This window comes from Benincasa hispida, chromosome 9 (genome assembly GCF_009727055.1).
Source record: "Benincasa hispida cultivar B227 chromosome 9, ASM972705v1, whole genome shotgun sequence".
In the NCBI taxonomy this organism is placed as follows: Eukaryota; Viridiplantae; Streptophyta; class Magnoliopsida; order Cucurbitales; family Cucurbitaceae; genus Benincasa; species Benincasa hispida.
In genome coordinates this window covers 47,807,057-47,879,145 of record NC_052357.1, presented here as the reverse complement: position 1 = coordinate 47,879,145, position 72,089 = coordinate 47,807,057, and the positions used below count along the sequence as shown (strand labels likewise).

The window sequence follows — 72,089 nt, the reverse complement described above, 5'->3', positions numbered from 1 at the left end:
CAATCAAATGTTACATAGGACATCGAAAACAAAGGTGAAAACATTCCGAACTAGCGTCTCCTCACTATTACAGAAATGGATATGTCATTACTATGGAAAGGAAGGTCATATAAGACATTGTTTTCGGTTGTATGGGAGGAATCATAAAAAGTCATGAGTGAAAAAGGAGAATGTTGGAAGGGTCAAAATTGATACAAATTTCAACAAGAGTGCGCGTAAAAGCCACTGAAGGTGAATTCAAATGTAAGATATCATGTTGCTTTCATCTCGCTTTGATTGTCTAGAAAAGAGGGTTGGTACTTTGACAGTTGGTGTTTTAGATATACGACTGGCGAAAAGTCATTTGTAACAAATCTTCAGTCATGTGGATCTGGTTATGTCGTATTTCTAAATGGTGCAAAAGGCAAGATTATTGGCAAAGGACAACTACAATATTCTTGACTTCCTTCTCTCAAGGACATCATGCTTATGGAAGGCTTAACAACAAATTTCATAAGCATAAGTCAGTTATATGATTAGGGCTAACATCTTACCGCTGATCATGGTCTGAAATTTCTACGTAAAGATCTGATAGATCCCATGTCGGTGGAAAGTCTTGGAGGTAAACAATATGCATGTGTGCTTTGATGATTTTTCTAGATATACTTGGATTTGCTTTTTTAGGAAAAAGTCATAAACATTTTCTATTTGTCAAAACTTATGCTCGCAACTTCAAAGAGAATGAGTTCAAAATTGTTCAAATCCAAAGTGATCATGGAAGAGAGTTTAAAAACTTTTTGTTTGCATGTGCATCTGAAGGGATTAAACATGACTTTTCAGCACCCATTACTCCCAACAGAATGACACCATTGAGTGCAAAAATCACATTCTTTAGGAGATGTCACATGGAATGTTGCACACTGAACAGTTAACTCTTAACTTCTCGACTGAGGCTCTTAACATCATGTGTCATATATATAATCACATTGCGCTTTGACCTGTTATGTGTGTACAAATTATGAATTATGGAGTAAGAAGAAACCTTAGGTCGAATATTTCTATATATTTAGTAGTACATGTTGTATTTTGACTGATTGTGGATCAAGACAAAAATGGGATCCAAGAAGTGATTACAATATTTTTCTGGGATATTCTATCAAAAGTCAATTACATCATGTGTACAAACTTAAGAGAAAGTTAATTATTGCTCAAATGAATGTTGATGACATAGTTTTTAGAGAAATGTCTTAGAAGATGGTGGATCTTTTTGTCCAACAAATGCCAGCTAAATTTGAAATGTGTATAATCAGAGAACAAATTTGCCTTTTGGGATTTCAAATGAAATAGACTAAATATTTATATCTCAAAGTAAGTATACCAAGAATTGTTAGCACCGAAAATGTGTTATCTTCTTCTACTTAATTGAGGGTCGTTGCTTCATTTAATATGCTTAATTGATGATTTTATAGATCTCAAGTGTTCAAGAGATAGAACGAAGCGTTTGAAGCAAAGTGGTGCTAAAACAGACCAAACTGGAGCTCAATTGCATTAAGGAAGAAAAAGGGTTACAACATTACGAAAATGTCCCTAAGGTTGGTGCAGTGGCACTCTGTGCTGTGCTTGAAGGTCAAGAGCTCATTATTTGCGAAGTTAGGAGAGCATTGTGCTGCTGCCTTAGGCGTCACGAGGCTCTGAACATCTGCATGAGCATCCGCATACGCGAAGCATTGTAGCGTTGCACATCTACGATAACGGGACTCCCAGTCCCCTGGCACCGTGGCGCTGCACCTTAGCGCCGTGGCGGCTGCGCGATGTTATAAAATATTTTTTTGTCTGACTTGACAAATTATCACGCCATTTTGCCACTCTTACTACTATATTCCTCTCCTCTTCACTGTAAACACTTAATCTCTTTCATTATGATCATCATTAAGCTTTATCTTCTTGATTTAAGGATGATTATAGACTAGAGGTAAGTATCTAGTTTGGGTTAAGAGTCTATTTCCATACTTTGTGTATTTTTGAGATTTTGATGTTGAATTCCTACTAAGATTTTCTAGTTTTAATGAGATTTCATCAATCTTTTTAGCATAAGATTATTTGACAAATTAGTTGTGTTTGATTGATTGATCGCTTTAGATTAGCACCTAATACGTAATTGTTAGGAAGTTAATCACCAAGAAGTAAAGGTTAAGTTAGATTGTTAAGTTGATTAGGGGTTCCAATCAATAAGCACAAAACTAATCTAAATGAATTTCAACTTCGAATTATTGGTTAGAGGATGGAAATTGGTTATTCAGCTTAGCGAGCTCTTGTTTTTAATGCTTGTTATTTGATTGTTTAGGAGAGGATTCTCACTTAAACTCTTGATTAATTTGATTCTTTGAACTTCAATTTAGGATCCTAAATGAGATGACTAAGTGCTAATAAGAGAATTTTATGTTTTACTTAAGATTTAATCAATGATAGAATCACAAGGAATAGGAAAGATTCAACCAATTCAAGTAAGGTGTTTCTTTGATTGATAATTCACACTTCGTGCACTCAGTTCATCATTGCATTCTATAAGTTCACTTCGTCTCATTTTATTTTATACATTTTACGTTTACTTTCCAATCAGCAATCACAAGCCCTTTCGGTTACCATCTATAAGATTTTTGATTTAGAAATATGTGTGGCTCCTTGTGGTTTGACTTTGTACTTCACTTTACTACTTATTATAGAGTAAGATATATAATTAAATTAGATTTGGATAGTAGGGATTTGATACCCTATTGTTCCGATCAAGAACGTCAATGCTAGTTTAAAATTAACTCATATCTCATACATGCAAGGCTTACAAAAGATGAAGATGGAATCAATGTTTATGAAGGTCTGTACAGAAGTTATTGGCAAACTCTTATACCTCACAACTAATAGACCAGACATTGCCTTTTTGCTAGTGTGTGAAAGATATCAGGCTAATCCAAAAACAATTCACCTTTTAAGTGTGAAGATAAATAATCACTAACTATGGCCTTTTGTAAACCTCTGATACCAACTCATCTCTTGTTGGGTATTGTGATACTAACTAGATTGAAAGCTTAGAAGATTGAAAGAGTACCTTTGATAGATGTCTCCTTCTATAAAATAGTTTGATTTCTTGGTTTATCAAGAAACAAAATAGTGTTTTCTTGCCCATATCAAAACTTGAATATATTGCAACTAAGTAGTTGCACTCAATTTTAATGGATGAAACAAATGTTGAAGAAGTATGATTTTTCACAAGATGTTATGACTGTTGGGATGTAGGCCCTAAAGCCTCATAGTTATATGTTATTTGATGCAATAGTTGATTAGTTCTATACACAATGTTCCATTAAACTAAGTTTCAAGATTATCAAATGTAACTTATACATGAATATGGAGACATACAGGTGAATCGTGTTTTAGTGATAACTTAAATGATTTGTAATATATAGATAAGGTTGGGTGCTTTATCCTGATAACACTACTGACACGATCCTCTTTGTAAATGTTACAATTATTGTCAAGTATTACAAATGATCTGATCCTGATCATTCATGTGAAGATATGTGAGCAGATGTATCCTATACAAAGAGTTTGTATAAAACCGGACCACAAAATATTGGGTCTTTCTTCATAGCATCGTTGCTAGAAGAGACTTACATTTCACCAGGATGACTATAGGTGACTTGACCTCAATCCTGACTGAGTTGTGAACTCCTGCTTATGAGGGCAGTCCTTTGATCTGCATGGATGAGAGTGGCCAGATTCGCCGACTCAATAAGCGTACCATTTTGGGAATTCATCTGATTGGGGAGCTGAGAACACTGCTACACAAGAAGAAATTCACTCCTTCCCGACTATTAGGGTAAATAGATAAATTCCTGCCTTAAGAGTTGATTCCTGGGCTTGGACAATGAGGTGCCTCACCCTCCCTTGGCCCGAGAGGGGTTTAATCATAGTTGGACTATGACTAATTGTTCATTAGGGGGATCAATGGTACTTAAGAAGTTAGATGTAACTACAAGAGTAAAACGGTAATCTGACCCAACTGTACTTACGAACAATTTGTGAATGGTCAACACACTGTTGATTGGTTATATCCAATGGATACAGAAATATATCTATAGTGTGAAGAGTGCAGTTGTCGATCTTTAGTGGAGTGATCGACGGTTAATGAAGGTTGATTAAGTTTATTAAAGAATTTAATTAATTAATCAAGGATCATTGGAGCTTCAATCTATAGGTTCAAAAGGTCCTCTCGTTAGCTCAATAAGGACTAATGAGAATCAAATTAATTTTGGTTTAATTTGAATTGTTCAAATTGATTAAAAGGAATTAATGGTATAAGATACGATTAAATAATGTATGTTGATACACTATAAAGTATAATATATGGCGATACATTATATAATTTAATGAGAGATATAAACATTTGAATATGATTCAAATATTTATTATATGAATGAGATTCATATAAAACTATATGTTAAAATAATATGAATGTGATTCATATTAAATCTATATAGTTTTATGAGAAAGAAAATGATTTGAAGGTGATTCAAATATTATTTATATGAATGTGATTCATATAAAAATTATAGGGCAAAATTAATATGAATATGATTCAATTAATACCATAGGTTATTTGAGAGAATAATAAACTATAGGTTATATTATATGTGATATAATATAAATTGTAGGTTATGTTATATATGATATAACACATAGTTTAAATATATATTAAATTCAAATTTTGAATTTGAACTTAAATTTAATAACTCAGGGAGTTATTCTCTCAAATTAATAAAAATAAAGGGGAGGGAGTTAACCTTTCAACCCCTCTCTCTCACGTAACAAAAACATAGAAGAGAGAGATGATAATGCTCTCTCCGGTTTTTAGTCTCTCTGTATTCTCTCAAGTTCTTCTCCTCTCCCTACCACCAAAATTAAGTGCAAGCCCACAAAATCTGCACGGTTCTCATCCCTGAAAATAATGGGGAAGACCTCGTGGTGGTGTCCTTTTTTCCTTGATGTTGTATTCGTGGTGCCAGGTTTGGGAGATCAAGAGAAGATTGGGCAAGTTCGTGTTGTGGAGAAGAAACGAGAAGATATAGACTCAAAGGTATGTATTTCTTAATCCCTTCCTCTCTAATTGCACAGTAGAAGTATACTTAGATTTTGTTTATCCTACATTTTCGTCGTCTCTGAATTATTATTGTTCTGTAAAACAAAAATTAGAGACCGATGCATTTGATCGCTTTCGTTGTGGGCATTGAAATTCCCTTCAATTGGTATAAGAGCCAGATTAGTCTCTAATTTTTCCGTTTTCGAACATCAATTTAGATTTTTTAGTGGGATTTATGTTTTGCATTGTTGAATGTTGAATATATGAGGATTTGCACTTTGGATGTTTTCAAAATTTGGCTTAGATTACTACTTTAAGGTTGTTTAAAGTTGTAATTGCCCAGTGGTTTGGCCATTTAAATTAAGCTATTGAGTCTGTAATTCATGTCCGGGTCGCTCGTGATCGAGTTCCAACTTCAATTTAGTGAAAAAAAAAGCAAGAACGGAGATTTTTGGTTGATTGAACGAAGCAGAACACCTCTTTGCCTTAGAGCATAAGACTGGAGTGTAATTACGCTCGCTGTGTGCTACAAGGTAAGAAGTGTAGTGTTGCTACGCTCTAATCGCAACGTCATGACACTATAGGCAACGTAGCATTATGTCAAGGCTAGGAAAAAACTAGCATAATGGTGCTACTTCTGAGCGTCGTTACGCTCCAGACGTGAGACGTGCATGCGAGGACCAGTCCAGACCAGCAGTTCGAGCCTCCCAAGCAATTTAGCAACGTTTTATTTATTTGTTTATTTTTAATTATTAATTTAATTTAATTTTTGTATTTTTATTAATTAAATTAAATAAGTGTTATAATTAATTTAATTAATTTTTAGGATATCAATTTTTGGTCCAAAGTTGCTTTTGTTATTTTACATGAGATGTATGATTAATTTAATTATATAGCATATTGTATGCCATATAGGGTTGACAATGGGCCGGGGAGGGGCGGGGGACCCCATGGGAGAAATTCTCCCCCATCCCTACCTCCGTCCTCGTCATTTGAAGGCGGGCACGGGGGCGGGGATTCCCTATCGGGGAAACGGGGTCCCCACGGGGCCCCATTCCCAGTTTCCCCGCGGAGATTTCCCTACTAGTTCCCGTGTGGAATCCGCTACTAGTTCCCGCGGGGGATTCCCCATTTTTTTAAATTAAAGTTTGATTTTATTTAAGTTTTTTAAGTTTGGGCTTGGCTCTTGGGCTTAGAGTTAGAATTTAGATATTTAATATTGGGCTCTAATCCAACATTATACATTATAAAACATATATATAAATAAATTATTTTATATATTATAAATAAATATTTATAAAAATATAAATATATCAAATTAAGGGACAGGGATTAATCGGGGTCGAGGTCGGGGTCGGGGCGGGGCTACCATCCCCGGACGGGGCCCTAAAAATTTTTTCCCTGTTTGACCCCATCCCCAGTCAAACCGGGGATTTCCCGCCCCGATCGGGGGGACCCAACTCCGCGGAAAATTTTGCTAACCCTAACGCCATATAGTATTAAAAATTCCACCATAAAGTAAACATTATTTCATACAACATTTTAATATAAGTGTTATATTGTATAGTTGCATGATATATTAAGCATGCCCATGCATCATATTTAATATAATTTTTCATAATTATATGATTGCATGCATAAATAACATGTCCATGCATCATTTTATATTATAATAGTTATAATATATAGTATGGTTGAATGGATGGATATTATTTTTTTTCATTTACTCATTATATAATTGTTATGTATAATGTAATGAAAATTGGAGATGCATGAAGCATAACACCACTGTTATTTTTTTAAAAATATGTCATTAGATGCATATATAGGTTTTAATTGTTTCATTAAGCTTTATAAGTGTTATAAGTTAATGAAATTAGAATTAAAATCTATAATCAAGAGTTGCATGCAAACATAGGTTAAAACTAATTTTAAATGTTTTAAAATTGATTTCACCTAGACTTATGTTAAAAATATTAATGAGATTAGAAATAAGATTCATTTTTTATTTCCTTCTAATAGAATTAATTTGAAAATAATAAAAGATTAAATTTATAAAATAATTATCTATAAGGGACTTTTGTCTAAGGAAAGTTTTGTCTAAGACTGGGGTATTTAAGCTGATGAAAATGGAACACCCTAACTGGGAACAAACTTGAAAGGTGAATTAGACAATAATGTTATAAGCATGCAATAATTGATTAGGTTTATTAAAGTGTATAGTAAACAAGAATCATATATTATTAAACTATCCAATATAAGAGTTATATTGGATAAATTTAATAATCCACTTAGATAATTTATTAGCCTAATTTTTCTAAGTAATGAACTCTTGTTTGTTAAACACTCAGTGGGAAGAAAATGATGTATATGATTCTTCAATTTTATTTTCATGCTTCTTCCTAAATAGTTCACACCGTGAAATCTATGTTCGACCTCAAGACATCTTTTCTTGTATCCCCTACAGATGGTGTTTGCATAGGTCAATACCAAGGTAAATGGAGAGAGTGGTTATAGTAAGTGGGAGAGGTAAGTGTGTCAACACATCTCACGGTCTTCTTCATTGGATTGCAGTAAACTTTCATGCTCGGCCTCAAGATACCTTTACTTGTGTCCCCTTATGGATGGTATTTGCTCTAGAAATGGATAGGATCGCTTTAGTTTTTGCTTCAATCGGTTTTTTTTCCTACGGTTGGCTCATTGGGGCGGAACTAAGTCTAAAATAAAGGGTTACACTTATAAGAAATTGTTAAGCAAGTCAATGGTTTCTTGACCAAAATATATAACTAAATATTATAGAAATAAAAGTTATTCTGGTGTAATATTTGGTTGAGAATGTTGCATCCAGTGAAGGAGTAACTGACTGTCATATGGTAGCTTTTAGTCTAACTCACTGAAGTATCATAACAATAAAAATTTTAAATTAATATGAATGAGATTCATATTAAATCTATTGGATTCATATGTTAATTTCTATGTTGAATTAGAATGGATAATAATTTGCATATAGTCAATTAACATGTTTTATATAATTCAAAGTTATGTATTTTTCTCATAAAAGTTTTAATTGTCGCTATAAGTCAAAATTTTGATAAATATGTTATTTTAAAAAATGCCAGCAATACATAATGGTAGTGTAATTTTGTCTTCTATTTGAGAAATGTTCTCAAAAGATCTGTTACCAATTCATGAAGTGTTCATGAATAATTTTTGCAGGATAACTTAATTTTGTTATCTATGTAACATATGATGTATCTGGATAATATGATAAAGTGATGACAAAACATATTGTATGTGAAACTCGAACCCTACTTTCCCTATTTAAATATGTTTATTGTTGAGATTAGTAAAATGAGGGGTTTAATATTTAAGTTAATATGGAATTGTAGGGAAATGAATAAAGAATAAGGAAATGAAGAAGGAAAATGCTTAAATATGGGAAACTTGGCTCTCGGGTGTTTAATAAGTTAGCCTTGCAAGAAGAAATTTTGGCTAAGTATGTTGGCCGTGAAAATGGTGGCTGAGCATTGAGTAAACACTAGGAAAGCATCGAGTAAGCACTAGGTAGGCATCGAGTAAATGCCACCGTGCATCGAGTATGTGTGATCGAGGAAGGATCGTACATCGAGTAAAGGCTATGCATGAGCCCGAAAAGGATCATGCATTGAGTATACATGAACGAGGAAGGGATCAGGCATCGAGTTTTCCATCGAGTATGTCATCGTGCATCGAGCAAGCCATCAAGTAATTACCAAAATACCATCGAGTATTTTATCGAGCATCAAGTTTTCCATCGAGTATTTCATCGAGCATCAAGTTTTCCATCGCCTAATTACCAAAATACCATCGAGTATTCCATCGAGCATCGAGTTTTGCATGAGCGATCAGCTTTAAGCACTAATTAATCCGGACAGTTGGCTTAATCTTGGGCCATAAGCCATAAGTGGACGAGGTGGCATGATAAGATTTCATGCAAGTGTGTGTGGCCGACGGTATAAAAGGGAAGGACAACTTCAAAAGCTCGTTTTGGGTAATTTCTCCATGCAAATTGAGTGATCTTGGTGTCGTTTGGAAAGCTGTGTGAGTCTAGTTTCAAAGATCGGGCTACTGGAAGAAAATCTCGCTGGAAGAGGGTCGAAGAAGGAAGAAAGTGACGAAGGGTTTAGTTCTCGAGCAAATCTGGGTCATCAATGAAGAATTGAAGCTCCAGGTCGAACCACATGGAGTTTTAAGCTGACATTTTAAGGTAATATTGTTAACACCATTATAAATAAGTTTGTAGAAAGGATTTTTGTAAGATAAGGTCTGGAATTTGAGTTATATATTTTGGAAATTGAAACTAGAAATTGTTGAACAAGCAGACAACTGCTTGAATTGGGGCCAATGATGAAGATTTGAAGCTTCATATCAAACCACGAGAATTTTTATGCTGAAATTTTGAGGTAATATTGTTAACATAATTCTAAGCAAGTTTGTAACAGGAACTTTCTTAAAGATGAGGTCTGGAATTCGAGTTATTTACGTTAGAAACTGAATTTGGAATTTGTTGAACAAGCAGTCAACTGCTTGGTATGAACAAGCAAGCAGCTCGATAGGAGGTGTGCCACGGATGTAAGTTTAACACCCCAAAAATCCTACTAAGTGTTGGATGTGGGCATTAGGAAGGAGGCGATCACTTGAAGTTTAAGCCCTAAGCCCTTTAAATTTGACTAAGTACATGACGCCCTAAGGTAAGTTATGAAAAGTTAAATGTGATGCGAATAAATGTGAACTTAGTTTAAAGAGTAGTCTAAAAAGGAGGACCAATGTAGTAGCTAAAGTGTTGTTCTTATGTGTAGGAGCAACGCCCATAGGAGAAGCTTACAAAGCTCGAGAAAACTAAGATCAAGACCCGTGAGTGACTATAAACCATTTATAAATGTTTTATAAATTTTTTACAAATGCTTTAGTAATCCATGATTTACTGAAAGTTTACCTTTATACTAGTTGTTTGACATAAAGTTTCCAAGCAGCACATTTTCCTAATGATATAAATGCATGCTAATTAAAAGTTTATGAAGTATGTTTTAGTACATTTGTTGAACCATGCTAGTTTCAAAGGAAGCTTCTATGGCATGCTTAAAGCTATAAGTATTTGTTATGATGTTCTAAAGCTCATGTGCTTTTAAGGTTTATGACATGCGTTAGTAAATAATGTTCTTATGAAAGCTATGTTTTAAGAGATCAAGTTTTCAGTAAGCTTGTTTTAAGAAAATGTTTTCCTATAAGGTATCTTCAGCTTAATACGAAAGTACGAGGAGAAGGTAGCTGAGCTATACTACCTAGTTTTTCAGTTATGCTATAGTTCTGATACTGAAGTACTCAGAGACGGTATCAAAATAGTTCTTCCAGTTTTAGTAATAAGTAGTGGTACCCTGCTTCAGTTATGATCATTGACATTAGGATCTAGTTTGCTCTGCATGCAAGTATGACAGTTAATCAGTTCAGTAAGGATTGAACCACGAGGGTTCTTTCCCAGCATTGGCTGGAAGGTGTTGAACAAAAGGGTTCTCACCTCAGCCCAGGATTACAGTTGGGAGTTGAACAAAAAGGATTCTCTCTCAACTGAGGATTAGTTCAGTTATGTTTTCAAAATGATATGTTTTTAAGAGTTTTAAGTAAATGTTGCTTGGCCAAATTTCCAGTTTACAATTTACAGTATCGAGTTCTTGTTTTTAGTTCTAAGCATGATATTGTAGGATTGTATCAGCAACAGCTGAAGCACAAGGATCATCTAAGCACTTTAATTCACTAATTTTGGCAAAATATAAAGCATGCTCTTGCAGAAAATAAGTGAGTTTCAAAACATACCTCTTGTAGAACTTCTTCAAAGCTCATTCTCCAACTGCTATCTTCTCTAAATTTTGTTGCAAACCACCTCAAGATCTTCCCCACTATTCTCTTGGTGCTCTAGATTGAGTTGTGGGACTCAAAACAAGCTTGAATCAAGGGATGAAGAAGAAAAGCTCACAACAGCAATCTTGGTAAAGAACCCTTTCTTCAACCCAAATTTTCTCTAAAATTCTCTATAGATTGCATGCCCAAAAATCACTCCAAGCTCTTCATTATATTGCATATCAACATGCAAAGGAGAGTGTTGCATGAGTTGTAACTCATGCTTGGAGAAGACAGGGCAAAGTTGAATGTTTTTTTGTGTGAGCAAGTAAGGAGATGGATAATGGAAAACATCATTTTCCATTTTAGTGTTTTGTTTTTCTCTTTTTCAATTTTATCTCAAAAATCAAAACTTGATTTTAAAATTCATTTTGATTTTAAAACTGAAAAATAAAATTAATTTCATAAATTAATTTTAAATAAAATTTAATTAATTTAATATCAAATATTAAATTAATTTTTACACATGTCTCTTTATATATTTAAATCATATCTAAATATATAAATTTTCCTATTCCGTTTAATTCTCAAAATAAAGACGTAATTATATCTTATATAATTACTAATTCTCTTAATTCTAATTTGAACATTTCAAATTAACTTATCACGCTATTCTAGAGCTAGTCCGTTCTGAACTAGTAGGGGGACCTCGCAGACTTGTAGATCATGGGCTCTAACGATCCGAGATTAATTGGCTAAACTCATTAGACAAGATTAATCCCCATTCGTTAATTAATGGGTCGCTCCACTAAAGCCCATAGTTGCACTCCCCTCATTGTAGATATATTATGTCCATATGATTTAACTATAATCAGTAAGTCGATCCTTCACAGGTTGTTCGTAATAACGGTTGGGTCAAATATCTATTTTACCCCCGAGATTTTGTCTTATTCCTCAAGTCGCTACTTATTCTCTAATGAACAACTGGTTTGTGATCCAATCACTAAACCAAACTTTCTCAGCCTAGTGAGAGGGTGAGATCCCTTGTTCAAGACCTGAATTCAGTACTTGAGAGAACAACCTTTCTTCTATCCTTAAATTGGGTAGGCGTGAACTCCGTCTCGCACCCTATGTCCTCAGCTATCTATCCGGTCTTACCCCTGAAATGGGAGTTTTATTGAGCCGGCGCTGTTGAGCCAACCCTCACCTATGCAAATCTAAGGGCAATTCCGAATAAACAGGAGTTCATAGTTAGCTCAGGATTAAGATCGAGTTACCTAGGTCATCTAGGTGAAATAGTCAGTCTTATATAGTAAACAACGTTATAAAGTAAGAATGACTTACTTCTTAGTCCGATCTTATGCAAACTCATTGCATAGGATGCCCCCACTCCTCATATCATAACATGTACGAATTAGGATCACCTCGTATGTAGCACTTTACAATTCTTTGTAACAACTACAAAGTAGGCCGCGTCCAATGGTGTTACCAGTATAAGGTACCGAACCTTATTCATATACCACAGATCATTTTGACTATTTACTCGAATTTGATCCACTCTTATGTCTTCACATAAAGTTCAAGTACTCATACAATAGTCATAGGTCTTAATTTATTGGATTTAGACTTTGATACAATTTATGAAATCAATAATAAGTTTATTGATTATAGAATATGTTTATCATTTTACAAACTGTGAGTTTTAGGACATAAGACCCAATAAATATTTATGTTTTAATTTAAGTCACTCACTGGGCTAGTGGCTCACTCTATTTTTAGATGTTTTTCCCTCTGCAGGTAGCAGTCAACTCCCCATAAGCTAATTCTGTTGTTGCTCTGCCACTCAAGAATTTCAGCTGAGAGAAAGTTTAGGTGTTTGTTCTGTAAATAATTGTACACATGTCTTGTTCATACAGGGACTTGTTTAGCATGTTGGGACCTGCTGGATTTAGTAATGCACACGTGTATGTTATGTTGACTGTTGTGTAAAATTGCTATTGTAATTTTTTTAGCGTTGGTTATTGTATATATGCTTGTTTGGGTGATTTAGGGTTTCTAAAGACAGGTTAGGCAAAGTAGAAGGCAGTAAGTGCCGACTAAAGGGTTGGTAACTGCTACAGTCACAGTTCCTTCTAGGTTAAGAGGGTAATCTGGGAGGGAGTGTGACATTGTATGTTGGAGTCATGGGAAGCTAAATGACCTACAAAGTTAAGGATTATCAACATCCAAGAAAATTATTATGACTAGAGCTAATAAGGAAAATGTTTCTTAATTAGTTTGGGAGATCAGGCGATGAGGAATTTTTAAAAATACCTCAAAAAGAAGAAAAATAAGAATAAATAAATTTAATTTACTGAATTCTTGGTAGAGAATACAGATTCGTTCCTTGATTATTGAATAATGATTCACTATCAGAATTTTTCTTCATTATAATTAGATTGTAAATCTTTGCAAATACTTAATTCAATGGAATAGTTCTATTAGTTGGCAACGTGGAGCTCATCTTAGTTAAAGTAGTGGGAGACATTAAAATTTTATTTATTTATGTTGTATATGGTGCTTTTATCACCATAAGAGAAATTCGATTTCTCCAATCTTTATTACTAAATATTTCATAGAGTATGAATAGTTCTAGTAATAAGACATGTTTTTAATTTTTTTTTTTGAAAATATGTTCAGCTTTAAATAAATACATTTTTGTGTGTTTAAGTTAAAATCTTGTTTATTTATGCTAAATATGGTGTTTTTATCACCATTAAAGAAATTCAATTTTTCCATACTTTATTACTAAAAATTCCGTAGCATATGAATGCTTTTAGTGATTAGGCATGTTTTCAAAAGTTGTTGTGAAGATATGTTCAGATTTAAATAAATACATTTATGTGTGTTATAGGTTAACACATTTGCATACTAAACTAAGAGAGTGTAAGGTTTTTTGAATCCAAGAAAGAGATTCTATTTTCCTAAATAGGATACATGTGTTTGGCTTTTAAATGATAGTTACAGGTAATTCTCTAACAGTTAATGTTAAATTATAATTACTTGTCAAACGCCATGCAAGTGTGTCATTAAAACCTTATTAGATAAGGTTACCTGACCATTGTTGGACTTTCTTTGATCTAGGTGGTCTTGTGATTGCAAGAATAAGTCTGACTTCAAAAATGAATCATTAATATGATTGACGGGTACTTATGATCAAATGTATCTTATTCTAATGCAACTTAAGTCTTACTTTCTTTGAAATATTAAAAAGAAATTAGACTAAAGTTTAAGTCATTTAGGCAATCGTATAGTGACATTATGATCTGATCATAATGATTAGTACAAGGTTTTTGTTGTACTAGTCTAAGTAATAAAGATGAGATGAGATCTTAATTTCGAGCATTGGGTACAGTTTGGATGAAATTGTGCTGAAATAAGAGAAATAAGACCTTGTTGAACTTGGTATATTTTAAGTACTTCATTAAACATAGTCCCGATCTTTTAGAATTACACTGATGGTTGACTCTATTAAGTATATGCAATGGAGATTGCAACTTTTGAACGTTATTTTGTCCAATCTATTTGTGAAACAATGTTGGATTATGGAAGTATTGTAAAACTAGTTTATGACATTTCAGTTTTTTAGTAAGTTGAGACACTTGTGTAAAAAAAATTCTCGATGAAATAAATTTTCAAAAGTATGCTTAGTTATAGGTAGTCCATGAGAATTTTATGGCCTTTTGGATATTCTAAAGTAAAATGGTGTATTTGTCTGACAAATATTGATTCATTTGGAAAGTTAAGGATTATGGACCTGTAATAGGGTCAAGCTATGTCGATGATTAAGTTCCAAGTAAAACCACGTAATAGTTAACAAATGTCCTTAAACATTTATTTTCATTTAAACGTCAATGTTTAATTTTCAAATAGATAACTCTTCATCATAGTGGTAGAGTTATGAGATAACTCAATCTTTGTAAAGGCTTACTTGAAGTCTTCATTGTCATATAAGATGACAAGATGAAAACTTATAAATCTTTCAGGAGTAGGAGAGCTATACAATGACTCTACCTTAGCTGTGACTTATTGGAAGTCAAAATTGTCATGTTTGATGACAAGACTTGAAGGAAGTTGACAAAGAGAAATTTTGTTAAAGTCATAAATTTGAGATAAAGTATTGTACTTAATCTCAGCCAGTCTTTTTTTTGTAGATTATCACTAATGAGGGCAACCTCAAAGGATATGAATGGATTTACAAAAGGAGACTTGAAAATGTACTACTTGGAGATAAAGATTTTCAAAATAAGACTCTTGGCGTTAGGTGAAAACTAGCACCAGAACTGTTGGATGAAAATGGACTATGAGTCAATTTTCTAATTAGTTTCTATAATCGAGTATTTACACATTTTTTGATTCATTATTGCATATGAGATGTGTAAGAATGAATAACATCTTTTATGAAAGGAAGTTCAATGCATCTACACAACTTCAAGAAAATTTTCAAAGATCGAATTGCAAAATGTTTGCAAAATTGTGATATTCATTTGAAAAATGATTTTTCACAATTGGGATCTTTGAGAATAAGGGTTTGATATAATATCATAACCAGTGACTTTGAACAATGACGATATTAGTGTACAGACAATAAAATGAAAGGTGGATATTTATCTCTTTTATATTGATATTTGCTCATTATGAATGAAGTCAAAATCAATATGAAAGTCTGAAGGTTAAACCAATTTCAAATAGTTGATTTGAAGCATTTTTATATATTAAAAGTCCACATACAAATGTTTAGGACATGATGTTTAATTTGTCTCATGCATCTTACATTTACAAAGTGATTGTTGACTATTCTATGCAATTACTTAAGATGGAATGGTAATATCCTACAATGAAGTTGATATATTTAAGGGAATGGTTTTCTAAGATATCTCAAATGTTGAGGGGATGTAAATCTTACATGAGACTTCATTAATATTTAATATACAATTAGTTAGTTAAATCGGTGTAGTCGATAGTATAACCATCGAGTTTTGAAAATTAAAACTTATGAATAATGAGAAGTTGGTGTATAAAGTTTAAGATTTAATCTTTTACAAGATACACTGTTTTATATTGGAATTTACAGAAATCTGTGTTTTATTCTAGTTGGTGTAGCTTGGACGAAAGGCAATATTTTGCTTGTCAAGCCTTAATTTGCATGAGTCAAGTATGTCCTTATATATTTGAGAGTTGTTCCACATATAATTTAGTCCATCCACTTTATGAGATAATGTGGTGTAAGCACTGAGTTCGAGGACATATGTAAGCACCAAGTTGTAGAAATAACACAAAATTAAAGTACATCTTGTCGATGAACAAATGGTTCTTATTGACATAATTATTTGTATCATATAAAAGGATTCTCTAGGGTGTAGTGTGAAAAGATCTCCTAGACTGTCTAGGGCCACGAGACACATCTTTAGTGCGCTAGGAAAAATGGGAGAACATGTAGGGTATAGAGTATGTCGTAGGATACATGTCTCAGCAGCTTACATTTCCCCGACTTTAGTGCAAGTGGGAGATTGTTGGGATGTATGCCTTAAAGCCGCGTAGTTATGTTATTTGAATCAATGATTGATTTGTTCTATATGCAATGTTCTATAAACTAAGATCCAAGGTTATCTAATGTAACTTAAACATGTATGTGAAAACATACATGTGGATCGTATTTTAGTGATGACCTAAATGGTCTGTAGTATATAGATAAGATTGGGTGTCTTATCCTAGTAACACTACTAATACGACCCGCTTTGTAAATGTTACAATTGTTGTAAAGTATCATAAATGATCTGATCCTAATCATTCACATGGAGAGTGAGTGGGGGTATCCTATACAAAGAGTTTGTTTAAGACTGGACCACAGAATATTGAGTCTCTCTTTATAACATCGTTGCTAGAAAAGACTTACATTTCACCATAATGGCCATAGGTGACTTGACCTTAATCATGAATGAGTTGTGAACTCCTACCTATGAGGGTGATCCTTTGATATGCATGGGTGAGAGTGACCAAATTTGCGACTTAATAAGCCTACCATTTTGGGAATTCGTTTGATTGAGGAATTGGGAACACAACTAGACAAAAAGGAACTCACTTCTTCTCGATTATTAGGGTATGTAGATAAATTTCTCCCTTAAGGTTTGATTCTAGGGCTTGAACAATGAAGCGCCTCACCCTCTCTTGGCCCGAGAGGGGTTCGGTCATAATTAGACCATGACTAATTATTCATTAGAAGGACCCGTGGTACTTAAAGAGTTAGATGTAACTACAAGGGTAAAATGGTAATTTGACCAAACTGTACTTACGAGCAATTTGTAAAGGGTCAATGCGTTGTTGATTGGTTATATCCAATGGACATAGAAATATATTTATAGTGCGAAGAATGTAACTGTTGGTCTTTAGTAGAGTGACCAACAGTTAAGGTTGATTAAGTTAATTAAAGAGTTTAATGAATTAATCAAGTATCATTAGAGCTTCAATCTATAAGTCTATAAGGTCCCCTCGTTGGCTCAATAATTACTAATAAGAATCAATTAATTTTTGTTTAATTTGAATGGTTCAAATTGATGAAAGGGAATTAATTGTATAAGATACAATTAAATAATGTATGTTGATACATTATAAAGTATAATATATGGTGATACATTATATAATTTAATGAGAGATATAAACATTTGAATTTGATTCAAATATTTATTATATGAATGATATTCATACAAAGTGTATGTTAAAAAGCGAATCCTCGAAGGGTGGCCGATTTTGGTGACATTTCTGATTGATTATATTGTGTTTCTCTTTAAGCCAAAATACTAAATGCAAATGAAAGTGGATCAGTTTTTTTCTCGATTAGTTTATAAGATTGAATGGCTAATTTTCCCGTTCCAAGGGTTAGGTTGTTCGCCCATTAATTAATGTGAATGTGATTCATATTAAATCTATATAGTTTTATGAGAGAGATGATTATTTGAATGTGAATCAAATATTATCTATATGAACGTAATTTATATAAAAACTATAGGTTAAAATTAATATGAATATGAAATAAACTATAGGTTATATGTTATGTATGATATAACATATAGTTTCAATATATACTAAAGTGGTTAATATATATTAAATTCAAATTTTGAATTTAAATTAAAATTTAATAACTCCCTTTGGGAGTTATTCTCTCAGATTAATAAAAATAAAGGAGAGGGAGTTAATATATATTCTCTCAGATTAATAAAGGAGAGGGAGTTATACCTCCTTCACCCTTCAACCTCTCTTTCTCACACAAGAAAATCATGGAAGAGAGAGATGATGATGCTTTCTCTAGTTTTTGGTTTCTCTGTATTCTCTCAAGTTCTTCTCCTCTCCCTACCACCAAAATTAAGTGCAAGCCTACAAACTTTGCACGAGTCTCGTCCCCGTTAATAACGGAGAAGATCTCATGGTGGTGTCCCTTTTTTCTTGATGTTGTGTTTGTTGTGCCGGGTTTGGGAGATCAAGAGGAGATTGGGCAAGTTCATGTTGTGGAGAGGAAACACGAAGATATAGATCCTCAAGGGTATGTATTGCTTAATCTCTTCCTCTCTAATTGCACAATAGAAGCATGCTTAGATTTTGTTTACCCTACGTTTCCGTTTCCTTTGAATTATTATTGTTCTGTAAAATGAAAATTAGAGACCGGTGCACTCGATTACTTCCGTTGTGGGTATTCAAATTCCCTCAATGACATTGTATTGTGACAATATAAGTATAATCAACATCTCAAAAAATCTTGTTCAACACAGTAGAACAAAACATATTAACATCCGTCATCACTTCATCAAGGAGCTAGTTTAAGAAGAAAAAATCTCTCTTGAACATGTGAGATCTGAGAAACAAGTGGTAAATATCTTGGTATGAACAAGGTTCTCTAAAGAATACTAAACTTTTTATTAACTTCAAATGAAAGTATTCAACCTTATTTATAGGCTGAAAAGTGAATACAACTAACTTTACCTTTAATAATCAAAGGTAAAGGGTAAAAACAGAGACTAACTAAAATTACAATTCTGAAAACTTTACCAAGAGGTAAAGAGGTTAATAAAAGAAAATAATAACTAATAAAAAAAATCTTTAAATAAGATTTCATTAACTCTCAAAGATCACAAGAAAAGTAAACTATACCAAAAGATACTACATCAGATCCACTTACCTAAAGATCAAAGTTGTCCCCAAGTTTTATGTAGCTAACTGGAAGGAATCAGGAGCATAGTAAGGAGATAAGTCTGAAACATTGAATGTGAGACTAATGAAAATAGAGTCAAGTAGATACACTTTGTATGCATTGGTGCCAAATTTCTCTAAAATTGTAAAGGTTTGAGTAAGATCTAGTTGGGAGTCTGGACTTGCAGAGGTGGACCATTACTAAATCACCAACTTAAAACTTCAGAGGTCGACGCTTGGAATCAACAGCTATCTTATATCGTTGGTTGGCTTCTTCCAAATGTTGTGTTACTTCATTATGGAGTTCTTGGACCCGATAAGCCAAAATAGAAGCTTCTCCACTGAGATCAATAGATGTAGGAATATTAGATAAATCCATTGTAAGTCTGGGAAGACGAGTATAGACAATTTCAAAGTGGGACTTCCCTTTGTATCTATTGCACATATGGTTAAAGGAAAATTTTTCTTGTGCAGAGAGAGAAGTCCCATTGTCTTTGTGACTTTGTCTGGCCATCCGTTTGTGGGTGACTAGTAGTGCTAAAAAGAAGGTTAGTCCCAAACCTTTTCCACGTATATCTCCAAAAGAAGCTCATAAATTTGACATCTCGATCAGAAACAATTGTTTTGTCTGACAATCTCACGAAAGAACAAGTTAGCAATATTGAGAGCGTCATTAGTTTTTTTGCAAGGTAAGAAGTGAGCCATCTTGCTAAAACGATCAACTAATACTACAACAAAACCGAAGCCCTCTTGAGTTCTAGGTAATCCAAAAATAAAATCCATTGATAGATATTTTGACTAGAGCCCTTGGAGGTTTGGCAAATATAACATCTTCTGATAAAATTGGTAACATCCTTTTCATAGTTGAGGCTAAAAGAATTTAGAAGATAGTGCTGTAAAAGTTTTGTCAAGGCCAAAGTGACCAGCAAGGCTACTAGTATGTGATTCTTTTAGCAGAGCCTCTCGTAAAAAAGTTTGAGGTATATAAAGCACATCATTTTTAAAAAAAGGAAACTAGCTAGAATATGCAAAACCTTGCAAGGTAAGTGATTAGAACATCTAAACCAAATATCTTTCAAATCAGGATCACACTCATAGAACTGTGGAAGACAATCAAAAGCAATTATTTCGCTTCGAAGAATAGTTAGAAGATTACCTTTTTTTGCTTAAAGCGTAAAGTATATGTATATTTGATACATTAGGTTAATTATGAATATGATTTATAATTAATACTATGTATAAGAGAGATAAATATTTGAATGAGATTCAAATTAATATAATGTATATTGATACATTAGAATATATAGTTAATTATAAATATGATTTATAATTAATATTATATAATATATGAAAGTGATATATTTGAATAAAATTCAAATATTAATTATATGAATGTGATTCATATAAATACTATAGGTTAAAATTAATATGAATAAGGTTCATATTAAAACTATAAGTTATCTAAGAGGATATCATTTGAATATGATCCAATGAAATTGAATAAATGATATTTAATTAATTATTAGTTAATTAATATTATTAATTTATTTTCATATGTTAAATGGGATTTAATATATATATTAAATTAATAATAATAATAACTCCCAAAAGGGAGTTATTAGGCATGGGAGAGAAGAGAGTTATAACTTCTCTCCTCCATCTTTCTCACGTAACACAAGTTTGTTTTTTTTTAGGATTTCTGTAAGAGTTACAGAAAAAGAAATCATAGAACTCTCACTCTTTCTCTCAAGTTTTTCTTTTTGAAATGCCCTACTCTTTCCCAAAAGCACCAAGGATCCCACAATCCTTGTTCCTTATTGGAGAATAGCAAGGAAGTTCTTTTGGTGGTGTCTACTGTTCATGATCGGTGGTGCTCCTGGAAAGATTGGCAGTATGTTGAGTTTGAGGGAGTTCTAGACTGTATTATTTGTGACTTGGAGAGGAAACATCGTGAAGAGAGTTTTCAAAGGTAAGTTTCATCCTCATCTCTTCTCCATCTTAAAAGCATGCTTAGAGTTATTTATCCTTTACTATGTGCTTTTCCTTTGGTTTATGCATTTTAAAAAATTGATAATCCGTTGGCACAACGTCCACACGCTTCCACGAGAAATTTCTTTCCTTTAGAAAGGGTGGGAGAAAGGGATCCTTTCTCAGCCAATCAAATGATATTTATATTTTCCTATCTTTACCACTATTACTATTAAAGCATAGCATTAATGGCAAGATCGGGTCGATCCGCATTGAAGCGCGAGCTATGTTTTGTTGAGTCAATTTTATAATTATAGAGGTAACAGAGTTTTGTATGAAACTGAGATCAAATGCAAAAAAAAATTAAAGATAAAGGGAAAATATAATTTCAAATTGGAAAATCTAGTTCTAGGAGCAAAAAGTAATTTGATTCAATTTCAATCATTTAACTCTTTTTATTAAACATACATTTGATTTACATGTTCAAAACAACTTACATGGCTCGATCGATTCATTCGTAACGGACTACCGACTCATTGGATAAACTAAACACGTGCCTTAACTATCAATTTAAGCTAATACTCTAATTAATCTAAATGCTTTTTCTTATTGGGTCCAAAAACGTTCATATAAGACTAATACATTTGCATTAAGATTTAGGGTCTCATTATGTGGTTAAGTTGATTAGGTAGCCTAATTAACTAACCAAATTATCCTCAAAACTAGATTGAGCATGCATTTAAGGTCTACGAGCAGCCTATATTCCTTAACATACTCAAATCAACCCTTGCTACTTGAGTGATTTAAGCTAGACGAACAAGAAGATAGCGTGCAAGCTAAATCTATAGATAAGACATGCATTGATAGGTAGAGAAATCAATCCACACATAAACATACATCTAGATACAACAAGATTCAAAGAACATGAAATAAAAAATGCATTCATTCAATAATAACAAATCTCACAAAATATACATCGGGTTCTTTACTCCCAAAACTAGAAAATTACTAACCTTGATAATTCATAGAGACATAAAAGAAGTTAGAAATCATCCAAATTAAGGGCGTGTTTTATTTAACTTTTCAAGTGTTTAATTTAAAAAATAAGTTATTTAAAAAAAAATTGTAGTGTTTGGCAACCGCTCAAAATAACTTTTGAAATACCTTTAGGGAGTGTTTGGTGCACAGGTTTGGAATCTTAAACCTAAGAATGTTAAGCTAGGGGATTAGACTGAGAGGTTTAGATAGCCTGGGTTTAAGAAAACTGTGTTTAGAGTGCAAGTTTTGGAAGTCTGGGTTTGAGGTCTGTGTTTGAAATGTATTCTTAAGTAGACTGGGAATGAAGTGCACATTTATAAATATTTAGTTTATGAAATATTTTATTGTATTTAATCACTTGTTAGATTTTAGATTAGTTTAAATTTGTTATCTTAATTATTTTAATATAGCTAAATTTAAAATAAACTAAGAAATTTAGAAGATTTTTTTTTTAAAAAAGAAATTGAAATAGAAATTTTAAATAAAATTATAATTTTATATAATCTATTGTTCTAATAATTTGATATTTTAATCTTACTAAATTTTGAAACAAAATTTCATAGACTTTTATCCCTTAAACTAATTTGAAAATAATTAATTCTTTTAACAATAATATACTAACTTAAAATTGGAATAAACTAGTATTTTAATATTAAATTCAATTATTAAAATTAGGCTCTTATACTAATTGCTGGATTGAAATTCCAAGCGCAGTAGAAAATTTCAGACAATTTTTAGATATTAATAACAAATTAACAAAAGAAATAAAATCTAGAAACCCTTACTATCGTTGATGACTCTAGAGGCCTTCTCCAACTTTTTGGATCTACGATCTTGATTTATCTGCTGCAAATCAAGTGAACACCACCAAAATAGTTTCACTATTCTCCTGGGGCTAGTGAGGTAGAAGGAAGTGGGATCCTTGGAGGGAATTATCTTGAAAAATCTCAAAAGACCATAGCCAGAGAGAAACCAATTATGTGATCTTGATAGAATTGTTTTTGGGAGAGAGGAGGTAGTTTAGAGAAGTTCTCTTCCACTCCATATAACTCCCCATGTTGGGAGTTTATTATAACATTTTTTTAAAATTTATTTAAATAATTAATTAATTAAATTAAAATTTAATTTTAATTTATAAATTATAATAAATTCATTTAATTTAGAAAATAAATTAATAAAAAATTTAATATATTAAAATAATTCAAATAATTATTAATTAATCAAATTAATTAATAATAATTAAATATCTCATATTTAATTAAATGTGCATTAGAATCATATTCTAATACATCATTCTCTCATAACCTATAGTTTTAATTCAATTAATTTAAATTAAATCAAATTTAATTTAATTTAATTTAATAATTAATTAATTAATCATTAAATTAAATATCACACATTTAATTAACCTTATAATTGAATCATATTCAATTATATTTTCTCTCATATTACCTATAATTTTAACGTGCATCTAATGCGTATTAATTTTAACCTATAGTTTTAATATGAATTCTATTCATATTAAATTTAGTATTTGAACTCCTTTAAATATTTAATTCTCCCAGAAATTAATTTTTGAATCAAATTCAAAATAAATTTATAATATAAAGTCTAATTAAAATATAAACATTATATTATAATGTATCACTATACATTATATTCTTTCCTTCAGTAAATTTGAAAATTTCAAATTACTTGAATTATCTCAATTCCCTTTATGATTTACCAGCAGGATCTAATGGACCTACAGACCAAAAACTCCAACGATATGAGATTAATCGGCTAAACTCACTAACCAAATTAATCAATATTCGTTAACTGTGGGTACACTCTACTATAGACCCACAATTATACCCTTCTCACTATAAATTTATTTCTGTGTCCATGGATATTGACCAAAACAGCAAGTTAGTCCTTCATGAGTGTTCGTAACACTAGATGGGTCAAATTACCATTTTACCCCTAGATTACCTCTACATTCTTAAGTACTAGTACTTCTCTAATGAACACCCTGTTTGTGGTCCAACCATCAAACAGAAACCCTTCTTAGGCTAGTGAAAAGGTAGGGCCCTTTGTTTAAGTCCCAGAGATACCACTTAACGGACCACTCATCTACTTACCTTTAAATTCAGGAAAAAGTAAATTCTATCTAGTGAAATTGTCGAGATTGGTGTCCTAATTCTCCTGGAGTCTCGTAGTTTGTAAACATTATACACATTGTTATGAATAAAATAAGAGTTATTTTATTTGCATTTTTCCATATCCAATAAATAAAGATTCGTGATTATTGTATGTAAACTTAAGCATATATATGAGATATACAAGTGGATCATGCCTTAAGTAATAACCTAAAAAGGTCTGTAGTATATGGATTAAGGAGGGATACTTTATCCTTGCGACACTACGGATACGACCCGTTTTGTAGAGGTTTACAAGTGTTGTGAACTACTACAGATGGTCTGATCCTGACCATTCATGTGGAGACATGTGAGCGGGAGTGTTCTATACAAAGAGTTTGTATAAGACCAGACAACGAGATGACTAGTCTCTTTGTATAACGTCGTTAATATTTGAGACTTACATCTCACTAAAAGACCATAGGTGACATGACCTTAATCCTAAGTGTTTTGAGAACTCCTGCTTTTGAGGGTGGTCCTTTGATTAGTATGGATGAGAGTGGTCAGATTGCAAACTCAATAAGCCTACCTTTTTTGGGATTTTTCAGATTGGGGAGCTAGAAACTCAGTTACATAAAATGGAATTCACTCCTTCCCCAAAACGAGGGTAAGTAGATAGATTACTCCCTTAGGGCTGATTCCAAGTCTTGAACATAGTGGCCACATCCTTTCTTTGGAAGAGATGACTCAATCATTGTAGAACTATGACTTATGTTCGTTAGAGAAATCAGTGGTACTTAAGGGGTTAGATGTAACTACAGGGGCAAAACGGTGAATTGGCCCAATTGTACTTACGAGCATTTTGTGAAGGGTTATCGCATTGTTGATTGGTTGATATGGACACAGATATATATTTGTAGTGAGAAGAGTGCAGTTGTCGGTCTTTAGTGGAGTACCTGACATTTAACGGATGGTGGATCTCGTGACTAAAGAATTTAGTCAGCTATTCATGTACTATTGGAGCTTCAAGCTGTAGGTACATAAGATTTACTTGGTAGCTCAATGGATTCAAGTTGAGAATCAGTTCTTGGTGTTAGTTTGAAGTGTTCAAATTGATAAGAGGAAATTCAATTATATATGATATAATTGGTATGATGTATGGGATACATCAAGTGAAGGATTAATGTAAATATGATTTACATTAAGTACCCTAAAATAAAAAAAGAACTATGGTTTATATGTTTCATGAGATGAAATATTAAAACTATAGGTTATAAATATAATATGGTAAGTTGGTTATCATATTTATTTATAATAATATTAATTATTTGATAATTATCTCTTTTTCTCTAATAACCAATTGAGTGGGAGGTTATTGGTGGTTTTATGGTAACCGTGAGATAAAAGGAAAAATGTTTTCCTAAAATTAGATGTTACTATATTCGGAAAGTTACTCATGGAAAAGGCTATCAAGTGAAAGTGTTTCACTAAACGATAGCTATAGAGAGACTAAATGATCGTGGAATACCATAATCATTCAGCTGGTCGTAGTTAAACGATCGTGTGACTTTATCTATACGATAGGCTGCCATTTACTACATGATTGAGCACATTGTTTATACGATAGACAACTTTCTTTCTTCCACTTGCTCGATTGTCTACACGATCGTTGTTCTTTAGTCTCTTCCTCAAGCCAAGATCATACGAGCCCACAACTCTTAGATTCTTACATCGAGAATACCAAGGTAACCATTGTGGTGGTGTCTTCATTCAACTCGATTGGTTTCGAGGAGCCAAAGGCCGTTCGTTGGGTTCGTGATCATTGTGTTTGTTGTGTTCGTGCTGGTGATCGTGTTGCACCGGTATGCATTTGAGGTGTGTGCTGTGGACGCTTGTAGAATGATCGATGGAGTTGATGAATGTTTCTTCAAAATGTTGCTTACTTTATCCTTGATATTCTTTGTAAGCATTGTGTAATTTCATGTATTGCATGACCTTTAGTTTTCGTTTCATGTACATAATTGTGTATGTTCAATTCGAATGAAAATTTGGAACAATTCTTTCACTACTCATGAAGTTCTCATGTCTGATTTCCTTCAGAAATTATGTTTCAGCTCACTCGTCTTGTCTCCAAAATGGTAGGCTTATTGAGTTGGCAAACTGGTCATTCTCACCCATACAAATCAAAGGACAATCCCTCGTGAACAGGAGTCCATAATCCACTCAGGATTGAGACTAAGTTGCATAGGTCATCCTAGTGAAATCGAAACCTAACTAATCAACGGAGTTACATCTAAAGGTTACTATTTCGTGGTCCTGTATTATGCAAATTCATTGTATAGGATACCCACACTCACATGTCTCCTGCACGAATACATTGGATCATTGCATTTGTATCAAATACAAAGTGGGTCGTATCTATAGTGTTACCATGATAAGGTACCCAATCTTATCTATATACTATATACCCTTTATTGGGATTGGTGCCCTAATTTTCCCGGAGTCTCGTAGTTTGTAAACTGTACACATTGTTATGAATAAAATAAGAGTTATTTTATTTGGAATTTACTCATATCTAATAAACAAAGCTTCTTAGTTATTGTATGTAAACTTAAGCATGTATATGAGATATACAAGTGGATCATGTCTTAGGTGATAACCTAAATAGGTCTGTAGTATAAGGATTAAGGAGGGATACCTGATCTTGGTGACATTGCGGATACGACCCGCTTTGTAGAGGTTTACAAGTGTTGTGAACTACTACAGATGGTAGATCTTGACCATTCATGTGGAGACATGCGAGTGGGGGTGTCCTATACAAAGAGTTTATATAAGACCAGACCACGAGATGACTAGTCTCTTTATTAACGCCGTTGATACTTGAGACTTACATCTCACCTAAACGACCATAGGTGACATGACCTCAATCTTGAATGTTTTGGGAACTCCTGTCTTTTAGGACGGTCCTTTGATTAGTATGAGTGAGAGTGACCAGATTGCCAACTCAATAAGCCTACCTTTTTGGGGTTTTGTCTGATTTGGGAGCTAGAAACTCAGTTACAAGATGGAATTCACTTCTTCCTCGAAGCAGGGGTAAGTAGATAGATTACTCCCTTAAGGGCTGATTCCGGGTCTTGAACATAGTGGCCATAGCTTCTCTTTGGAAGAGAGGACTCAGTCATAGTAGGACTATAACTTATGTTCATTAGAGGAATCAGTGGTACTTAAGGAGTTAGATGTAACTACAGGGGCATAACGGTTATTGGCCCAACTGTACTTACGAGTGATCTGTGGAGGGTTATCGCACTGTTGATTGGTTGATGTGGATACAAAATATATCTGTAGTAAGGAGAGTACAGCTATCGGTCTTTAGTGGAGTGTCTGGCAGTTAACGGATGGTGGATCCCATGATTAAAGAGTTTAGTCAGTTATTCACGTACCGTTGTTGCTTCAAGCTACAGATCCATAAGGTCCCCTTGGTATATCAATGGATTCAAGTTGAGAATCAGTTCTTAGTGTTGATTTGAAATGTTCAAATTGACAAGAGAAAATTCAATTATATATGGTATGAACGGTGTGACGTATGAGATACATCAAGTGGGGGATTAATATAAATGAGATTTGCATTAAGTATCATGAAATAGAAAAAGAACTATGGTTTATATGTTTCATGAGATGAAATGTTAAAACTATAGGTTATAAATATAATATGGTAAGTTGGTTATCATAAATATTTATAATAATATTAATTATTGGATAATTATATCTTTTTCTCTAATAACGAATTCAGTGGGAGGTTATTGGTGGTTTCATGGTATATGTGAGATAAAAAGGAAAAATGTTTTCCTAAATTTAGTAGAGTTTCCATTCTTGGAGAGACTCACGATTTGCCGTCAAGTGAATTAGATTCACTAAACGATAGCTGAAGAGAGACTAAACGATTGTGAAGTGACACCACACGATAGTTCAATCAGCTTGTCGTTTTCTAAACGATCGTGGGCTTTTGTTATACGATAGCTTGCCATCTTTTAAACGATTGGGCATCGTCTATATGATAGATTCTTGTCATCTCCCACTTGCTCCATTGTTTATACGATTGTTATTCCTCCGGTCTCTTCCTCTAACTAATTCCATACAGAGCCCACACTTCTGGATTTTCACACCGAGAATACCAAGGTAGCCATTGTGGTAGTGTCTTCATTCAACTCGACTGAATCAAGGTTTTTAGAGGTCGTTCATTGAGTTCGTGTTCTTGGAGATCGTTGTGTTCGTGTTTGCTGATTGATCGTGCTATGTTCTGGTTGCTGTGTTCGAGCGTTCGTGTGTTGGTATCTTAGAGACTGAACGAGTATTTGTGATCGAGGGAGTTTGAAGATGAGTCTTCAAAGGTATGTATAATCTTTCCCTTGATCTTATTGTAAAGCATGCTGTAATTTCATTATTGTATATGACCTGTAAGTTTCTGTTTCTTGACTGTAATTGTTAGTGTTCAATTTCAAATGAAATTTGGAACGATCATTCTGCTGCTCGTGGAAATCCTCATGTCTGATTTCCTTCACCCTTTAGGTTGTATCTTAAATGCTGATCCCTGTATGTCTCCACATACAGTTCAAGACTCATATAACAGTCTAGGATGTTAGTTTGTTGGATTAGGGTTATTTAGGAAGGATAAATACAAGATAAGCAATAACTATTTATTGTAATAAACATTAATAACACTTTATTAATGATCGGTCAAATGTTACATTTACTTTCTACAGGTTTAAGGCATGAAACCCAACAAACTTCCAGTTGAACTAAAACTCTAGTCAGTGGGATGTATATACAATAAATAAACCAAAGTTGAAAATGTCAAATGTATAATGTACATTACATGAAAGGTAGATATACAAATACAATAAACTAGGGCATGCTTATACCCATTACACATCTCCTACTTGCCGTAGATTATACTATATACATGTCTCGCAGATCTAGACTCTTTAGATGATTCTCAAAAACTTTAGTCGAGAGAGCCTTCATAAATGGATCAACGATGTTGTGCTTCGAAGCGATCTTGGTGATGATCATATTTCCTTGTTGCACAATCTCTTGTATCAGGTGATACTTCCTCTCTATATTTTTTCCTCGTTTATGTTGGGTTTTATACCTTAAAACTCGTAGATAGTAAATGTTATCAATTGATCATCATTAATAAAGAGTTATATTGTGTTGTATTATATTTTGTCTCAATAACCCTAAATCCAATAAATTAACATCCAAGGCTGCCTTATGAGTCTTGAACTATATGTGAAAACATATAAGGATCAATATTCAAGATACAGCCTAAAAGGTCTATAGTATAGGGATAAGATTGGGTACCTTATCCTGGTAACACTATGGATACGATCCACTTTGTATTTGATACAAATGCAATGATCTAACGTGTTCATGTAGGTCATACGCAAGTAGGGGTATCCTATGCAATGAGTTTGCATAAGACCGTATCATAAAATAGTAACCATTAGATGTAATGTCGTTAACTAGTTATGTTCCTATTTCAATTGGATGATCTATGCAACTTAGTCTTAATCCCGAGGGTATTATGAACTCTTGTTCACGAGGGATTGTCCTCTGATTTGTATGGTGAGAGTGACCAGTTTGTGGACTCAATAATCCTACCATTTTGGGGAAGATCGAGTGGGGAGCTGAGAACATAATAATACAAGACAGAATTCACTCCTTCCCGACTTTAGGGTAAGTAGATGATTGTTCCCCTAAGTAGTGTCTTTGGGACTTAATAAAGGGTCCTACCCTCTCATTGGCTCGAGGGAGGATTCTATTTATTGGTTGGACCATAAACAAGTTGTTCATTAGAGAAACACTGGCACTTAAGAATACAGAGATAACCCAAGGGTAAAATGATAATTTGACTCACTTAGTATTACGAACACTCGTGAAGAACTAACTTGCGATTATTAGTCCATATCCGTGGATACAAAATATATCTATAGAGCAAAGAGTGTAGCTATCGATCTTTAATGAAGTGTCCAGTAGTTAATGAATATTGATTAATTTAATTAAAGAGATTAATTAATTAATTTCATATCATTGGAACTTCTAATCATCCACAAGGTCCCCTTGTTAGCTCACTAAAGGAAAAGAAGAATGATTTTAATTATTCAAATCAATTGATAGAATAACATATTAATAAGATTAATATGATACGATTAATTATAGACCTGATCTATAAGTAAGAGAGAAATATTTGAATAGGATTCAAGCATTAAATTCTTATGAATTTGAATTTGGTTCATAAAGAACTAATTAATTAATTTTGAGAGATAGAGACAAATAAACATATTATGTTTATTAATAAATAAATAAATATATATATATATATATATTAAATTGGATTTATTATGGTTATTTAATTAATGAGCTAATTAATTAAATAATGGTTGTTTAATTAAATTAGCCCTAAGGGTAGTTTTGAAAATCCATAGAGAAGTTCTCCATAGAAATTTGTTATTTTGCCCAAATTAGGGTAAAAGAATTCATTTGACGAAATGAAATTCTAGCCTCCAAAAAACTCATTTGGTGAAATGAAATTCTAGTCTCCAAAATTAATCTCCTTTCAAAAAAATTTTCCTAATCTGTATGTTTTTATGCATTTTCAAAAATTGATAATTCATTGGCACGATGTTTACACGCTTCTGCGAGGAATTTCCTTCCTTCAGAAAGGGCAGGAGAAAGGGTGTGTAATCCTTTCTCAGCCAATCAAATGATATTTATATTTTCGTATCTCTACCACTATTACTATTAAAGCGTAGCATTAATGACAAGACCGGGTCGATTCGCAGCGAAGCACGAGTTATGTTTTGTTGAGTCAATTTTATAATTATAGATGTAATAGAGTTTTGTGTGAAACTGAGATCAAATGCAAAAAAATTAAAGATAAAAGGGAAAATATAATTCAAATTAGAAAATCTAGTTCTAGGAGCAAAAAGTAATTTGATTCAATTTCAATCATTTAACTCTTTTTATTAAACATACATTTGATTTACATGTTCACAACAACTTACATGGCTCAATCAATTCATTCGTAATGCACTGCTGACTTGTTGGATAAACTAAACACATGCCCTAACTATCAATTTAAGCTAATACTCTAATTAATCTAAACGCTTTTCCTTATTGGGTCAAAAAACGTTCATATAAGACTAATACATTTGCATTAAGATTTAGGGTTTCATTATGTGATTAAGTTAATTAGGTAGCCTAATTAACTAACTAAATTATCCTCAAAACTAGATTGAGCATGCATTTAAGGTCTATAAGCTGCCTATCTTCCTTAACATACTCAAATCAACCCTTGCTACTTGTATGAACAAGAAGATAGCATGCAAGCTAAATCTATAGCTAAGACAAGCATTCATGGGTAGAGAAATCAATCCACACATAAATATATATCTAGATACGACAAGATTCAAAGCATGAAATAAAAAATGCATTCATTCAATAACGACAAATCTCACAAAATATACATCGGGTTCCTTACTCCCAAAACTAGAAAATTACTAACCTTGATAATTCATAGAGACGTAAAAGAAGTTAGAAATCATCCAAATTAAGAATATGTTTTGTTTAACTTTTCAAGTGTTTAGTTTTAAAAATAAGTTATTTCAAAAAATTTATAGTGTTTGACAACCGCTCAAAATAGCTTTTAAAACACTTTCAGGGAGCGTTTGGCGCACAGGTTTGGAATCTTAAACCTGAGAATGTTAAGCCTGGGGATTAGGCCGAGAGATTTTGGTAGTCTGGATTTAAGAAAATTGTGTTTGTTTTGGAAGTCTGGGTTTAAGAAAACTATGTTTGTTTTGGAAGTCTGCGTTTGGAGTGCAGACTTAAATAGCCTAGGAATGAAGTATAGATTTATAAATATTTAGTTTGTAAAATATTTTCTTATATTTAATCACTTGTTAGATTTTAGATTAGTTTAAATTTATTATCTTAATTATTTTAATTGATTAGTAAATTTAAAATGAACTAAGAAATTTAGAAGATTTTTTTTTTAAAAAAAAAATGAAATAGAGATTTGACTAAAATTATAATTTTATATAACCTATTGTTCTAATAATTTGAATATTTAATCTTACTAGATTTTGAAATAAAATTTTATAGACTTTTTTCACTTAAACTAATTTGAAAATGATCAATTTTTTTTTACCAGTAATATGCTAACTTAAAATTGAAATAAACTAATATTTTAATATTAAATTCAATTATTAAAATTTTGAGATGGCTCTTATACTAATTGTTGGATTGAAATTCCAAGCGTAGTAGAAAATTTCAATAACAGATTAACAAAGAAATAAAATCTAGAAACTCTTACTATCGTTGGCGACTTTAGAGGCCTTCACCAATTTTTTGGATCTACGATCTTGATTTCTCTACTGCAAATCAAGTGAACACCACCAAACTTTTTTGAGAGTGAGGAGGCAATTTGGAAAGATGTCTTCCCATTACCATATAACTCCCCATGTTGGGAGTTTGTTATAACATTTTTTAAAATTTATTTAAAATTAATAAATTAATAAATAAATAAAATTAATTTATTTAATTAAATAATAATAAATTCATTTTAATTTAGAAAATAAATTAAATCAAAATTTAATATATTAAAATAATTCAAATAATTATTAATTAATAATAATTAAATATCTCATATTCAATTAAATGTGCATTAGAATCATATTCTAATACATCCATCCCATAACCTATAGTTTTAATTCAATTAATTTAATTAAATAATTAATTAATTCTCTAATTAATTAATCATTAAATTAAATATCACATATTTAATTTAACCTTATAATTGAATTATATTCAATTATTTTTCTCTCATATTACCTTCAGTTTAAATTCTAATGCACATTAATTTTAACCATAGTTTTAATATGAATTCTATTCATATTAAATTTAATATTTGAACTCCTTCAAATATTTAATTCTCCCATAAATTAATTTTGAATCAAATTCAATATAATATATATTATAAAGTTTAATTAAAATATAAACTTTATATTATAATATTTCACCATATATTATACTCTTTCCCTTAGTAAATTTGAATATTTCAAATTATTTTAATTACCTTAACTCTCTTTTAGCTAGTAGTGGGACTTAATGGACATACAGATCAGAAGCTCCAACGATATTGTTGGGTTGATGCCCTAAAGTCTCGTGTCCTGTAGTTTGTAAATAGTATATACGAATACCGGTGATTGTTAATATATGATATTTACTTCACATCTGTTTGTTTTGCTCGGTTAATTATTTATTTGCTTTACCACAAACCAATAAACATAAAATCCCAGTTATCTGTATGTAACTCAAGCATGTATGTGGTAACATACAAGTGGATCATGTCTGAGTGATTAACCAAAATGGTCTGTAGTAAATGGATAAAGGAAGGAAACCTTATCTTTGGTGACGCTACGGATGCGGCCCGCTTTGTGGAATGGTCACAAGTGTTGTGACTTGTTACAGATGGTCTGATCCTGATCATTTGTGTTGGGACATGCGAGCGGGGGCGTCCTATACAAAGAGTTTGTATAAGACCTGACCACGAAGTGTTAACGTCTCGTTATATAACACCGTTTCATAAACAGAGACTTCACTTCACTAGGATGACCATAGGTAACATGACCTCAATCCTGAGTGAGTTAGGAACTCCTGCCATTGAGGGCGGTTCTTTGATTTGTATAGGTGCGAGTGGCCAGGTCGCCGATTCAAACTTACCATTTTGGGGATTCGTCTGATTTGGGAGCTAGGAACTCAGTTACATAAGATGGAATTCACTACTTCCCCGAGGCAGGGGTAAGTAGATAGATGGCTCTCTTAAGAGCTGATTTCGGGCTTGAACAATATAGCGCCACACACCTTCTCCTGGCCCGAGAGGTGTTCACACATAGTTGGACTATGTTGTATTGTTCATTAGAGAAATCAGTGGTACTTAAGGAGTGAGATGTAACTATAGGACAAAATAGTAAATGGCCCAGCTGTACTTACGAGGCATCTGTGAAGGGTCATCGTACTCATGATTGGTTATATCCGATGACACAGAAATATATCGTAGTAAGAAGAGTTCAGTTGTTGGTCTTTAGTGGAATCACTGACAGTTAACGAATGGTGGATCCTGGACTAAAGAGTTTAGTCAACTATTCACATACCGTTGGAGCTTCGAGCCACAGGTTCATTAGGTCACCTGGTAGCTTGGATAAAGTCGAGACCAGTGTTGGGTTAATTTGAAATGTTCAAATTGACAAGAGAAAGTTCAATATTATATGATATAATTGGACTAGTTAATTATATATGATATAATTGGCTAAATGTATGAGATACATTAATTTGGAGGAAATTAGATATAAATATGATTTATGTCAAGTAGAGGAGAAAATACAATAGTAGATATTGATATCAAACTATAGGATATAAATATAATATGATTATATTAATTAATTAATTAATTATATGATAATTAACTAATTGTCCACGTTCGGACGTGGGAAGTAGCTACGATGTTATAGGTAACCAGCGGTAAAAGAAATGAAAATCGTTTTTTCATTCTACACAATCGTGCATTCGTATTTGCCCGCGCCTAAAAGAATTCGTAAAAGCGATCGCGAAGCCTATGTGATAGAAGCTCGTTCGTCTAAACGATCATCTACCTCACGCTTCTCTAACGATCATAAACATCTTTCCTAAACGATTGTTCAGTTTTCCTATACGATAAGCATTTCTACTATATGATAGCAGAGTTCATCTCCCACTTGCTTATCATCTACATGATGCCTTTTCCTCCGTCCTCTACCAAACTCACTAGAGCCCACCCTTTGAGTTGTTTGACGCCGAGGATACCCGAGTTTCTCTTGTGGTGGTTTTGTCCCCACGACATTATTCGTGTACGTTCGGATTGTGCTGTTGTAGTCGACATACTCGCTGGGTGCCGGTAGATCGGTGGGAGGTTTTTCGCTGCTTTGGGTTTATAAGTGCGAAGAGAGTCTTCAACTGGTATGAACCCTTTTTCCTTGTGTTTTATTGTATTCTGAGCATGCCGATAATGAATTTTATATGCATAACCGTATGTTTGGAATGTATGTCGTTTGTGTTTCAGTCACTGTGAAATTGGAGCGATCTAAGCCCGCTCATGGAACTCTCGGTATAAGATCCTTTAGATATGAGATTAATTGTCTAAACTCATTAGCCAAATTAATCAATATTCATTAACTGTGGGTACACTTCACTAAGACCCATAGTTGCAATCTTCTCATTGTAGATTTATTTCTGTATCCACGGATATTGACCAATAACAGCAAGTTAATCTTTCACGAGTGTTCGTAACACCAGCTGGGTCAAATTATCGTTTTACCTCTGGGTTACCTCTACATCCTTAAATACTAGTGCTCCTCTAATGAACACCCTGTTTGTGGTCTAACCATCAAACAGAAACCTCTCTCGAGCTAGTGAGAGGGTAGGGCTCTTTTGTTCAAGTCTTGAAGACACCACTTAATGGAACATTCATCTACTTGCCCTTAAAGTCGTGAAGGAGTAAATTTCATCTCATGAAATTATGTTCCCAGGTCCCTACTTGGTCTTGTCCCTGAAATGGTAGGCTTATTGAGTTGGTGAACTGACCAATCTCACGCATTCAAATCAAAGGACAATCCCTCGTGAACAGGAGTTCTATAATCCACTCAAAATTAAGACCAAGTTACTTAGGTTATCTTAGTGAAATAGAAACCTAACTAGTCAATGAAATTACATCTAGAGGTTACTATTTCGTGGTCCGTGTCTTATGCAAACTCATTGCATAGGACACCTCCACCTGCATGTCCCCTACATGAACACGTTGGATCATTGCATTTGTATCAAATACAAAGTGGGTTGTATCCATAGTGTTACCAAGATAAAATATCCAACCTTATCTATATACTATAGACCTTTTAGGTTGTATCTTGAATGCTAAACTATTTATTAGATTACAGTTTAAGACTAATACAACAGTCTAAGATGTTAGTTTATATGATTAGAATTATTAGGCAAGATAAATACATGATAAGCAATAACTATTTATTGTAATAGACATTAATAACACTTTATTAATGATCGGTCAAATGTTACATTTGCAATTTATAAATTTTAGGGCATAAAACCCATAAAACCCAATAGTACGGAGGTTGGCCGGCATACTTCTTAAATTAAATTAGGAAAAAAGGGGTAACTCATGTGTTTGAATAGTGTTTAATATTTAAACTCATGGGAAAAGGATGTAAGAAGCCAAGGGCGCTTCCTAAATCCATGCCCCAAACAAGGGTTGGGCTTTAGGCTTAGGATGCCTAACTCATCCAATCCCAACCCTTGAAACAAACACCCCCTCAAAGTGTATTGTAAACAATTTTGATAAAAAGAAGTTTAAATAATAATCTTTAAAAAAATAAAATAAAATAAAATAAAAATAACTCTAGTCAATCCAAATAGGTCCTAAATTTACAATCCAAAATAAAATGACTCAAAACTAAAGATAATGAAAGTAAGGAAGAAAATAGGTTGGGTGGTTGCTTCTTTCCCACTCCTCCATGCTAAAAACCCAAAGAATTGGAGGCCACATATATAAATAATTGATGGAGCGTCGCGACACTATAGGACAACGTCGTAATACCAAAGCCCCTCTATGTAGTGCTGTGCTGCAGCCCACGTCTATCGTTGGATGCTGCAATGCCATTGGATAGTGCCATAACACTTTCCTTTTTGTTCGCCTCCGTAATTGGCATCGTGCACAAGTGCCACAATGCTTGCGCGGTGTTGTGACTCCCTTGTGCATTTGGCTCCTATTGGTTACTAAGTGCTCCTTTTGACCTGTTTTACACTTGAAATGTCCCGAGAATCTCCTTTGCTCAATTTCCTATTTAAGAACTCAATTACACATTAAAAAATTCTTAAGAATTAACACAGTTTAAGCCGAGAAAGATAGTTCTTTTAGGGAGGTATCACCAATATGGATACGACCTACTTTGTAATTGTTATCCACATTGGGTATCCATACCCAAAGCTTCCTTTCCGTCTCTCAAGCTTTCCTCTTCTTCGTTCTATCTCTTCGAGCATTCAATCAGACAATCTCTCCGATTGTCTTTCACTGTCTATCTAACGACCTCGCCTTATCTAAGAAGTTTTGAGAGGAAAACATAGGGAAAAAGAAAAGAAAAAAGAAAAAACCGACTGAAGTTGCCACATATAGACTTTTCTAGTTGATTATCAATGGTCGTTCGGTTTTCGGTGCTAGTTTTCTCCCAAAACTGACACCGACCAACTGATGTACACTCTTAACTCAGGATGCATCAAATATTTTTTTATAGGTAAATATTGAATGGGAATACATATACCATACATATATATATCAATTATCCCAAAAATTAAACAAAAAGTGAAAAGAATCTCAAGGGAAAAAGAAGCACAGGTAGAAAATTAAAGCACTACACAATTGCAAGAAGCAATTCACATGCAACCACCAATCCACCATGATTCATCGGGTGTCCCCTCCTTCAAATCTCAAGCTTCCTAAACCCTGCCATACAAAAAGACGAAAATAAACCAACAATCCCACCACCTAGCACTCACATAGCAGGGGCAATTTCGGATAACACAGACATTAGAAAAAACAATTTATACCATGTAATAATTTAGATTTCTAATTAATAATTGTATCGATTTAAAATCTACTTTTGCAAGAGTATTCATCTAAAGTCCCCTAATCTCTTTTTAGAATTATATTGTATTGTGTGAGGCTTATATTTTTATCAATTAAACTTCTAAATTGTCATAAGTGATTCAATTTAAACCCATTTATTAAGATAATCTTTGAAAATCATTGTATCAACTTTTACTTACATGTAGATTTCTTAAAATATCAAATTTAATAATATATATGGTTAAAATTGGTGCATGGATGATTTTCAAAGAAAATTCTAATTAAAATTCTAAATTGATTTGTTTGTGAAAGTTTAAGTGTTTAATTGATAAAATTATAAGTTCACTGATGCTTATACAAATAGGAAGTAATGGAAGGTATAAATCGATATAATCATGAAAGTTTGGGGGTCTAAATTGAGTTGTTTTAATTGACGCAACTATCAAGTGTAAGGAGTTTTTTTTTTTTTTTTTTTTTTTTTTCGAGATGATCCAATCTGCATTACGTTAATGTCAAATGACTCAAATTTTAAAAACAATAAACGCTAAACTTTTGTTTATGTCACATGCCACTTAGATCACTCTCACTACTTTCTCCACCCCTCTTACGCGGACTCCTTTCTCTCCCTTGCATTAATGCTTCTTTCATCTTCCCTTCCTCACTCATTAGCCTTTGTGACCTCCATCCAATTGTTCATCATCCTTGTTGACGATTGATCATGCTTGTGTTCAGCCCATCGATTGACCGTTTATCACCCACTACGATGAATGCTCACACTTGTGCTTCTAGCCACCTTCCAACCATTTATGACGAGCACGAGGATTGAGGGAGGAACACAATAGTTTGCTCTTTTTTCCGTGTGTGAAGAGGAGAAAGAGTAATAGGAATGCAAGACCTGAGGAAGGAGCTGAGCGAGAGGGACGGAGAAAATAGCCAATGTGATTAAAGTATTTTGTGACATAAGCAAGATGTTAGTTTCATTATATTCATAATTCGAATCACTCAATATTAACCCAATCAAATTGAGGTCATTTATATAAAAATCTAAAGTATTAGTATTAGGGTATGTATTGATATTTTTAAGAAAAGAACAAAGAAAAAAAAGTGTGAAACTTGAAAGAAGCGATTTTGATTCTCTGCCATGTTCTTTTGGGGATATAATACCTTTTTTTCCCCCCTAAAAAGGGTTTAGGGATATAATATAATAGAAACTTTGTATAGTATCATTGTTAATCGAAATTGCGATTCAAATTCAACTTCGCGTTTTCCTTGATTATCGGCCAGAAGGGGATTTTTTTTTCTCTCCCTTTAAAATTTATTCTCTCCGTTCCTTTTCCCTTTTTTTTCCTCCTTTAAATTTGAAGTTTCTTCGGGAATCGTGTTGGGCGTGGTGGTGTTAATCGTTTCTTTTCCTCCTTTCTGGGCTTTAGCGCCCTGTGGCCACTGAAATCGATGATCGTCAGTATTCAATGGACCCGTCGTCAGTGCACAAAGTTCCTCCAGTTGAAGAAGATGAGTGGGGTAATGTTCCTTCTTTGATTCTTGCATCTCTTTTCCCCTCATTGGAAATGGGGTTTGTTTGTTTCTTCAGATTGGGTTCCATGGATCAGAAATTTTTATATCTGTAATCGGATTTTGGGAATGTGGTTATGAACCCTAATATTGAATGGTGGGTCTGTTTTTGTTTCTGTTTTGAATCCATTTAATCTCCTTTTCTGGAAATGTGCTGGAAATTTGTCTACTGATTTTGACCCAATATTGCTGATTGTTTGATAGTCTATACTAAAGATTGCGTTGTTTTGTGTTTGGTGGTTTGTTCTTTGTAGTGGTAGAAATTTTGTTTCCCCTGTTTCTGAGACCTTGTTCTTACCGTTTCCACTTTCTACTCTTACATGGCCTTCTGAATATAGAAATTTGAGGTTGGTTGAGTGAATTTTAAGCAGTTACCTTTTTAGAATAGGTGTAATGTTCACAAATTTCAGTACATAGGAAATCGAGCCAAATTTAGCCTTACAAGTTTTAGTTTGGTTAGTAGAAAATTGTTATCCTCTTCCTAACCAAACTAAGTAAATTGTTCAATAGAATCCAACTGCAGAAAAATTCAAGCCAAGCAAAAAGTCATGCAGCCAAAAGACTGCTCATACGGAGAACAAAAGTAGTCTAGTCTGGCTCAGCTACAAGAACACCCACCTATTATACACATATTTCGAGAGCACAACTTAACAACTAAAGGATGCTAATATTGCTACTTATTCTTTGACTTAGGTTCGATTAGATAAAGTTGATAGGCTAAATTTGGCTCACTTAACTACGAAGTTACATGAGGGAAATAATTTTTGCTCAAAACATGTATTCTTCTGTGTCTGGTGGTTTCGTCATGAGAACGGAAAGCGACGTGTTACTTGATGAATAGCTTTTTTTGATATCTTTTCAAGTTATTTCGTGGAATGTTTAGATCAGATTGTAGTTGTTAGTTGAAAGGTTAACACTAACAGTGAGGTAGTGCTTTTCATTCATTTTGTGTAGATCTTACCTTGGAAATGGTAAATTTAATAGCATTCTAAAGTTTTCTTAGATGGGAAATAATTTTATGATGTTAAGAGCTTAAGAAAGAAGGGTGGAGAGTCAAGTCCCAACGTGAAGGAGATTATATGAAAAGCTTCTCTCATTGACCAAAAGCATACAAAGGAAGAGCTGCTAAATTTAGAGAATCTAAGAATCGATTAAAGGACTTCTCGGTTCCTTTCAAGCCATAAAATTTTAAAAGAAAAATGGCCTGGTGAAGTGAATCCAAAGAACTTCCTTTCCTCTTTTCAAAGCGTGCCCCACCATAATCTGATTTTCTTTTCCTGTTTGGCAATGAGAACACCGTCCCAAGGATAAGCCACTTTTTAATCTTGTCATGGGGATTTGGACTTACTGTGAATGAGTTCTCGTTGGAAGAACTCGACCGTCTTTGGATATTTGTCATGCCAAATGACTTTGTAGGGGAACTCTTCTCTTTATCTTTAATTTACTAGATCAACGAGTAGAGAGCAAGCAATAAACTGCCAAATGGACCTACCTGGCACCTCAATTGATCTGTGTAAATGAATTGACTGAAAACTAGATAAGAAATGTGTGGAGGACGTCCGTTCAAGGATATTGTCATCCTTGGGCGTTTTTTCTTATGCCTAGGTTCTGTGAGCTGTTTTAAGAACTCCACAAGTCTTGGAACGATGAAGTTTTTTTTAATAGATAAATGGAAGATATTTGGGTAAACCACAGCTAAATGGGCATTACCGGTCCAAAGAAACTCGCAGAAGTGCATGGATGAACCATTGCTCACAGTCAATTTGATTCTAAAATAAATTAAATCTGTGCCCAGTGACTTGATAAAAAAGGAGATTGTAACATTGTCTTTTACTCTTTTACGTTTGTTGTTTTAAAATGCTTTAGTTCCTTTGAGAGCCTGGATGTTGATATTGTTCTCGAACCAGAACTATGAATGTATGCACTCATGAGCTATTTCAGGTAGTATGAAATGCCAAACTCAATCTTCTGTACTGCCACAACTTATAATCATAGAACCTTAACTATCACAAGTGAAGGGAATTCATATTGACTGTATCTTATTTTTATTTGAATGGTCTATCTATAGATATTTACTTGTCAAACTATTATTATGAATTTAAACCGTACTTTTTACTTTGGTTCATTTTGGTTTGTGTACTTTTAAATGTTCATTTTAGTCTTTGTATTTTTAAAAAGTGACCATCCTTTAAAAATGAAGTGAAAATGAAAACGAAAGCACCAAAATAGTCACTTGTTAAAAATACAGGGACCAAAATGAACAATTTAAAAATACATGAACCAAAATTTACCAAAGTCGAAAGTACAAGTAGTGAGACAAAAGTGGATAATTTCTTGATTGTCATGAATGCTTTATGAACAATTGCGCTCATTGTGGGGTACTACATTAGATGCTCATGAGCAAGTTACCATCATTTATTTACCTGCTTCAGATCTTCCCCAGCTTTTTCTCTTTTCAAGAATGATTTCCCTCAAAAGAATTGGCATTCCCCCCCTTTTTTTTTGTATGAGCGCTCCAACTATGAATATGCCTCTACTTTCTCTCCTATATTTTTGTTTGCAAAGATTATATTTTCTTTTTTGTTTGTCTTGGAGAAGCAAAATCAAAATATCATTAAAGGAATAATTTTTCAGCAGCTTCCTCCAAGGGCTTCCTTAAGAATATACAAACACATTACACACTAGTTTTTGTTTCAATGATAGTCCTTCATAGAGCATGACACTGATTGTAGTGTGTGGTAACTTTTTGTAACAGACACTGATGGGTTCGTGATTCCCAGCTTGGGAATAGAAGAGACAAACCAAACTAAAGCTGGCTCTCCAAAAGTAGAAATCCAAGAACCTCCCCCAAAGGTAGTTATTAGTAAATCCTCTTAGTATAAATGTCAGCAAAACCCACCATGGGGATTGGCCAAGGAATTAGCGGATAAGATGTAAATATCCGATGAAAATTCAAATGTTATAGATTTAGGTGATGGTGTTTGTCTCAACAATTCTATTCTTGCTTTGCTAATATTTCTTCACGTTCAGGTTAAAGAAGAAACGACGATCTATCTTGGCCCACATGGCGCGCCACCATCACAGTCAAAACAGGATTTAAACCCCACCAATCGTAAGCAACGATTAAAGCAGAAATTGAAGGAAGCAGATCGGAGGACCACGACGGGACGAGAGAATAAGTTGGAGAATTTAAGAGAGCTTGTAGGTGGTGGAAAATCAAGCACCAATATGGCAAAGGGTTCTTCTAGGGACTGGCTTGACCCACATTGCCATGAGGCTCAGTTCGAGAAGTAATGGCCACAGAGATCACAAAGTAATTTATAAAACAACTTCAGAAAACTAGCACAGTTTTCCAGATGAAGATCTGATTGGTCGTTTTGTCAGAGTCTATTAACTGTCCTTTCGAGACAAATGTTACCTTCTCTATATTTTTGGAAACTTAATGCGTGGAGTTTATAAACTATAATAAGTTTTGTTTGGAGCTTTGATGGTATAAATGAAGCAGTTGCTTACAAAGCAGGAAATTTAGTAAATGTTTGGTGAAAACCTCAAATCTTACAAAACTGAATCACTTGAATTACTCGTATCCAACATTGATGATCTGTTACATGGTCAATTTTTTTACTTCTAGACCTTCGAATATGGACGTGCTGTGTATTACAACTAGGCGTGTCGTTATGACTCAAACCTCCATGCTCTTCAACACAACATTTTGTTGCTCAAAGGTATTTCACCTGAATTCAAGAAATTCTAAGCCAGTAGCTTTGGGTGTCAAATCGTATTGACTCAGATACTCTGAACTGAAAAACTTGCTTAGATGCCTCATTCCACTGTCGCACAGAATGGTGACAATGGTTTTCCCCGGGCCAATTGACTGAGCCACTTTCACAGCTCCAACACAATTCATGGCTGAAGAGCTCCCAAGAAAGAGCCCGTCATTCTTCAACAGATATCTGATATGTAACATTGCAAGAAGAAGATTGATTAGTGTGGCTCAAAATTTTTAAAAACTTATTTTTGTTTTCAAAATTTGGCTACAAATTGAGAATTCAAATAAATGTGAAAATGTAGACAGTAGGCACTATATAATAACAACCCGGTTAAACCAAAAAATCACTAGTTGCATCGGGAGAGAAAGGGAGATGTTATCATCAAGAAATTAGTTCTACAATGGCCAGGCCACTAACCTTGACATTTCAACGGCTTCCCTGTCTGTTCCACGAAATGCCCCGTCAAGTTTTGCCATCAAGAAATTCTGAGTTAATCTATTGATTCCAATTCCTTCAGTTATTGTGTCAAAAGGATTCTTTAATCTCCGTCCTTCAGCTTCCTCTTTAGTGTACATAACTCCTCTAGTCACCTTGTTGAACAGGCCAGAACCAGGAGGATCTATGAGGAAACACTTAACATTGGGATTCTTCTCCTGTTGAACAAGTGGAAGAGAACTTGCACAATTGCCTCAGCAAAATATAAACAAAGATTTGAAAAGATAAGGAATGCAGAGTTTACCTGGAGAAATCTGGAAACGCCAGCAATAGTGCCACCAGTTCCCGCAGCTGCAACAAAGGCATTGATATGCCCACCAGTTTGTTCCCAAATCTCTGGTCCTGTACCTTCGTAATGAGCCCGATAATTAGCCAAGTTTTCAAATTGATCAGCAAAGAAACCACCTTTGCAATTACTTAAGATAGAGGAATCTTGGGTTTCTCCCCCATGAATGTAACCATTAATTTGTTCCAAGTCTCCCACACATAGTTGCTCTTCTGTTTTATTCTTCAAAGCTAGCTCATTGGCTTCTGCAGCTCTCCTTCTAGCAATGTTAACATAATGATCTCTGTGTGTAATTGACACTGGTCTTACCCTTTCAACATGAGCTCCAAGTGCTTCGAGTATTTGAGACTGGTATACAAGAAAGAAGAACTAGTGTTATGTCCTGGAAATAAAGAATGCTAAGAATCTGATAGAATACCAAACTAGAAATGGAATTTTTATTGAATTCAACCACTGAAACAGAATATATGCAAAAGAAAATAAAATTCTACTGCTCTTCCTCACAAATGAGAGAAAAGCCCTACCCCAGTCTCTATACCACAAAATACTCAACAACCCTCACAGCTCTCCCCCCTTCCCTTTTAAACGAATTGCAAATTCCCTAACTAACTAAGGGTCCCCCCAATCGGCGTGGTCCCCATCTTCTCAACCGAAGCAATTCTTCTTTTCTAAACTTTCCCATATTGCCCTTGTTCCTCCTCCTTTGATACTGAAACAATAATGGTGGTCTATCATTACCTCCCCCTCCAAATTTACCTTGTCCTCAAGGTAAAAAGTTGGAAATTGTTTCTGACAACCGTCCATCATTTCCCAAGTTGCCTCATGATTTGGCAAGCCTTTCCATTTCACCAAAACTTCCCAGTCATTATTTGAAGGATTACAACGATATCCCAACACCTCATCTGGTTCAGTCAGCCACTTATGACACTCATTCACAAATGGGTCCACTGTTTGAACCTCGCACTGTTGTCCCACCACTTTCTTCAACTGTGATACATGAAAAACAGGGTGTATGATTGTTGTTGGTGGGAGTTCTAGCTTATAGGCAACCAACCCAATCCTTTCTACAATTTTATATGGTCCAAAATACTTGGGAGATGACTTCACATATCGTTGCTACCGTACAAAAATCTGTCAATATGGTCAGAGTTTCAAAAAAACCAAAGCTCCCACCTGAAACTCCACATCGCGCCTCTTTTTATCAGCATATCGCTTCATTTTGTCTTGAGCCACTCTTAAGTGTTCCTTGAGAACACGTAAAACCCCACCCCTATCCCTCAGTTGCTGATCCAATGTAGCATTAAAAGTCGATTAATCCATTCCTTTGGTGCTGATCCAATGTAGCATTAAAAGTCGATTAATCCATTCCTTTGGTCTCTCTCCACAAAAACAACGCAAATACATTTCCACACTTTGATTAACCACTTCAGTCTGCCCGTCAGATTGAGAATGGTAAGCAGTACTTCGATGTAGTTTAGTACCTGAGAGACGGAATAGTTCTTGCCAAAAGTGACTCATAAAGACTGTCCCTGTCAGACACAATGGACTGTGGAATCCCATGAAGTTTAACCACCTCTCTACAAAACGCATTGGCTACAACTTCAGCATTAAAGGGATGTTTTGAGGCCATAAAATGTCCACATTTACTCAATATATCCACCATGACTAGAATTACATCTTGACCTTTTGCCTTTGATAACCCCTCAATGAAATCCAATGAGATGTCAGGCCAAACCACATCAGGGGTGGACAGGGGCATCAACAATCCTGCGGGTAATAGAGCTAGAGTTTTTTTTTTTTGACACACCATATATTCCTCAACGTATTTCCTCATGTTTTTCTTCATACCCTCCTAATACAACTCCCTTGATAGACGTTTATAAGTCCTCAAGTAACCAGAATGCCCTCACTGAATTGTGATATGTGTGCAAAATGGTGGGAATCAAAGAAGATGACTTACACAGTACTAACCTCCCCTTGTACTTCAACACTCCTTGCTGTAATGAGAAGTTTGTAACTCCCTCTTCATTCTATTGCAACCTAGCTTTGATATCCTGTAGTTTAAGATCTTGTTCCACCTCTCTTTGAATGACAGCAAAGTCCAACAGGTAGGAGCAGTCAAGGTCGCGAGCTGTACATTGGTTATCACTCGTGATAATGCATCTGCTGCTCCATTTTCAAGTCCAGGCCGATAGACCACCTCAAAATCATATCCCAACAACTTTGCAACCCACTTCTGATGTTGAGGCTGTATGGTTCTCTGTTCTAACAGAAATTTTAGTGCTCTCTGATCAGTCTTTATTACAAACCTTCTTCCCAACAAGTATGGCCTCCACCTCTGCACAGCCATGACCACAGCCAACAACTCCCTTTCATAAACCGGCTTGGCTCGATCTCTCATAGATAGTGTGTGACTATAAAAAGCAATCGGTTGTTTCCATTGGACTAACATAGCACCAATTTTTTGGCCTGAGGCATCAATTTCCACCTCAAAAAGCAAGCTAAAATCAGGCAGTGCTAACACTAGTAAAGTCATCATGGTGCGTTTCAACTTCTCAAATGCCTCATGAGCTTCTTCATTCCACTTAAAGACACCTCCCTTCAAAACTTGAGTTGACAGTGCTGCAATGCTTCCATAATTTTGAACAAAACACCTATAATAACCTGATAACCCTAGAAATCCACGAATCTCCTTGATGGTCTATGGAGTTGGCCATTCCAAAATAGCCCTTGCCTTCTCCGGGCCCACTTCCACTCCCTTACCCAAAATTATATGCCCCAAGTGGAATACGCGTTCCTTAGTAAATTGACATTTTCTAAGGTTGGCATATAGTTCATTTTCCCTCAAAACGGCTAGCACTACTTCCAGATGTTGCAGATGATCTTCCAAGTTCTTGCTATACACCAATATATCATCGAAGAAGGCTAAGACAAAGTGTCGAAGGTAAGGCTTAAAGATAGTGTTCATCAAAGCTTGAAACGTGGAAGGAGCATTGGTTAATCCAAAAGGCATTACCAAAAACTCGTAATATCCTTCATGAGTTCTAAATGTTGTCTTCTCTACATCTCCTGAATACATTCTGGTCTGATGATACCCTGACTTCAAATCCAACTTAGAAAATAACTCTGCCCCATTTAATTCATCAAACAGTTCTTCTACTGCGAGTATAGGAAATTTATCTGGTATAGTTACGTTATTGAGGGCTCTATAATCAACACAGAACCTCCAGCCCCAATCTTTCTTTCTCACTAACAGCACAGGGCTTGACTACGGGCTTGTACTGGGTCTTATGATCCCCAAATCTAACATCTCTTCTACCAGTTTTTCCATCTCAACTTTCTGTTGGTAAGCATAACATTAAGATCTCACATTTACCGAATTCGTTCTCTCCTTTAAATGAATGTGGTGCTCAATACTTCTTCTCAGAGGCAATACCCCTGGCCACTCAAACACATCCTCAAACTTGTTCAGCAATGTGGGAATTGATTCTGAAATAGTGTACACTTCTTCTATTCCATACCATTCCACCATTGATACTCCTCCTTCCATCATTCTACATTCGATTAAAAAACCCCGGTCCTCTTCTGTCCATGATCTCATCATACTTTTCAGATTCACTCTCGCCTTTGTCAGACTAGGGTCTCCTTGGAGAGTTACTTTGCGAGTCCCATGATTGAAGGTCATGGTTAAGTTCCACCAATCCACCTCTGTCTTTCCCAACGAATGTAGCCACGACATTCCCAAGATAACGTCCACACCTCCCAATTCTAACGGTAAAAAACTGTCTCTCAACCTCCATTCCCCAATCGTGAGCTCAACTTCCTTACATATTCCCTTTCCCTTGACTGCCGAACCAGACCCCGAAACCACTCCATAGTTTGAGGTTTCTGTCATTGTCAAGAGTAATCACCTTGCTAACCCTTCAGATATGAAATTGTGTTGCTCCGCAATCGATGAACACAACTACTGGCTCGCCTCTTATTTCTCCTTTGATCTTCATCGTTCGAGGATTGGTCAATCCAACTACCAAATTCAACAAAAGTTCTGCCACTGTAGACACTTCCTCCTCTACGGTCAACATTTTCAACTCTATTACTTCTTCCTTCAAGTCGTCCTCCTCGCACAGTTCCATTTCCTCCCGCATTCACAACTAGTAACCTCAATTCTCTGAGTTCGCGTCCTTTGCAACGGTGTCCAACCGAATACCTTTCATCACATCTAAAACATAACCCTTTCTCCTTTTTATCTTGAAATTTAGTGTCCGTCAGCCGTCTAGACACTCCTTCCCTCCAATTTTCCCCCGTCGTTACCCCTCTCAACGTAATCGTCCTCATCGGAATTGATCCGGCAGTTTTCCCTCCTTCTTTCACTTCTCCAATATTATTTACTTTATTCACAGCGTCATTATTGATTTTAGGGTTATTCAGGGTTCGGATCTTACCTCCGAATGACTTCGCCCAACCCACCTCTGATCACACGTTTTCACAGTCTTCAACTCATTGGGCCAATTTCATTATTGTGCCAACCCAATCGGTTCCCAACACTTAATCTCTGCTTTGACCCACAACGCAAGCCCATTCATGAACGTCTCCTCCAAAACCTCATTAGAAAGATGTGATAACGGGGCCACCAGCTTATCGAACAAGTTCCGATATGCCTCCACAGCGACTCCTGCTTAATCGCCAGAAACCTTCCGTAGATCGTTCATCCTCTCAACGATCGAAATCGAACTAAGAGTCTTTGCTTTAAGTCCTTCCAATCTTTGAACGGTTCTCATCCTTCTTTGGAGAAATACTAGTCCAACGCAGCCCCATCAAAACTAATCACAGCCACTGTCATCTTCTTCGATTTAGTCAACTTATGGATCTAAAAATACCTATCAGCTCTGAATAACCACGAGTCTGGATCACTTCCACTGAATACCGGCATTTCAACTTTCTTAAATTTACTTCAATCGTTCACCAACTCTTCTGCTCCCGACTTGGCCATATGATTCAGCACATCCGGAATTTTGTCATTTGATCCCTCGATTTGCTCGTTCCTTGATCCCCCGTTACTTTAGTCGAGACTGCTTTTCCCTTCGCCATTTCCACCACATACGAGATTAACATCTTCTAGTGCTTCTCCACTTGCATTCCCAATCGATCAATACTCTTCGCCAAGGACGCTAAATTCTCCTCAATAGTAGGCACTTCTGCATCTTTACTCGTAGTCCAGAAATCTCCTGATCCAACAACTCCAGCTTCTCCTCAAATCTCTTTTGAGCCATTTCTCCCCGGTGAGTGTTCTGATACCAATTTGGTAGAATACCAAATTGGAAATGGAATTTTTATTGAATTCAAGAAGAACTGAAACAAAACATATGCAAAAGAAAATAAAGTTCTACAGCTCTTCCTCACAGATGAGAGAAAAGCCCTACCCTAGTCTCTATACCACAAAATACTCAACAACCCTCACAGCTTTCCTCCCTTCCTTTTTAAACGAATTGCAAATTCCCTAGTTAACTAAGGGTCCTCAATCGGTGTGGTCCCCATCTTCTCAACCGAAGCACATTTGCCTTTTCTAAACTTTCCCATATTGTCCTTGTTCCTCCTCCTTTGATATTGAAACAATATTGGTGGTCTATTAGAATCCTGAATTTACGCAACAGCCCTAGAGCACTAATGTTAGGTATTGCAATGAAATTGAAATTCCGAGGAACTGCAGGACTAGAGTGCAAAAATGCAAAATGTACATACCTTTTCAATAGCAGCATCATCTGGAATAACCACATGGCACTTGCAACCATAAGCAGGAGCAACTGTAGCAAGACTTATGGCAGTGCTTCCAGCACTTCCCTCCGTAACTACACCACCCTCAACCAGCTTACCAGATTCTAAGGCCTACAAGGAAAATCTCATATAAGAATGACTACAACAGCATTATGAATTTCCGTACTGGCCCATGAGGACGTCACTTCCTGAGTCATGACGTTATTAACTTAACATGGTCACATTATATGTTGATATGGGGACAAATCAATGTACATGTATGTAAATGTAAAACACTATTAAAATATTTTGATCCTAAAATTCATTTTCCACAACCTAACCATGCTCTCCTCCTTGGATCTATAGACCTTCATCGACAAATCCCATACTGGCCATGACAATGTCACCCTCCTGAGTCGTGCATTTTTTTTGCATGGTCACGTTACATGTTGATATAGGCATAAATTCATGTACATGTATGTAAATGTAACACACTATTAAAATATTTTTATCCTAATATTCATATTCCACAACCTAACCATGCTCTCCTCCCTGGATCTATACACTGGCAAATCCTATGCTGGCCCATGAGGACGTCACCCTCCTCAGGCGTGATGTTTTTTTTAGCATGGTCACAAAATATGTTGATATATTAGGTACAAATTTATATACACGTATGTAAATGTAACACACCATTAAAATATTTTTATCCCAAGTCCATTTACCACAAACACCACCCCCGCCCCCCAACCCACCAAAAAAAAAATATATATTGATGTAGAAGAAGCCGTCTCTCTAATGGAAATTCATCAAAAGGTAATTGCTTCAACTATTTCTTAAGTGCACAATGAAGACACCAAAGGAAGGCAAATCCTTGATACCATATTAATCGCAAACGAACCTACGGAAGAGTTAAGGGGGAAAGAGAATCAGATCTCTAAATTGGACTTGGAGATAGCCTATGGATTGGAGGTTTTTGCTTCTTGTACTAAGAAAGGAGGGGCTTTGGGGCTTTGGGTCAATGGTTACATCCAAGATACTAAATCTTCAATCTTCCTTAATCAAAAGCCTAGAGGCAGAGTCAAAGCTTCAGGAATTTAAGACAAGGTACCCCCTCCCACCTCTCTTATTCCATCATTTTTTGGAGGTTGTGAAAAGTGATCATGCTTCTAGGTTAAAATATGACAAATTTCAATCTCACTTTGCAATTTGTAGATAATATTCTATTGCTCCGTGGAGATGAGGAAGCCTACACTATATTAGATCCTTTAAGTCTCTTCCGAGCTGTTTCCAAAGAACAAAAAACGACTCACTAATATTTCAACAAAACCAACATTGTAATTGAATTAACCCAATAACAGTGGATCCAGAAGGTGCATCAGGAAAGGAAAATTAACTCACCTCTTCAATGACCTTAACTGCAACTCTATCCTTCACACTCCCACCAGGATTCAAGAACTCACACTTCCCTAGAATCTGAAAATCCAGAGCAAAACATCAAACACAACCGATAAAACACGATACAGGACACAGGCGATTAAAATGAGCATCAAATTATCACGAACTAAAACCCCATAACTCGAACAAACAAGAAATTAGAAAACAGAGGAAAATAGAGAAATGGGAAGTTGCCTCACAACCGGTGGCCTCAGAGAGGCTGTTAATCCGTATCAATGGGGTGTTGCCAATGGCGCCTACAATCCCATTTCTTGGACTTCTCTTCAATACAGAGAAGGGTTTTGTCTTCTTCCTGGAACGATCCTTGGAACGGTGTTTGCCAACAAGGAAAGAGAAGAGGACCACAGAAACAGAGATGGCGGCAATAATGGCGCCTGTGGCTCGAACAGTCACAGGCGCCATGGAAGGGTTTATAAATTGAAATGCAGCACAACGAGGGCAGAGGTTTGGACTGCTGCTTGCCTGTTGGTCGTTTCCTGTTTTCTTTACACTCTAAAAAAGATTGGGGGCAGAGATTGGATCAACGATTGATATTCATATTCCTATGTCAAAATCAATTCGTCCTTTTGTTTAGCCATGCGGGGGTGTGATTTTGATACTTTTGTACACATGACCAATCTAGAGGTACTTATACGAAATAACCCCATCTTAAAAAATTAATGAAAACTAATGTCTGCTAACATCACAAACTACTATCACATTGAGGACATCCTTTCTATCCCTAGATATTCAGTTCAATCGCACATTTTTTTTAAATCAATGATCGTGGGTGCCCTAAATCCATTATTTAGAGAGCCTTAAAGAACATAAACACGTGTAATGTTAAAATATTCAAACTTAACATGTTAAAGGAACAACATAAATTAAAGTAATTGTATTAAGGGACAATATATATAAACCTGACTATTATGTTCATTACCTCTATGTTGCTCATTAATTCTAGTAGTTGATAGAGGTTGGTTACATGTTGCTTGGATAGTGTTCTCCCATAGATGAAATCTTGTTGACCCTTGGCCTATCAATGCTAGTTACTTTTTTGGTGGGAGGATTATCCTTTCGTGACTAGAGAGACATCTCTATCGCATGAAGGAACATTGTGTTAAGACTCTGATTATTTTGGATGGGAGAGACATCCCTGTTGCAAGAACGAGTTGTGGGTGGTAGAGTGCTCTATTATAAGACCTTGACCTAGATTAACGAATAAGCTAAGGAACCCCTTGAGTCAAGGAATTAGAAGAAGGTGACGGCTAGACTAGGAAGCTAAAATTTGACCAAGTGTTTGAATAATGTTTTGGAAGGGGCTAGAGTACTTAGAAAAATTCCAAGTGATGGGATTATATGGTTGAAGCATAACAGATTGAAGTCAGATTTTTAGCTAAGTATGCAATTATACTGTGGGAATTAAGAGTTGGAACTATAGCATAGTAAAGAGTGAAGAATTTTGGTTAAGTGTTCAAGTTATGCTTTGAGCCTAGAAAAGCTTAAGGGCTTGAGTTGGCCAAAAAGGAGCAAAAATTCGGTTAAGTATTGGAAGTGGAAGTGGAACGCATACTTGAATATTTAAGGGAATAAATGTTCTTAAACACTTAGGAGAAAGAGGAGCCATGAGTTTGAGTCTTGGGAAGCAAAGGTTGAACTCATAAGATAGTCTGGTAATTGGCTAAGTGTTCGGGAGAGTATTTGGACGCATAGTCCATGGAATAAGGGAAGAATTAACCAAGTACTAAGTATGTATCCAGGGCTTAAGCTTGGATGTGTTAACTTAAGTTGGAGGCATGATTGGAGTTGTAAAGGCCTTGAACGCATACCAAGGGTAAAGTTGGAAGTTGGACGCTAAGACTGTTGGGGTTGATGTCTTAAATCTCATAGGGTCCTAGAATTTGTAAATATTTTGAACAAACTCATTATTTATTTAATAAAATATATGATATTTTATTCCATTTTTTAGTTGCATTAACTACAAACCAATAAACTAACATTCAAGGTTATCTTGTAGCTTAAACATGTATGTAGAGACATACAGGTGGATCATGTTTAAGTGATGACCTTAATAGTCTGTAGTAGATGGATAAGACTAGGTACCTTATCCTGGTGACACTACGAGTATGATCTGCTTTGTAGTTATTACAATTGTTCTAAAGTACTACAAATGATCTGATCATGATCATTCATGTATAGACATGTGAGCGGAGATATTCTATACAAAAGAGTTTGTATAAGACCAGACCACGAAGTATTTAGACTCATTATATAACATCGTTCATAATAGAGACTTACATTTCACCATGATGACCATAGGTAACATGACCTAAATCCTGAGTGAGTTGTGAACTCTTGCCTATGAGAGCAGTCTTTTGATTTGTATGGGTGAGAGNCATTTTGGGGATTCATCTGATTGGGGAGCTGGGAACACAGCTACACAAGAAGGAATTCACTTTTCCCCCAAGGTCGAGGTAAGTAGATAAGTTACTCCCTTAAGAACTGATTATGGGGCTTGAACAATGTGGCACCACACCCTCTCCTGGCCCGAAAGGGTTAGTCATAGTTGGACTATGATTATTGTTCATTATAGAGATCGGTGGTATTTAAAGAGTTAGATGTAACTATAGGGGCAAAACGGTAATATTGGCCCAACTATACTTACGAGCAATTTGTGAAGCACCATCGTACTGTTGATTGGTTATATCCAATGGGCATAGAAATATATCTGTAGCGCGAAGAGTGCAGCTATCGATCTTTAGTGGAGTGTCCGACAGTTAACAGATGGTGAATAATTTAATTAAAGAGTTTGATTAATTATTCATGTACCATTGGAGCTTCAAGCTATAGGTCCATGAGATCCCTTAGTAGTTCAATAGGATTAAATGAGAATCAGTTTTTGGATTAATTTGAAGTGTTCAAATTAATTGAGGGATTTAATTATATATGATATAATTAAGTTATTTTAATTATATATGATATAATTATTATAATGTACTTGATACATTATAGTATTTGTGAGAGAAACTAAATGTTTAAATAAGATTCAAATATTAATTATATAAATTGTATTCATAATTGTTAAATTTAATATGAATGTGATTTATATTAAATGCCATATGAGAGAGAAAAGAAACTATATGTTATATTGTTTATGATATAATATTAAACAAACTCTTTAATTAAATTATTCACCATTTGTTAACTGTCGGACACTCCACACACACACACACACACACAATGCATACACACACGCATGCACACGCACCCACACACACACACACAATGCATACACACACGCATGCACACGCACCCACACACACACACACTAAATGTTATTTTAATTTTAAATGAGGAAGGGAGGGAATACCCCTCTTTTCTCTCCACTCACGTAAATGGATGGATGGTGTTATTTGTCTTTGGATAGGAGAGAGTCTCCTTGATCATTGTGACAGAGTAGTAAGAAAAAAATGCTCTGAGATAGTTGTTGTTGTTAGAGATTAATCACAATTCTTCATCCTGCTCTCTACTCTCTCAATCATTCCCTCATTCCAAAATAGTTAAAGCCCACCACTCCTGAGTTCTCTACCTGAGAATACCAAGGTCACCTTCGTGGCAGTGTCTATTTATTGATCGAGGGATTCTTGAAGAAGGTCTTCAAATGTAAGGATTTCTAAAACCCTACGTTTCCTTTTAATTAAGCATGCTATAATTTATCTAAATGCATAATTTGTTCTTTCTTTTCTGTAAAAATTACTTTCTTTAAAAAATGAAAATTGGGACGATCCCGCTTCCACTCAAGGTTCTCTTTAATGAGATTCTTCAATTGATATCAGAGTCAGGTTGTAGATTTACTGATCCAAAATTTCGTTTCTTATTGAATTCATTTTTACAATACTGGTGGGTTTTAAGATTCTGCATTTTGTTCATGGTTAATGCGATGAATGGTTTTATGATGAATGTGGTTTTATTGATAGATGTTTCGGGATAAGATACTTAGTTTTAAGGCTTCATTCTTTTACAAATTTGGTTTGTAAAGGCCCTTGTTTTGGGCATATTTATTCAATAGAGTCTGTATTTATTGTTTTGAGTCGCTCGTGCTATTCTTGGTGAGCTTCAAAGAGGTTATTCTAAGCATTGCTTCGATGAGGAATAAAGCATTTCGGTAGGACCATGTAGCTTTTTCTACAAGATCGTGCAACAAGTTTCTATAGCTTTTACTACATTGTTTGCTACACGATCACTGCAGAGAGTTCCATAATGGGTGGTAAAGGTTCGAGCAGTTCAAGGCTTGGTTCACTTGTTTCAAACCGGATGGCTCTTATTCTTGTAATAATTAGCCTTTGAGTTCCTTTTAGGTGTCCTATCTCGGTCCATTAACTATTAGTTTTTAAATTTACATATGATGTATGTGTTTTCTTATTTGTCATGTCATATAGTTGTAAAACCCACCATAGATTATGCATTTATATTCATGCATCATTTTGTATTATAAGTGTTATAATATATGTATATGCATGATTTAAATTATATAGCATGCTCATGCATCATATACTATAAATGTTATAATATATGTATGCATGCATTTATAGCATATCCATGCATCATTTATATTATAATTGTTATAATATATGGTTGAATGAATGTATGGAAAATATGCTATGATTCATTACCTAGTTATATAATTGCTATATATGTTAATAATGAATGGAGATTGCATGAAGCATGACATTACCTTATGTTAATTTATAAGTGTTATGATTAACTGAAGTATGTTAAGCATGCAATGAATGTTTTTAATTGTTTCATTTATTTATAATCGTTATAATTGAATTAAATTAGAATTAAAAGCGATCATTAAGAGTTGCATACAAACCTTAGGTTATAATCATTTTTTAAAATTGTTTTAAAACATGATTGAGATAGACCTAAGATCACATTTCTAATAAGATTAGAAATCTTAGTTTAATCTTTTAATCGGTTTAATAGGATTAAATTGATTCTTAACAAAAGATTAAATATGTAACAAGTGTATCTATATGGAACCTTTTGTCTAATGTGGGTTCTGTCTAGGCTGGGGTACTTAAGTTGATAGAAACGTCGCACCCCTACCTAGGAACCTACCGGGAAAGGTGAATTAGATAGATTTGTTACATGCATGCAAATTTGATTAAAGTTTGTTAAAGAGGTTAATGAGACTTCAATCAAAATTGTTTAATCATCAAAGAAAAGTGTTGTTTTTTTAGCCAATTAAACATTCATTTAGTTAAAATCAATAGTTGATTTTTCCTAAGTTAATTGACCTTAGGTAAAACACTCAGTGGAGGAGAATGGGGTATATGATACTTCTTTTATCCTCTACACATTTCTCCTTATAAATTCACACCATGAGATCTCTACTCGGCCTCGAGGCACCATGGGTGTTTCCCTATGGGTGGCATTTAGGTAGGTCAATAACAAGGTGAATGGAGAGAATATTTATAGTAAGTGGGAGCGGGACGTGTGACAACACATCCCTCGATCTCTCTCATTAGGTTAAATAAAGTTTCATGCATCGTCTCGTGGCATTGTGGGTGTCCCCCTAAAGGCTGTCTCTTATACACATCTAGATGTGTATAAGAGACAGTCATTAGGTTGGATAAAGTTTCATGCATCGTCTCGTGACATCGTGGGTGTCCCCCTAAAGGATGACAGTATTGCATGACGCTTTATTTAATCTCCAAAAATGGATAGAGTTGCTTTAGTTTCATGTCCTAAACGGTTTTTCCTACGGTTTGCTCATTGGGCCGGAACTCTAGAACCTAAAATGAGGGGTTACACTTATAAGAAGTGTTAAACAAATCAACAAATTCTTGACCGAACAATGGTGACTATTAGTCATAGTAACAAGGTGATGTTTCTGTTTAATGGTTGAGAATGTCTCATTTCAGTGAAGAGATACTTGATCACCCTATGGTGACTTTTGTCCCGCCTCACTGAAACATCATTGCAAAATTAGAAATTACTTAGGATACATCAAAGTTTTGCTAAAATTGATTGGTTGTGTAACACCCCGAATTTTTATTATTTATGTAATTTCAGTAATTTTTAAAGCGCATTTTTGAAATTTTTGGACTTAAGTGTAATTGCGGGAATTTAACTATAGACGTTGAAATTATTTAATCTGGAAATTAATGGATTGACGTTGAAATTATTTAATTTGGAAATTAATGGATTGACATTGAAATTATTTAATTTGGAAATTAATGGATTAACGTTGACATTATTCAATTCGGAAATTAATGACAAAAATTAATTTCATTTTGGAAGGAAAGGGTGTTTCAATTTAATGATTTAATCGGAGGGAAATTATGGAAATTGGACTTTTAATCTCACATAAATTTAATTTGAAATTAATGTCAAGAATTAATTTCATTTTGGAAGGGGGTTATGTCATACAAATTTAATTTGAAATTAATGTCAAGAATTAATTTCATTGTAGAAGGGGGTGAGTTAAATTATTTGTGAATTGAAAATTTTACGGGAGAAAAGGATTAAAAGTTGGAAGCAGGGTCTGATTGAAGGAAGAATTTGGAGATTGGAATATTGAGGGTGGTTGTTGCTCAGACTTCATTGGGGAATTGAATTCAAAGATTTGTTATTGAAGACTATCACTTGGATTGATATCTGAATCTAGTATCGAGGTAAGTAATCTTACTACTGGAACTGCCCTAGTGCTAGGCAATGATAATTATGATTTATTGAGGATATATTGATAGTTTGATGTTTATGTATGTCTTGCTGACATAAGGGTTTAAAAGACTAGTTGCGCATAGAGATGTTTGAATACTAGTATGATTTGAGTATATTATTGTTATTGGAGATCCTACTGAATTTGAGGATGATGAAATGCATACGTATGTTATAGAGCTATGATGAAGAAATTCATATGTGTGTTATAGAACCATGATGATAAGATGTAAACGTATGTTATAAAGCTATGATGAAGAAATTTATATATATGTTATAGAACCATGATGATGAGATGTATATGTATGTTATGAGGCTAGGATGACAAGAGGTATATGTACGTTGTAGAATCATGATGATGAGATCTATATGTATGTTATAGAATCATGTTGTGATACTTGTGATGTTGAGATTGTGGTAGTGTCCTCACTGATTAGTTAGATGTTCACCTGATATTGTGTTTCCTCCGGGATTCACCAGGATTTGTGTTTCCTTAGGGATTCACCAGGGGTTGTGTCTCCTTCGGGATTCACTAGGGGTTGTATTTCCTTCGGGATTCACCGAGGCTTGTGTTTCCTTTGGGATTCACCAAGGGTTATGTTTCCTTCGGGATTCACAGAGGTTGTGTTTCCTTTGGGATTCACCAGAGGTAGTGGGCATACTCAACTAGCATAGGATATAAATTAGTTTTTCATGTATGTATGTGTCCCATGAGGACTAGAGCAGTTTATATGTTCCACCAAATGTAAGCATCTAGAGGACATAGATGCCTAGCCTGACCCCAGTAGTGGGGTTACTTACTGAGTATTCTATACTCACCCTTTCTCATGTTTATATTTTAGGTAAGGGTAGAGACGCGCCGGTGAATGACAAGAGGAATCCATGAACGAGCCAATGGGGCCATTTTTAATGCTTCCGCTCATGTTTTAAGAGTTATTTTATGTTTTTAACTTTCGGTCTTGACATTTGGAACTTATCGTTTGAGATTTGTTTTCAGACTTATTTATTTCCATTTATGACTTATGGGTACCCCATTATTTGATTTTAATATTTGAATTTAATGAAGGACTTTTGAACTTACCTTATTTATTTAACATTTATTTTACCATAAAAGGGTGTCGTTTTAAATTCCATACATGCATGTATTTAGTAACGGCCTAACTTAAGTCTTAGGAGGTTGGGTCGTTACAGGTTGTTTAAGTGGTATAATGCAAAGTAAATTAATTGTAAATAGTTTTTTCATTTTCAGCAATTATTTTATTATGGCTACTGCTACATTAAACTTGCTTATCGCGGATAAATTAACAGGAGAAAATTATACTAATTGGAAAAACACTATCAACACAATACTGATCATCCATGATATTCGTTTTGTCCTGATGGAGGATTGTCCTCCCATTATGAATTAAATCAGATACGATGATTTCCATGAGAAGCGGAATAATCGTTCCAAATTTCATTCGTATTTGAACATACACAATTATAATCAAGAAATAGAAACTAACCGGTCATGCACAAAATGAAATTACAGCATGCTTTACAATTATTATCAAGGGAAAAAATATACATATATTTGAAGACTCATCTTCAAACTCCCTTGATCACGAGCGTTCGTGATGCTCGTTCAACCAGCAAGACAACAATCGTGAACACTTGAATAATTCGATCGCAACACAACATGATCAATCAACGACCACCACACGAACACTGCGAACTCAACGAATGGCCTCCAAAAACACCTCGACTTAGTCAAGTTGAGTACGACACCACCACAATGGCTACCTTGGTATTCTAGGTGTGGGCTCTGTGTGAACTTGGTTAGAGGAAGAGACTGAAGATATAACAATCATGTAAATGATTGAGCAAGTGAGAGATGACAAAGGTCTATCGTATAAATGATGCCCAATCGTTTAACAAATGTTATGTGATAGTTTAACAAAAGTTTTGCAATCGTTTAGCTAATGGCCAACTGAGTGAACTATCATATAGTGTCACTCCACGATCGTTTAGTCTTTCTTCAGCTATCGTTTAGTGAATCGTATTCACTTGACAACCTTTATGTGAGAACTTTCGAGAATATAAACTCTCATTCAACAACTACTAAATTTAGGAAAACATTTTTTCTTTTAACTCACGGTTACTATGAAACCACCAATAACCTCCCACTCAATTGGTTATTAGAGAAAAAGATATAATTATCCAATAATTAATATTATTATAAATATATATGATAACCAACTTACCATATTATATTTGTAACTTATAGTTTTAATATTTCATCTCATGAAACATATAAACCATAGTTCTTTTTCTATTTCATGGTACTTAATGTAAATCTCATTTACATTAATCCTCCACTTGATGTATCTCGTACATCACATTGATCATATCATATATAATTGAATTTCCTCTTGTCAATTTGAACATTTCAAATCAACACCAAGAACTGGTTCTCAACTTGAATCCATTGAGTTACCAAGGGGACGTTGTGGACTTATAGCTCGAAGCTCCAACGGTACGTGAATAACTAACTAAACTCTTTAATCATGAGATCCACCATCCGTTAACTGCCAGTCACTCCACTAAAGACCTACAGTTGAACTCTTCTTACTACAGATATATTATGTGTCCATATCAACCAATCAACAGTGTGATAACTCTTCACAGATCGCTCGTAAGTACAGCTGGGCTAATAACCGTTATGTCCTTGTAGTAAATCTAACTCCTTAAGTACCACTGATCCCTCTAATGAACATAAGTCATAGTCCTACTATGATTGAGTCCTCTCTTCCAAAGAGAAGTTGTGGCCCTTATGTTCAAGACCTGGAATCAACCCTTAAAGGAGCAATCTATCTACTTACCCCTGCTTCGGGGAAGGAGTGAATTCCATCTTGTGTAACTGAGTTCCCAACTCCCCGATCAGACAAGTCCCCAAAAAGGTAGGCATGTTGAGTTGACAATCTGGCCACTCTTACCCATACTAATCAAAGGACTGCTCTCAAAGGCAGGAGTTCCCAAAACACTCAAGATTGAGGTCATGTCACCTATGGTCGTTTAGGTGAGTTGTAAGTCTCTAGTATCAACGATGTTATATATCTGTCTCTTATACACATCTAGATGTGTATAAGAGACAGTCCCAACTCCCCGATCAGACAAGTCCCCAAAAAGGTAGGCATGTTGAGTTGGCAATCTGGCCACTCTCACCCATACTAATCAAAGGACTGCCCTCAAAGGCAGGAGTTCCCAAAACACTCAAGATTGAGGTCATGTCACCTATGGTCGTTTAGGTGAGTTGTAAGTCTCAAGTATCAACGATGTTATATACAGAGACTAGTCATCTCGTGGTCCGGTCATATACAAACTCTTTGTATAGGACACCCTCGCTCGCATGTTTCCATATGAATGGTCAAGATCTACCATCTGTAGTAGTTCACAACACTTGTAAACCTCTACAAAGCGGGCCGTATCCGTAATGTCACCAGGATCAGGTATCCCTCCTTAATCCTTATACTACAGACTTATTTTGGTTATCACTTAAGACATGACCCATTTGTATATCTCATATACATGCTTAAGTTTACATACAATAACCATGGAGCTTTGTTTATTGGATATGAGTAAATGCCAAATAAAATAACTCTTATTTTATTCATAACAATGTGTATAAATTACAAACTATGAGACTCTAGGAGAATTAGGACACCAATTTCAATAATTTCAACTTGTCCTAATGCCTCGGGAGACTAATGTACAATACATGATAAAGACAAGTACAATATATAATAAACTAGAGCATACACTATACCCCAATATCATTTCCCACTTGCCCTAGGCAAGATGCCGCATGTCTCGCAGACCCAGGCTTTCTAGACGACCCTCGAACACTTTAGCTTTGAGAGCCTTTGTAAATGGATCAACAACATTGTCCTCCGACGTGATCTTCGTGACTATCATATCATCGCGATGCACAATCTCCCTGATCAAGTGGTATTTCCATTCGATATGCTTGCCTCAACGATGACTTCGAGGTTCCTTCGAATTTTCCACAATCCCATTGTTATCACAATAAAGAGTGATCGACGAATCCATATTTAGAACAACTTCCAAATCTGTAAGTAATTTTCTCAACCAAATAGCCTCCTTAGCTGCTTCACAAACGGTTATGTATTCGGCTTCCAGAGTACAGTCTGCGATGCATCCTTGCTTGATGCTTCGCCACACTACAGCCTCTCCATTTAGAGTGAATACTAACATCGATGTCGATTTATGAGAATCTCTATTGGTCTGAAAGTCAGAGTTTGTGTATCCTGTAAGGATCAGATCCTTATCTCCATACATGAGCATGTAGTCCTTCATTCTCTTAAGATACTTGAGGATTGTTTTAACTGCTGTCTAGTGATCAAATCCTGGATTGGACTGATAACGACTGATAATCCCTACTGCATTGCAAATGTCGGGTCTGGTACACAACATTGCATACATTAAGTTTCCAAGAGCTGAAGCATAGAGAATCCATCTCATCTCCTTAACCTCTTGAGGTATCTTAGGACATTGATACTTAGACAAAATGATTCCATGCCTGAAGGGTAATAAACCCCTCTTGGAATCTTGCATCTTGTACTTGATCAATATTTGATTGATGTACGATACCTGAGACAAGGCTAACCTCTTATCCTTATGATCCCGAATGATCTGGATCCCTAGAACATACTGTACCTCATCCAAATCTTTCATTTGGAACTGGGCAGCTAGCCATTTTTTAATGTCAGTCAGAAACCCTACATCATTCCTAATGAGTAGGATATCATCCACATACAGTACCAGGAAAGCTACTGAGTGTTGATGATTTTCTTGTAAACACAATGTTCATCAACGTTCTAATCAAAGTCAAACGATTTGACCGCACTGTCAAACCTAATGTTCCAAGATCAGACGCTTGTTTCAACCCATAAATAGACCTATTAAGCTTGCAAACTCTTTCATCTTGATCTAGAACTACGAACCCCTTTGGTTGAGCCATGAAAATGGTCTTCTTAAGATTACCATTAAGAAAGGCAATCTTGACATTCATTTTCCATATCTCATAATCATAAAATGTGGCTATGAACAAGAGTATCCTGATAGACTTGAGCATGACAACAGGTTAGAAAGTTTCCTCAAAGTCCACTCCCTCAACCTGGGTATAACCCTTTGCCATGAGTTTAGCCTTAAAGGTTTGCACATTTCCATCTACACCTTGCTTTCACTTATAGATCCACTTACACCTAATAGGTCTTACCTCATCAGGCTAATCCACAAGCTCCCAGACTTGATTGAAGTACATAGGCTCCATCTCTTAGTTCATGGCCTTAATCCACTTATCTTTGTCAACATACTCCATTGCTTGCTTAAAAGACAATGGATCATCAACCCCATCATTAGAAATGACGTTCTGGGCTTCAGTCAAACCCATATAGCGATCCGATGAGTTCATAACCCTTCCACTACATCAAGGCAGTCTCAACTCTTGAGCTGGTTGATTAGATGTACCGACCTCAACAACTCTTTTTGATCTGTCAGTTTGTTCAACAACTCTTGTTGAACCCTCAGTAGTCTCAGTCTCACTAGAAACCTCAGGTAAAACAAGTTTACTTCGTGGCTTATGATCCTGGATGTGGTCTTCTTCCAAGAAGACAGCATTTGTAGAAACAAACACTTTGTTCTCACTCGGATCCTAAATCAGACAAGTCCCCAAAAAAGTAGCCATGTTGAGTTGGCAATCTGGCCACTCTCACCCATACTAATCAAAGGACTACCCTCAAAGGCAGGAGTTCCCGAAAAACTCAGAATTGAGGTCGTGTCACCTATGATTGTTTAAGTGAGATGTAAGTCTCTAGTATCAACGACGTTATATACAGAGTCTAGTCATCTCGTGTTCCGGTCTTATACAAACTCTTTGTATAGGACACCTCCACTCGTATGTCTCCACATGAATGGTCAGGATCTACCATCTGTAGTAGTTTACAACACTTGCAAACCTCTACAAAGGGGCCGTATCCGTAGTGTCACCAAGATCATGTATCTCACCTTAATCCTTATTTTATTGGATATGAGTAAATGCCAAAATGAAATAACAGTTATTTTATTCATAAAACAATGTGTATAATTACAAACAACAAGACTTCATGAGAATTAGGACACTAATCCCAACAATCTCCCATTTGTCCTAATGCCTCGGGAGACTAATGTACAATACAATATAAAACTTGTACAATATACAATAAACTAAAGCATACCCCAGTATCATCTCTCACTTGCCCTAGACAAGGTGCCGCATGTCCCGCAAACCCAAACTCTCTAGCTGACCCTTGAACACCTTAGCCGTGAGAGCCTTTGTAAAGGGATCAGCAATGTTGTGCTCTGACACGATCTTCGTGACTATCACATCACCGTGATGCACAATCTCCCTAATCAAGTGGTATTTTCGCTCTATGTGCTTACCCCAACGATGACTCTGAGGCTCCTTTGAATTTTCCATAGCCCTGCTGTTATTGATAACTTGTAGAAATATAAGTTATTTATACTGCTTTATTTAGATATTGCGGCCAAAAGAAAGGAAAGTTGCGTCAATTGTATGGAAATTAGCTAAGAAATGCAAGAATTATAAATTGTCACCAATACACCCACTGACACCATTGCGATGATAGAAAAGAATATTTCAATTCTATTTTGCAGGAAATCAAGTCACCGCATGCGTTCATAGCTTAAGATAATCTGAACAACGCATCTACGTCGTATTGCGCCAATCATTCAGAAATGAATAGACGATCAACGCAATGACGGCGCATGCGACAATTGATCAAGAGCTAAGCGATCAACGCAATTTCAACCACATGCGGTAATAAAAAACATCGCATGCGGGTATACGATCGAAGATGCAAAAGAGCAACGCAATTGCGGAGAATTCAGACACGTGTACAGCTTACCGTTGTGCATTTCTGACGGGATTGATCGTGTAACAGAAGGAATATTCACTCCACCATTTTCGGAATTGCCATAACAATAAAGTGGGGTCCACAAATTAGAGAGTCAAAGCTAAGCCTCTGAAATTCTATTGGAGATATACTGGATACGGGCATATTTTGATATTTGTATATTGAGAGAGAGACTGGTCTGAAGAGCCTGATCGGAGAAGATTCGAGAAGATCTAAGAGACAAGGCCGAGAAGTGAGTGTCAAGGAAAATCCTTTCAATCCCCGCCATTGAAGCTCTGTACCAAGGTCACTTCTACAGGACAAGCAAGCCTGAGAGGGAAGCTCTTCTTTACATTCACTCCATTTGCCGGCAAGCACATCCACCGTCCAGATCTGTGTCAAGACGTTGGCACTTTTCTATATTTGTTTCTATCTCTTTATCATCAATTGTATTCATCTTCTTAGTCTATCACTCGCACCATATATCAAACGCTAAATATTAGTATTGAATGTCTTTATCATTTTCATCTCCATCTTTCTGTCTATTTCCATTCCTCCATTAACGCTTTCTCCATGATGTTTTCTTAATCCCTTGGTAATTAGCATAAATCTAACAAGTAAATTAATTTGTGCTAAAGAAATGAACATGTTTAGCTAAAGCATGCTAGACGACATCTTCACCTGTGAGAGCAGAAGTGAAGATGCCATTCCTCCTGTCGAGAGAAGGTTGGAAGAATGTGTTAACTAAAGCGAGAAGTACTTCCAGAGATGGAAGCAACCTTGCGTTCATTACATTCATCCGTGTTTCACCACAGAGATGTGGGAACACAGCCGATCACTGAGAGGTGTACGCCAAGGGAAAGCGGAACCATAGTTATGTCTTTAACTCAATTAATAACTTGCAATGTTTATACTAGTTATCTTNCGATCACTGAGAGGTGTACGCCAAGGGAAAGCGGAACCATAGTTATGTCTTTAACTCAATTAATAACTTGCAATGTTTATACTAGTTATCTTTTCTATTTCTGTTTCATACATAAAGACTTGCCACCGCATAACACAACCCTTTGTATAATCTTCACAGTCTGTCTCAAACTCAGTTTCATGTATCAGTATCTTGTATCTTGTATCATAATAGCTTAGGTTTACTTTTATCGCACTTTATTTCATTTACCGCAACTTTACTTTACCGTATAATTTTACTTTACTGAAACTTTAAATATCTGTATAAACAAAACTTTTATTAATTGAAAAACCCTTGGTCACATATATCACGAACGTAACGCATTAACTATGCAATCCCTGTGTTCGACCTCGGATCACTCCGAGAAACATGTGGTGGAATTATACTTGGTTTCAATGCAAGGAAACTTGTGACAATGCATATCATACTACAAACATTCCATTAATAACACATACATCTAGAAGTAGTATCGCATAAAGTCTGAATAAGCATAACACATCATCCACATTCCATTTCCATCATTCATCACTGTCCACGTGTTTATTTAGAATCATCAAATTCTACGTGTCAAGTTTATGGTGCCATTGTCGGGGACCATAAACTTGCGTTATAATCATCCATTCATTATGTGACATAAGATAAATTTTATGTTTAGAAGTTTATGGCGCCGTTGCCAGGGACCATAAACTTGTGTTATAATCATCCATGCGTTGTGTGACATAAGATAGAGTTTATGTTGTCAGTTATCACAATATAGAGTGATAACTTCCAAATTTGAAAGGAATTTCCTCAGCCAAACAGCTTCCTTAGCTGCTTCATAAGTCACTACATATTCGGCTTCCATAGTGGAGTCTGTGATACATCCCTGCTTGATGCTTCGCCACACTACAACCCCTCCATTCTCCAAAGATATTTGAGGATCGTCTTGACTGTCGTCCAGTGATTAAATCCTGAATTGGACTAATACCGACTGACAATCTCTACTGCATAGCAAATGTCGGGTTTGGTACACAACATTGCATACATTAAGCTTCCTACAACTTAAGCATAGGAAATCCGTCTCATCTTCTCAACCTCTTGAGGTGTCTTAGGACATTGATCCTTAGACAAAACGATTCCATGCTTGAAGGGTAATAAACCCCTCTTGGAATCCTGCATTTTGTATTTGATCAACATTTGATCGATGTACGATGCCTGAGACAGGGTTAACCATTTGTTCTTACGATCCTGAATGATCTAGATCCCTAGAATATACTGTGCCTCACCCAAATCTTTCATTTGGAACTGGGCAGCTAGGCATTTCTTAATGTCAGTCAGATACCTTACATCATTCCCAATGATTATGATATCATCCACATATAGTACCAGGAAAGCTACAGAGCTATTGATGATCTTCTTATAGACACAAGGCTCATTAATGTTCGGATCAAAGCTAAAGGACTTGATAGTAGTGTCAAATATGATGTTCCGAGATCTAGATGCTTGTTTCAGCCCATAAATGGACCTATTAAGCTTGCAAACTTTTTACTCTTGACCTGGAACTATGAACCCCTCTGGTTAAGTCATATAGATGGTCTCCTCAAGATTACCATTAAGAAAGACAGTCTTGACATCCATTTTCCGTATTTCATAATCATAAAATGTGGCTATGGACAGGAGAATCCTAATAGACTTGAGCAAGAAATAGGTGAGAAAGTTTCCTCATACTCAACTCCTTTAACCTGGTATAACCCTTGGCCACAAGTTGAGCCTTAAAGGTTTGCACCTTTCCATCTACACTTCTCTTTCGCTTATAGATCCACTTACACCCAATAAGTCTTACCTCATTAGGCGGATCAACAAGTTCCCAGATGTTATTGAAGTACATGGACTCCATTTCCTTATTCATGGCCTTAACCCATTCATCTTTGTCGACCCCATCATTCGAAATGACGTTTTGGGCTTTAGTCAAACATATGTAGTGATCTGGTGGGTTCATAACCCTCCCACTACATCAAGGCAGTCTCAACTCTTGAGCTGGTTGACTAGATGGACCGACCTCAACAACTCTTGTTGATCTGTTGGCTTGTTCAACAACTCTTGTTGAACCCTTAGCAGTCTCAGTCTCACAATAAATCTCCCGCAAAACAAGCTTACTTCGTGGCCTATGATCCTGGATGTGGTCTTCTTTCAAGAAGATAGTATTTGTAGAAACAAACACTTTGTTCTCACTCGGATCAAATAAGTACCCACCTCTCGTTTCCTTGGGGTTGCCTATAAAGAGGCAAACCTTCGAACGTGGTTCCAACTTCTTTGGGTTAGTCACTAGCACATGTGCCGGATAGCCTCAAATTCTGAAGTGGTGTAAACTACCTTTACGGCCTCTCCACAATCAAAAGGTGTTTCAGAAACACTTTTTGAGGGAACATTCTTTAGGATAGAGCATGCAGTCTCCACTGCAAAAACCCAAAACGAGTCTGGAAGATGAGCACACCTCATCATAGACCGAACCATGTCCAACAAAATTTTGTTTCTCCTTTCTGATACACCATTATGCTGAGATATACCAGGGATCGAGAGTTGGGACACAATCCCATGTTCTATCCTATAGTTATGGAATTAGAGGTCCATATACTCTCCACCATGATCAGATTGTAGTGTTTTTATCTTCTTACCCAACAAGTTTTCAACTTCATCTTTGTACTCCTTGAACTTGTCAAGGGCTTTAGACTTACGTTGCATTAGGTAGAGATACCCGTATCTTGAATAATCATCTATGAAAGAGATGAAATATTCATACCCACCCCGAGCTTTAACATTCATCGAACCACAGAGTTCTGAATGTACAAGCTCCAAGGCTTTCTTGGCTCTGTAACCTTTTCCATGAAAAGGTCATTTGGTCATCTTGTCTTCAAGGTATGATTCACATACCGGCAAGGAGGTTTCTTCTAAACTCTTTAGAAGTCCACTTTTCACCAACTTCTCAATCTCATTGAGGTTGATGTGACCTAATCTTAGATGCCAAAGATGGGTGTTTTCCTTAGGAGAAACCTTTGGTTTTTTAGCTATTGTTGTCGTACTGAACATTTCAATGTTAAAACAAGGCTTTTATGACTAACGGTATTAGTACATATAAGTTACTTTCCATTGAACCATAATCAATCTCCATTCCATTCTTCAAAATAAACACTTTATTCTCAGAAAAGGAAACAATATTCCCTTATTCAATGAGACAAGAAACCGAGATTAAGTTCCTCTTAATATGAGGAACTATGAAAACATTATCAAGTAACAGATAACGTTTCTTGTCAACAAATAACTTTAGCCTGCCTACAGCAACAACTGAAACAACCTCATCAGTACCGACTCGTAGAGTCATCTCTCCCTGTGGCAGCATTTTCCAGGAATTGAATCCTTGGTAAGAGAAACTGACATGATTGGTAGCACCTGAATCTAAGATCTAGGCAGAATCATCATTCTCTACCAAACACGTTTCCAAGACCAATAAATCAGATTTACTGTCTTTCCTCCTCTATTGGAGAGTAGTGGAATCAGTGTCAAAATAACTAACACTACTAGTATTATCATCAATCCCTTTGTGCTCGACAAGTAAGAATTGACATTCAAACATATCTTGCAACGAGTCCATGATCTTATGTGCAATGACCATGTTCTCAACCCTTTTGGCCAAAACATCAGGTATGTTAACCAAAATGTGAAGTCGGGCCAATGAATTAGCTTTCATCCACACTTATATGCATTACGAACACTTTGTGGTGCATCAAGGGTCGGAACTTGAGGACACTTCTCAACCATGACAAATTCGAGGTCGTTTGTCATAAAATATGTTTTACACGATTCTTTCCACTGTATGTATTCGGTCATATTAAAAGCACTAAACAAAAATCCTAACGAGTTGCTGAAAAGAAAAACACATTAACCTACGTTAGGTTTTAAACAAATACCCATTGTAAAACAAACATACAATAAGGTTTTAGCAAAACTAATATGAACCCTGTGTGACATCTAGTTTCGCAATGACGCTTCAAAGGTTTACGACAAAAGCTGCCGAAGGGAGGTCAATTATCCTTCCTTTGAATTGAGAAGTTCCCAACCAGTCATTAATACCAGAACAACTCTTGCTCCAATAACGACTAGCCATCATTGATTTGGCCTAGAGATCATTAACTTACGTAACAATCTCCCGTAAGTGTGACCCACCATTTTAGGCCCTAGAGATCCACACCAAGCAGCCAATCTGAAGGGAAAAAATCCGATTGGGGCAAAACCTAAAGCGACCCTATCCATTTCTGGAGTTCATCTTGATCTTGACCAACTACTCAAAACCCATCCGAAGGGGGACGCTCCCAGGGCACCACAAGAGAGTACAGAATGATCACACAGTGTGAACCAATGATAGAGACCATAGGACGTGTTGACACACACCCTTCACCCACTTACAATAACACTCTCTCTATCCACCTTGATATTGACTCATGCAAACAACATCCGAAGGTGGATGCTCCCAGGGCACCACGAGGCCAAGTATGAATTTCACGGTGTGAAAATTCAGGGAAAAACGTGAGTGGAATCATAGACATATCAGATACATCTCTTCCTCCCACTGAGTATTTTATAACCTAGGGTTTAGTTTACTTTTTAAAAACACGGCTAAGGATTTTAACTAAGTGACTTTTAGGTTTGCCCAGGAGTAACGTTTACCTTGGATAGTTAAACAACTTTTGATCATCATCCATTAAACTCTTTAACGGAGTCTTTGACCAAATGTTGCATGCTTGTAGAAAATCTATCCAATTCACCTTTCCAGGTAGGTTCCTAGGTAGGGTTGTTCCGTTTCCACCAGCTTAAGAACCCCAGCCTAGTCAGAACCCACCTTAGACAAAAGGTCCCTTTAGATAGATTTAAAAAAAATTTTAATCTTTTATCCCAATCAATTTAATCCTATTAAACCGATTTTAAAAGATTAATCTAGGTTACTAAACTTTTTAGAACCATTTGAACTTAGGTTTATTTCAATCCAATTTTAAAACCCTTTTAAAAAGCTTGAGTTCACCCTAAGTCCGCATGCAACTCTTTCTTATTGATTTTAGGTATAATTTCCTTTATAACACTTATAAACGGAAACAACCAAAACCACAATGCTAAGCTAACACATGCAAGGCTTTCATAACTATTATAAACAGCCTAAGTGTCAAGCTTAATGCATTGTTCATTCATTGCTACCACTTTTATATAATGCTTATACAAAATAGCAATGAAACAAGCATAACATGCTTCCATTCACCCTTAGACTATAACACTTATAATAAAGGGATGATGCGTGAATATGCTCACTGCATGCAAAATATAACTCTTATATTTCATGATGCGCATGCTTTCACGTAATTTTCTCATGCTAGATTATAACATTTATAATACATGATGCATGAATAATTGCACAACCTAAGGTGGGTTTTTAAACTATATGTCAAACACTTTGGCATATAAACACCATACATCACATGTATAATAAACCAATGTTGATGTATCGGGTAAAATTGCCTCAAATCAACCAAAAATAAAGCTAACTATTACAAAATCAAGGAGTCTCCGGTTCAAACAGGCGAATCGGGTCTTGAACCACTCGGGCGAAGCAATGTGTCTCCAACCATCGTGTACCAAACTCCCCACAATCGTTTACATGAAAGAACAAACACTTCTCTCTATCACTTAACAACGCTCCCAGGGCTAACAATCGTAGCAACGATCATGTACCTTTTACTAAGCGATGAAGCCCGAGATACGCGATCACCTAGCGTGCTCTGCACAACGCCAGCCTTACGCGATCGTCTAAATGACTATGATGCGCAAAGCACCATCACCTAAATGATTACTTAGCGAGCACCTTCGTATCATATACCGCGCAATCGTGTAGGTAGTAACTAAGCGATAAAGCAAGCTAACTACACGATCGTCTACCGTGCGCCTTTTACTACACGATGAGCATCAAATGCTCCCACTACGATCATTTACCTCCAGTGTCTATGTAACGACCCGACCCCCTAGGACTTAGGTAAGGCCGTTACTAAAATAA

The 72,089-nt window shown here is 35.3% G+C and overlaps 2 protein-coding genes and 1 long non-coding RNA gene across 3 annotated transcripts; 2 read left to right on the top strand and 1 right to left on the bottom strand.

Moving 5' to 3' along the window:
- Positions 1–18,297: 18,297 nt before the first annotated feature.
- Positions 18,298–28,836, top strand: LOC120087347. Its single transcript, XR_005484492.1, has 3 exons — positions 18,298–18,563; positions 20,902–21,176; positions 28,469–28,836. It is a non-coding gene; the product is annotated as an uncharacterized LOC120087347 (long non-coding RNA).
- Positions 28,837–39,277: 10,441 nt separating this feature from the next.
- LOC120085905 lies at positions 39,278–43,164 on the top strand. Its single transcript, XM_039042193.1, has 3 exons — positions 39,278–39,580; positions 42,387–42,484; positions 42,662–43,164. The coding sequence occupies exons 1-3, from the start codon at positions 39,529–39,531 to the stop codon at positions 42,923–42,925; spliced, it is 414 nt and encodes a 137-aa protein (XP_038898121.1). The 5' UTR covers positions 39,278–39,528; the 3' UTR covers positions 42,926–43,164.
- Positions 43,141–51,966, bottom strand: LOC120085903 (cysteine synthase 2). Its single transcript, XM_039042192.1, has 6 exons — positions 51,566–51,966; positions 51,335–51,409; positions 49,922–50,065; positions 44,141–44,530; positions 43,819–44,054; positions 43,141–43,584 (listed from the first exon to the last, which is right to left on the bottom strand). Exons 1-6 carry the CDS (start codon positions 51,791–51,793, stop codon positions 43,362–43,364), a joined length of 1,296 nt encoding a protein of 431 aa, XP_038898120.1. The 5' UTR covers positions 51,794–51,966; the 3' UTR covers positions 43,141–43,361.
- Positions 51,967–72,089: the final 20,123 nt, after the last annotated feature.

What these genes read in the sequence shown, in the direction of transcription:
- LOC120085905 (XM_039042193.1), top strand. Translation starts at nt 39,529, where the DNA reads ATGGACCCGTCGTCAGTGCACAAAGTTCCTCCAGTTGAAGAAGATGAG. An exon ending in AGTTGAAGAAGATGAGTGGG is followed by an intron (nt 39,581 to 42,386) that starts GTAATGTTCCTT and finishes TTTTTGTAACAG; the next exon opens with ACACTGATGGGTTCGTGATT. An exon ending in TCCAAGAACCTCCCCCAAAG is followed by an intron (nt 42,485 to 42,661) that starts GTAGTTATTAGT and finishes CTTCACGTTCAG; the next exon opens with GTTAAAGAAGAAACGACGAT.
- LOC120085903 (XM_039042192.1), bottom strand. Translation starts at nt 51,793, where the DNA reads ATGGCGCCTGTGACTGTTCGAGCCACAGGCGCCATTATTGCCGCCATC. An exon ending in GCGTTTCCAGATTTCTCCAG is followed by an intron (nt 44,055 to 44,140) that starts GTAAACTCTGCA and finishes CTTGTTCAACAG; the next exon opens with GAGAAGAATCCCAATGTTAA. An exon ending in GAAGCCGTTGAAATGTCAAG is followed by an intron (nt 43,585 to 43,818) that starts GTTAGTGGCCTG and finishes GTTACATATCAG; the next exon opens with ATATCTGTTGAAGAATGACG.